This window comes from Pinus tabuliformis, chromosome 8 (genome assembly GCF_031772625.1).
Source record: "Pinus tabuliformis cultivar Carrire ecotype Pingquan chromosome 8, CPIR1, whole genome shotgun sequence".
In the NCBI taxonomy this organism is placed as follows: Eukaryota; Viridiplantae; Streptophyta; class Pinopsida; order Pinales; family Pinaceae; genus Pinus; species Pinus tabuliformis.
The window spans coordinates 1,329,371,733-1,329,443,821 of record NC_142294.1 but is presented as its reverse complement, the minus strand read 5'-3'; the positions used below and the strand labels follow the sequence as shown (position 1 = coordinate 1,329,443,821).

Genomic DNA, 72,089 nt, shown 5'->3' with positions numbered 1-72,089 from the left:
ACTGGGTGATTTACTTGTACTCAATGATCTCTTGATGTTTATGGATCCAGTTTGAAAATTTCTGAAAAGTGGTCCTTGAAAAGAAGTAGGGGGTTGTAGCTCCCTTCCAGGAGAGACTGGAAAACGAGAGAGAGTTGTAGCTCTCTGCAGGTTGTAGCCTGCGTACTGGTAAAGGACTGCACCAGTACAAAACCATTGTAAAAGGAGTTTCTAATTTGAAAGAAGATAGAGACATATTGCAGCAGGTGGTTTTCACCCACATTGGGTTTCCACCTTACATCTGATGTTCTTTGGTTTGACTATCTGTTTTCTTTGTTCATGCTCATTATTTTATGGTACTGACATGCAAAAATAATTCAAAGTATAAATCAGGAAGATTTATTAAAAGAACTTGATAATACTGATTCACCCCCCCCCCTTCTCAGTATTATTTCCAACAATTGGTATCAGAGCAGGTCCTTCAGAGAAGCTTGATCGCTTGAAGGAAGATCATTCATCATGAGCAACTACGAGAGGGAAGCATCAATCAGGCCACCAATCTTTGATGGGACAAACTTCAATTATTGGAAGGTAAGAGTTACTACCTATCTTCAATCTCTTGGTACAGAAGTTTGGGATATCATAGATACAGGCTACACTTTTCCTTCAGCTACTCCTACAGATTCGGCCGAGAAGAAGAAATATGAAACCAATGCTAAAGCAGTAAATACTCTGCTAGGATGCTTATCTCAAACAGAATTCGTAAAGGTTATGCAATATAAATCCGCAAAGGAAATATGGGACAAGATTGTCTTGAGCTACAAAGGAGATGAACAGGTAAAGCGTGATAAACTTCAAACCCTCAGGATTCAGTATGAGAATCTCAGAATGTATAATGATGAAAGTGTGGCTAAATATTTTCTTCGGGTAGACGAGATTGTTAATTGGATGAAAAACTTTGGTGAAGAAATAAAAGAGGCTATTGTGGTTGAAAAAGTTTTGAGATCATTGTCTCCCAAATTTGAATCTAAAGTATCTGCCATAGAAGAAAAGGAAAATTTATGAATTCTCACTATGTCTCAGCTACACGGAATTCTAACTGCTTATGAAATGAGAAAGGGAGGTCCATCAGACAGGAGAGAAGCTGCTTTCAAGGCTTCAGGCAAAGGAGACTACTATGAAGCAAGTTACGTGCCAAAAGAAGAACAAGAATCAAATTTTGTCAGAAATCTTCAACGGGGTACTGGAAGGTTCAGAGGTAAGTTACCTTTTAAATGTTTTGATTGTGGAAGAGTAGGTCATTATGCTGCGAAATGTCCTCATAAGGATAAGATTGACAAAGGAAAGGAACCTGCTAGATGGAGCAAGAAACAAAATGCAAATAAGAAAAGCTACTACACTCATGAAGATAGTGATGGTCTATCAAATAGTGATGAAGATGAACGAGGTAATGACTATAAACTTTTAATGGCATTTGAAGATGATGATTACATGGATGCTATAGATGTGGATAGCTTTCATGAAGAAATTTCTAGACTCAAGACATGTATAGAAGAAAAGAATATGATCATTGATACTCTACAATTTCAGATTGATGAAAAAGAAAAATATCTTGAAAAGTTAGAAGGTGAAATTGTTGGTCTTAGAAAAGAGATTGAGAAAACAAAGGCTATTAATCTTAAGTTTGTCAAAGGATCTGAAACTCTAGATGAGATCATCAATGTACAACGTTCTCCACTAAACAAGACAGGTCTGGGGTATAATGGAGAAACTTCTCAAGCATCCACCTCAAAGAGTTATCTTGATGCAGCAAGAAGGAATTAGCAAAAGCACAATGGAGATCACCAGGTAAAGTAGGGACCAATTACAAACAAAGACTATCAGGTAAACCAGGGTCAATCCGTCTTAAGGATGAAAAAAAGCTACAACCAGCCACAGGTGAAATCCTCTCAATTTGCTTCAAGAATGAATGACAATAGAAATTACAATCGTTTGGCCGGAAGGTTTGATAACCGCAAAAATTTCTTCAATGGACAATGCTTTTCTTGCCATAACTTTGGTCACAAAGCAGCTCAATGTGTTGCTTATAAAATGATCATGACTAGAGAAGCTCAAAAACAAAGAAGTATGACCGGGATTACAAAAAGGACCTATAACAACTTTTCGGTTCTTGAAAATGAATTTGAATGTTCTATTTGCAATAACTTTGGTCATGAAGATTCTGAATGCAGGAGCAGGTTTCAGCAGACAAAGGAACAAGCCTCAAGCACCAAAGCATGGAGAATAAAGGAACCACAAACAGAAAGATGTAGGATAGCATTTTATGCAGAGGGACAGGAAAATCTATGGTACATTGACAGTGGATGTTCGAAGCATATGACAGGTGATAAAGAAAAACTTGAATCATATTCTGATTTAGAAAAGGGAAAGAAAGTTTCTTTTGGAAATGATACTCCTGCAGCTATAAAAGGAAAAGGCACTGCTCAGTTAAAAGAAAAGGTCAAAGCTGAAAATGTTTTGTATGTTGATGGATTAAAGCATAATCTTCTGAGTGTCAGCCAGATGTGTGATCAAGGAACCGAGGTGATATTTAGATCAAATGGATGTCTTGTTCGTGATCTTGATACAAGTAAAGCGGTGATCAAAGGTAAAAGAACTCCAAATAATCTATACATATTTGAAGAAGGACAACAACAATGCTATCTAAGCAAGGATGATGAACACTGGTTATGGCACCGGAGGTTGGGGCATCTAAGATTTTCACAAATAAGGAAAGCATGCAAATATCAGGCAGTTCGCGATCTTCCAGATATCAAAATTCCAGACAACACCATATGCAAATCATGTCAGTTTGGAAAGCAAACCAGAACTAACTTTCCAGAGAAGGAAGGATCAGCTAGCATGCCGCTTGAGCTTGTACATACATATATATGTGGACCATTCAGGAAAAGGACACCTCGAGGAGAAGAATACTTGATATTATTCATTGACGATTTCTCCAGGTTTGTCTGGTTAGGACTTATGAAGCACAAAGATGAAGCATTCGAAAAATTCAAATCCTTTAAAGCCTTGGTTGAAAATGAATCAGGATACAAAATTAAGTGCCTCAGATCCGACAAAGGTGGGGAGTTTATCTCAAATGAATTTTTCAATTTCTATGAAGAACATGGGATAAGAAGAGAATTCTCTACAGCCAGAACTCCTCAGCAAAATGGAGTAGTGGAAAGAATGAACAGAACAGTCCAACAAATGGCTCGTGCTATGCTTGATGAGTTTGGAACTCTCGCAACTTTCTGGGGTGAAACTGCATATGCTGTGGTTGTTATTCTCAACAAAACAAATGTCCGGGTAAACAGCACTCAAACTCCTCATGAGCTCTGGTATGGTGAGACTCCTTTGGTAAAGCACTTCAAAATCTTTGGGAGCAAATGCTATATTAAGAATACTGATGAGCAACTTGACAAACTTGAACCTAGAGCAGATGAAGGCATTCTTCTTGGTTATTCTCCACACATAAAAGCATACAAGTGCTACAATAAAAGACTTGGAAGAATTGTTGACAGCATTGATGTTGTGGTTGATGAGAAGGGATACATTCCTAGGCAAGTAAATCATGAAGATATCGAAGAAGATGAAGACTACCCTCAAAGACCGAACGATGAAGAAGAAGAACCGCAAGAAGAACCAGAGGAGCAGATAAGGATAGAAGAGAAGACTCCATCCAGATATGTTCAGAAGAATCATCTAGAATCTCAGATTTTGGGGCAGAAAGAAGCAGGTGTACAAACAAGAAGAACAGTTGCAAAAGCTTCAAGCTATTTGGCATTACTCTCTTCCACTGAACCACAAAATGTGAAAGAAGCATGCAAAGATGAATGTTGGGTGAAAGCAATAGATGAAGAACTTGAGCAGATCGAAAAGAACACTTGGGAGCTGGTTCCTAGACCAAAGGATAAGAATGTTATAGGGACAAAATGGGTCTTCAAAAATAAATTGAATGAAAATGGAGAAGTAATTAGAAACAAGGCCAGACTTGTTTGTAAAGGCTATGCGCAGCAAGAAGGAATATATTTTGAAGAAACCTTTGCTCCTGTTGCAAGACTTGAGGCCATCCGAATGTTCCTTGCTCTCTCAAGCTTTCAAAACTTCAAAGTATTTCAAATGGACGTGAAATCAGCCTTTCTGAATGGAGACCTGGAAGAAGAAGTATACATTGAGCAGCCAGATGGTTTCATTCTTGGAAATTATCCAAATCTTGTATGCAGATTGAAAAAGGCTCTCTATGGTCTCAAACAAGCTCCAAGGGCTTGGTACTATCGTTTGGACAAATATCTTCATCAACAAGGTTTTTCAAAAGGATCAGTAGACAACAATCTTTATATAAAAGTTGAAAATGACAAATTGCTAATACTTGTTGTGTATGTAGATGACATTATCTTTGGTAGCAATGAAGAAGCTATGAGTCAAAGCTTTGCCTTGGTGATGCAGAAAGAATTCGAAATGTCCTTGCTGGGAGAACTGACATATTTTCTTGGTCTACAAATTCAACAAAAATAAGGAGGGATCTTTTTGTCTCAAACTAAGTATCTCAAGCAGATTTTGAAGAAATATGGCATGGAAGATACAAAACCAGTATGTACACCCATGGTCACAGGATGTAGCCTCAGTGCAAATGATGAATCAGCAGCAGTGCATCAACCAACCTACGGATCTATGATTGGAAGTCTACTTTATTTGACAGGTACCCGACCAGACATCATGCATGCAGTGGGAATAATTGGAAGATTTCAAGAAAATCCGAAGGAAACTCATCTTCAGGCAGTGAAGAGAATCTTTAAATATCTGCAAGGGACTCAAAATTATGGCTTATGGTATCCTAGAGATACAGATCTCACACTTCATGCTTATACAGATGCAGATTGGGCAAGAAGCGCGGATGACAGGAAGAGCACAAGTGGTGGTGCGTTCTTTATGGGTTCCAGATTAGTATCTTGGTTCAGCAAGAAACAGAGTTCGATCGCCTTGTCTACAGCTGAAGCAAAATATGTTGCTGCTGCATCTTGCTGCACTCAACTCCTTTGGCTGATGCATACCTTGCAGGAACTTGTACACCACCTATCTCCATATTATGTGATAACACAAGTGCAATCAGCATTTCAAAGAACCCAGTCATGCATTCAAAGACCAAGCACATACCGATCAAGTATCATTTTCTCCGGGAACAAGTACTTGAACAAAAGGTAAAGTTGGAGTATGTTCCTTCTAAGGAACAAGTTGCTGATATACTCACCAAACCATTGCCCAGGGAGACCTTTGAATACCTCAGGCAAAAGCTGGGGGTTGTTGATGCATCATCTTGTTGAAACTCTTCTAATGGTTGGTTGTACGCACATGCGTACATGTGCTGGGTTGCGGATTGGTTGAAGATCGAATGGCACAGGTTCAGGGGGAGCATATAATGCATTGTTGGCATTATGGAGGACGTACAGAAGGAGATCATGGATGTTGGTCTGAATATTGTTGCAATATGTCTCTATCTCTTTCATGATCATTTATGGTGTTTCTTTGCAGATCTGGTTCATATTCAGGGGGAGCATGTTCTTAGGGGGAGCATAACCCTCTGCCCTTGATGTCAAAGGGGGAGAATGACGTTGAAATATTTTGAGGTTGCCATCAAGTCCAAAGGGGGAGATTGTTGGCATTATGATTCTGGTATGGCTCTATGTTATAGATGTTGTACTTGATGGCAACATCCTCAAAATCTTTCAACGTCATTATCCCCCTTTGACATCAAGGGCAAAGGGTTATGCTCCCCCTAAGAACATGCTCCCCCTAAATATGAACCAGATCTGCAAAGAAACACCATAAATGATCATGAAAGAGATAGAGGCATATTGCAGCAATATTCAGACCAGCATCAAAATGTTGAAAATTAAGAGGTATGCAGGAGAATAGTTCAAAAAGTGCGTACACGCAGGTACGCCGTGAAGGGACTGCGTCCAAACACGCAGGTCACCCGTTCAGAAGGTGCGTACCCCCAGTTCACTTGCTTCAAGGCAGAGAAGCGCATTCACGTGGGGTTTCTTATGTTTGGCCCGTGGTATTTAGCCCACTGTTCTTGATTCTATGGTTTTGGCCCGTGGTATTGTTTTATATTATTATTATTGAGCCCCATGTTTTTGGGCCCCTTGTATTGGTTATCTATGGTATTGATCCATGATTTAGGAAGAGCTTGCCTATATAAAGCAAAGGAGATCACTTGGCTAAGTATCTTTTGCAAAATTGAATATCTTAAGATCTGAAATATTGGGTTATTGTTTTAAAAGCTTGATCTATATAAAAGTGAAGACGAAAGCGAATCTATGAAGGGTGATCTCTTGAGCGCATGATCAGATCTGAGCATTTGACTATCTGTGGCACACTGGGGGGGCTGCCAATTCAGCCCTAATCAGAGGTACGCAGGTGCTTAGCGGTGTAAGTGCGTGGGTACGCAGAGCAGAAGAAGGAGAACTACATGGGTACGCAGAGCAGAAGAAGGCGCAGTGGGTGGGTACGCAGCGCGACAGAGGATCAAGTGCGTAGGTACGCGGCGCGATAACATCTGTGTGTGCATGGCTACAGTAGCAGTACGCGACGCGATAGTATCTTTGGGTGCGTACCTACAGTAACAGTACGCAGTGCGATTGAAGAAACAATGCGTGGGTACGCTGCACAGCAGAAGGGTCTCTGCGGGTATACGCAGGGGAGCAGAAGGTGAAGAGCGTACGCACGCAGGCCAGAGAAAGAAAAACTGCGTATCTGTCTTAAGACCTTTTGATTGGTTAAATTTTTCTATTGATAAGGTGTTCTGGGTTTAGTTTACTGTTATTGTTGATCTGGTTACTGCAATTGACTGGGTGATTTACTTGTACTCAATGATCTCTTGATGTTTATGGATCTAGTTTGAAAATTTCTGAAAAGTGGTCCTTGAAAAGAAGTAGGGGGTTGTAGCTCCCTTCCAGGAGAGACTGGAAAACGAGAGAGAGTTGTAGCTCTCTGCAGGTTGTAGCCTGCGTACTGGTAAAGGACTGCACCAGTACAAAACCATTGTAAAAGGAGTTTCTAATTTGAAAGAAGATAGAGACATATTGCAGCAGGTGGTTTTCACCCACATTGGGTTTCCACCTTACATCTGATGTTCTTTGGTGTGACTGTCTATTTTCTTTGTTCATGCTCATTATTTTATGGTACTGACATGAAAAAATAATTCAAAGTATAAATAAGGAAGATTTATTAAAAGAACTTGATAATACTGATTCACCCCCCCCCCGCCCCCTCTCAGTATTATTTCCAACACACAAGTTCCTCCACTTAACCGTTTCAAGTGAAGTGAACCCCCCAGAAAATCCAAGTGAGTCTAGCCGACGTCTGCTCCAGGTACAGGGGGATCTTCCCACCACTGTCACCTCAGGAAGAGTCCTAAAGAATATGGCCACTAAGGTTACCAACTGAGACAAATATACCTGGGGGAACAGTCTACGATCCGATACGCACGCAAGGGCAGAGTAGCAAGCTCAATCCCCTTGAAGGCTCCTTGACATAATCCAAGGTTTACCAACAAGTGACCCCAGGCTCCTCGACAATGGTTAATCCGAGGTTTACTATTTTTAATACATGAATATATGGCGTCATTCCCAATGAGGAAGTATTGATTCCCACACTGGTTCGGACATGATCTCGTGCTTCTCCTTTAAGAGGAGCTTTCCCAGAGCATAAATGCAACAATTGGATTTCTTCCCTACCACAAGATACAGCTACTTGTTTGTTTTTACTGTCTTGGAGAGTTAATTACTCTCCTACTCCAAGACACTAGCCTAAGCTAAGTTGGTGTATCAGAGCCCTAGAAATAAAAATGTTACTAAGTGAATTTTACTTTAAGCGTTAATTTTAGTGGTTTTTTTTTAAGTCCAAAGGTGTGGAGATGAAACTCGTGGTATGAAGACTCGACTCAAAATCACTAAAAATGCACCTAAGATGATTTAAACAATATTTTTCTCTTCAATGAACTTCTAAACTAAGAAAAAGTTTGAGAATGCAAATACTTTGTAAACACAAATCTTTCTCAATTCAACAAATTAAAAGAAGAGCTTTTTCCTTTCCAAAGCACTCAAAACGAGACAACTAGTTATTTCACAAAAATTTCCCTTTTCATTTCAAAGCACTCAAATACTACAAAACAAACTTTTTTCCAAAAGAGATTTTTATATTTTTTAATAAAGCACTCAAAACTATGAAAATGACTAACTTTGAGATCTACAAACTATAAAAACCTATTTGAAGTCAAAGCCTACTAAAAGTCTTTTTTCAGGATGTTTTACTTAGCTAGATGTAAGCTAAGGACCAATTTATGCAGTATCACAAATAAGTCAAGAACAACCAATTTTTTTTTCTTTTTGAAAATGAAAATCCAAACTTTCAAACACAAGCTTTTCGAAGTTTTGTAAAGAGAAAACTCAAAGCAGATTCCTCAAACAAGGGTAGATTTCATAAATGGTCAGACTCATAAGAAGGCTGGTAGACACTAAGGTGATCTGAAGTCCCTACAGCTTCTAAGCTCAGAGCCACTACACAACCACAATGAAAAACAAACCCAACAAGCAAAACTCCTAGGAATTTCACCTAAAACCATAACACTAATGAAATCAATCCAAGGAAAGCTTCTGACAAGTTATATGTAGGTCTGGGCAGTGGATAACAATTTCTAAACACAAACTAAGCTGACTAACAAAGGAAATATTAGGGTTTTCAAAATTTTGACAGGGTCCGCAGGCCCACAGTTGGCACAGGTGCGGTCCCGCTCTGTGCTAAAAGCCAAGCTGCGGGTAGGTACGCACCGTGTCAAACGGCTAGGGTGCGGTCCTCTCCCAAAGCTATGAAAAATGAAAAATAACCCTGGATCTACAAACCCTACCTAATTTTACACACAACAAGCCAAAAATAGGAAAAAAAAATAGAGTTTCTCTAGTCAAAGTAAAAGCAAAGAAAACAATCAAGTCCCTAGTGGAGTCGCCATTTTGTCACACGGAATAAGTCGATCTTGCGGACAAGATAGACCTTCCTAGAATCTAAAGAAGACCTAATGACAAGCAAACCAACCAGACACTATCTTTCTCTAAATATGCTTTTATAAACCATGGCGAACAAGTGTTTTTAGGGCCTACCTTAGGTCCAATGCAAGCTTGTGGATGCCCTTGCTCCTTTGATCCAAATGAGCTCCTTTTCGCGAATCTGCAAACACAAACAAGGCAAAAAAATTAAATAGCACCTGAAAAGCCAATTGCATAAAACATATTTAACATGAAAGTCAAGGAGTCCATGAAACAAATAACATAATATACTTGTTGAGAAAAATGAGTTTGATTGTATTAATTCAAAAGAAGAAGAACTTTACAACCTTTTCCTTGATGCTATACAAGCTCCTCCCAGGGTCTAGCAAGAAGTCTCCTCTACTTTGACATGTTTCACTCACTCCCCAATGAAGCCAAAAAGATGTGTGATCTCTCCTCTTAAGCTCAACTAGGAAGTCTTGATTTCACTAGCATTTACCCTAAAAAATGTTCAGCTTCTAACCTCCCTAGCAACCAGCCCAATGCCTGTATTGATAGTGCAATGGAGGGAGGTTACTAGGTCCTCCTTCAAAGGGATAAAGCCCTCCTTCAAAGGGATAGCTCCTCTCATCAAGGGATTAGCTCCTTCTCTTTTGGGATGCATGAACCACCTCAAAGTGAACAATCCACGTCAAAATTCCTTCTAGAAACCTCTGGAATTACCCAAAAGTGAGTTTTTTAAGATAAAACTTGTGCCTTTTGACTTTCACAGGGGTCCACACCTACACTGTTAGGGACAGAGTGGGCAGGTCCGCAGTTTTTGTACACAGAAGGTGCGGGACCGCAGATGACCATGAAAGAAAGTGCAAAACCAGAGTTACATTGATTTTTAATGTCTTTCTCTCATTTCCAAAGCTTGATTTGAAGAGCTGAGGTCTAAGACTTGCTTAAGAGGACAGTACAAGTGATGATAGACCCATACTGACTGCAAATAATCATGGTGACGATATTTTTATGTAACAGAATTGAAACGAAGCAAAACAAAAAGGCAAATATCCTTCACTTACTTCAAAATTTGCTGCACTTTCATCGTCACTATCATAGCTGATATGCATCCACTGATCACTGTATTCGATTTGTTGAAAGTGAACTTTTCCTTCCCACAAACTAGCTGTTGATTTTTCCGCAAGATTAGCTTCTGTTTGGAGAACATAATCATCTTCATACTAATCAAACTGAGGCAAATCATCAGTATAAAACACATCATCAAGCATACATGTCAAATCAACAGATCTCTCTCCTCTAGGGATCTACAAAACAATCATTATCAGATCTATGACAACTGGGATAAGAAAGAAGATGTTTTGGATCAGCAACTTGTTCTTCTTCAATCAGTGAGCCGTGGGCTTGAACATCATATTCGTTCCTTGTGGTGATCTTTTCCATCATCTCTTCCACTGCACTTACCAAAATGTCAAGCTTTACCTCTAAAGGTGTCGATTCCTTCGGATCTGTGTTTTTCATCTCTTATTCCTTCAACTTTGCCCTTCTGATCAGCAAATGAGCCTCTACATCTACTGCACCGTTCTGCATCTCTTCAAGTGTTGCAAGGTTCCTTTATCTCAGTTGGAACTCCATTTCAGAATCAAAGGTATCTGGGTAGTGCAAGAGAGCGGATCCAAGAGCAGGTCTTATATTAACAGGCATCGAATAATAAACTTGGTTAAATTTGGCAGAAAATTGTTGTACTGTCTCTCGTGGCAATCTTTTCAGCTGGTTATACTCTTTTATAATCAAGAACGGGTTTGGTCTGACCACCCACCTGCCTAGGAAAACTTTGACGAACTGTTGTAAATCTGAGATGCTTGCATCAGGCAGGGTTTTAAACCAACTCTTGACTTTGCCTTGCAAAGAAAGAGCAAAAAGCCTTATACTAACATCTTCTTCATCAAATTCAAAAAGGTCTAGAAAAGTCTCAACATTCTGCACATGTTGCTCAGCATTGACATTGTTACATCCACCGTAAAATCTCGGCAAATATAGGTAATAATTTGCAAGGAAAGCATGGAGAAAAGAAGGTAAAACAAGAGTTTTATACCTATCTGGGACTATAAAAGGTGTAGGAGTATATACAAGAGCTATGGGATCATTTTTGTTTTCTTTAGGCTAATCAAGCTGAAGAGATTCATCATTAGATGTGGGAAACGTAAGGAGGCCAAGATCAAAGGGAAACTCAGTATTTACACTTTTTGAATAGGTCGAGTGAAGATTTTGATCACCTTCATCATACAACAAATTCTAAAAAACTTTCAAGACAGCTTCAAGAATAGCAAAGAAGTAATTTACAAGAAAGCAGACTAGATCCTGAATACCATTCCACTTTGGATACCCGAACTTTGTGTAAGATCCTTCCATTTTCTCAGAGAAGAGTTAGTCCTCCAGTGGAGTCTCTACATTGAGTTGGAGTCACCAGGTGAATGATTTCAGCCTTGATATATGTCTGACTGTTGTCCACCATCAACCATCAGATCTAACTTGATACATATACTGGGGTGATCGTTTAGATCAGATGTTCAGCTTATAAGACTAGACTTGAGATTGACTGAAGCAACTTTTATCTACTTGCGCTAATGCAAAGCAAAAGCGTTTCGAATGTTAGCTGGCTAACTTCAAGCTCCGTCTGTAGTCTACAAAGCAAAACAATGAAAATAAACTTTCTTCCCCAGTATGGTCGCCACTATGTTAGAGCCTAGATTTACCTCAGGCTGAAAAGGTAGGATCCAAGGCCAACATCAAACCACGCTTAGCCTCGTAGCTAGCCCTACGAGGACAGGAGAGGGCTCTCTCTAGGTCAATCTCAGAAAATGATGATCTATGGGGCTTGAGAGGACTGAAATATCTTCTAATGTTAGGCTAGGTATGAAGTGCAAGGATTTGGTTTGATTTTTTGAGGGTTTTTTTGGAAAAAAGGGAAAGGCAAATTTGGGTTCGGGGATGAGGCCAAATTTTTGTAGAGTTCCAGTTGGGGCAAGGTAGGCAGTAGTTTTTATGCTTTAGATTAAATGAAAAGACCACTGAGGAGCTGAAGAGGGCAAGTGGCCACAAGAATCCTCTCCAAACAGATGAAAACGTGTAAAACTAAACAAAGTTTAAGGCAGAGCACAACAAACTCATGGATTCTACCTTTGTTACTTAATTTGTTTAATTCAGAAGCAAAGAGAAGGGAAATGGCATACATAAAACATCAATAAAAGTAGAATTACATGAAGAAAAACGCCATCAAAACACAGAGCCACAAGGATCCCAACTAGTGGTGCAAAACCCTGGTCTTTCCTTTGCCAAAAATGCAGAAATCAGATGTACAATGGAGTGCCAAGCAATCCCAAGTGTCCAACCCTGAAAATGACTGAGAAATTACATGATATAGACAAGCCTAACTCCTTCCCATGCCTCTCGCAGTCGAGCTCTTCATTCTAGGAGCTTTTTCAACCATATCTAAACAAGGAACTGAAAAATAGGCAATGAAACAACTTGCCTCTATATGTTAGGAAATAGATTCATTCGGTTGTTTTTCACTTTTTAGTGAATGAATCTGCTAAAACAAGTAAATATGTGCCAAAATTACATCATTTTCATGAAATTACATCAAGGTAGATCAAGAGTAACATCAAAAAGTAAAACTAGTCAAACCTAGGCGAAATTCTGAGTTGAAGAGTGAAAAATAGGCCAAAATTGTCTATGCGCCACGCCCAAAACTTGTATGCGTAGCACAACTTGTGAGCTGATTTTGAGGCACTTCCTAAAGTCCAAATTGAGCTCAAGATAGCTCGTTGGAAAGATCTACCTGTCTACTTTCCAACCCAAGTGCAATTTATAGATTTGGATGTCATTTTCCCCTCCAAAACTTCAATCTCCCAAGACTGCTTCCTTTGGGTGCAAAAGGTGGCAGAGAGGTCATTTTTAGGGTGTTTTTGACCCTTTAGGCAACCCAGAACTTCATGAAATACTTAGGTAATCCATGAGCATGTATAAATTTTGATGAAAAATCCAAAAATGTAAAGTTTTCCTCCAGAGGATCTCCCAATTATAAGCGCGCGCCAAGTGGCGCTACGCGTTGGGCAGGAAAATCTGTTTTGTGACCAAAATTTTCAAAATGACAAAATTTTCTCCAAATTTGCTGAAATTTGGACTGAAGGTCTCTCATCAAGTACTATGCTCAACCAAAAAGGGTTCAGCCAATATTCGGATTCTATCATCCCTTTTTCGACGTTTTAGTGTCCTCCTGGTGCATGCAGTTTCAGTGGTGGAAATCACTATCTTGTTCATATGATATGTCGGTGTCCATCTCCATGGTGTTGCAAGGTGTATGTCAAGTGTATGTTTGATTGGTTGAAAATGAGAAATGAAGACTTGATTTCTTTGTCTCCAAGTGCCAAATATGCCAAAGGGAAATGAGGGACTGTGAGAAATATGGAACAGTGGGTATAATGGAGTGAGGGAAAGGATATGGTTCAATCAAGTGAAGTTCGCAATGTGAGGACAGTCACTTGATTGTGTTTTAGGAATGCAAGGTTTTGGGATTGAGGAATTTTGCAAATGAAGGGGAAAAGAATCAACATGGTGAAGGGGAAAAGAAGTCTTTGGCACCAAAACACCAAAACACAACCCTAAAGAGCAGCTTTAAACAAAGTAATAAGGTTTGCAATTTGACATCACAAACTCTCATAATCCACTTCAATGAGCACCAAACATGTTAATGGCAATTTCATAAACTTTTTGGAGCAAGAAGAACCAAGCGGATTGCAGTTTTTTGAAACAAATGAGTTCTGGCTCTGTGTGTCGTGCAACAGCCCAACACGTCATGCATCCCAGGTGCATCGTGCCAATGTATTTTTACACTGCGGAAAACTCCCCAATGCGCCACGTGTGCCATGTGCGCCACAACACTCAGCTTATGCGCCACGCAATGCTACTGCTACACATTTTCGACCTTCAACATGACTTCTTCACTCCTCCATGATTTGTCTTGGTTTCACTGATGTATCTTCGTGTGTAATTGGATGATTGGAACACAAACATATCTCTTATGATAGGGATTTTGATTTTTTGATTTGGGCACACCCACTTTTGTAATGTTTGAAACCTTTGACACTTCACTCTAACTCTGTTTTGCTTCCTTTATGATTTTTTGAGCTGAATGATGAAACTCTTGTCTTTTTGTGCAGGAATAGCTATCATTGGATTCGGAAAAGGAGACCAGGGCTACGCTTAAAGAATTTCACAACTAAAGGAGCTTTGAGAATTACATATTTATTACAAAGATAAAATGGACGATTTTTCTTCAAAACAGAGTTTTGAAGAAGAATCATGATCAAGCATATTGACGATGAAATTTATATCATGAAAACTTATTTCGAACCTCCCTCATATGCCTGCTAGTATTATGGACACTTTGAAGACAAAATTTGTGAAACCCTAGACCTAATGACTGAAATGACTCTTTGTTGACCATGAGACCAAACAAGACTGTACATGACTTTAAAATTGACTTTGATGAATAGACACGGACCAGCAGGTACATGGCATGAGGGGTATGAGTGAAAAGACCCTTCCATCAAAAGATCGATGCTCCTAATGGAATGCAGATGATCGAGTTGAATGAGACACCTAAAATGAAATGCAACAAAAGAGGTTTTGATCTCTGACGGAGGGATGAAAAGACTGACTCTAACAAGCATAATAGATGCTGAGGCATCTAGGGATTATTTATCAGTGGTCATTTAGCCTGTAGGAGATAAGGAAACCTACTTGGTCACGAATGTATATGGCCCCCAAAGAATGGATAATAAAATTAGGTTTCCATATTCTCTGGAGGATCTTAGAGATAGACATGCAAGAATAGCATGGATCTTGGGGGGTGATTTCAACATGATCAAATCACTTTCAGAGAAAAAAGGGGGAACCAAAATTCTAAGCAAGGACTCTTTAGCATTTCAAACCTTTATAGATAATTTGAAGCTAGTGGACATTGTAACGAGTAATGGTCTCTTTACTTGGAACAATAAAAGAGGAGGAGAGTCTTAGGTTGCCTCAAAATTAGACAGATTCATTATCTCAGAGGACCTTATGCTCATTGACAAGGAAATGATAGCAAGTGTTCTCCCCTTCAGAGGTTCAAATCACTAGCCGGTTCAACTGGAGGTTCAGGGCATCGGTACCCCCAGGAATAGACCTTTTAGATTTGAGAATATCTGGCTCTCCCACCCAAATTTCATCAGCAACATTGCCAACTTGTGGTCAGAATATTTGAACATTCAGGGCTCAAGAATGTTCCTTCTTCAAAAAATACTAAAACACATCAAGCTCAGGCTCAAAGATTAGAACAAGAATGAATATGGCAATATTTTTGAAGCAAAAAAAGCTGTTGAAGGTAAAATACAGGAACTCAACCAAGCCCTTATCACAGATGGCTTTGATAAAGTCAGAAGTGATCAAGTTACCAAATATCATCAAGACTGGGAGAATTTATGTAAACAAGAGGAAATATTTTGGAAACAAAAATCTAGAGTTCAATGGCTAAAAGAAGGAGAGCGAAACACTAAATTTTTCCATAGATCCACTATGGCGAATAGAGCTCATAACAGGATTTCTTCGATCAAGGACGAGGGAGGTAATCTTCTCAATTCTCATGAAGAAATAGAAGTTGTGCTTGTTCAGCACTTTCGAGGTATAGCAAAGGAAACCATTTCAGATAGAGAACATTCCATCAGGTACTTAATAAGACATATACCTAGGCCGGTGTCTAGAGAGGACAATTTCAACCTTAACAGGCTAGTAACTGAAGATGAGGTTAGTGAGGTCCTCAAAGAAATGCAGAATGGTAAGGCACCAGGCCCTGATGGTTTCAATGTGGATTTCTTTAAAGCTTGTTGGAATATAGTCAAACAGGATATTCTGAATGTAGTAGAAGATTCCAGGATGAATAGAACTATTTTGAAGGCGCTTAATACCTCCTTTATCTCCCTAATCCCTAAACAGGACTTAGCTCAAACTCCTGACATGTTTAGACCCATAGGTTTATGCAATTTGGTTTACAAGATAATATCCAAGGTTGTGGCCAATAGACTCAAACCTCTTCTTCCTACACTAGTTTCTGTGGAATAATCTGGATATGTGGAAGGTAGACAAATTCTCAATAACATCATTCAAGCGCATGAGGTGGTGCACTCTCTGAGTAGCAATAGGAAGGCTGCAATGATCATGCAATTGGACATAGCCAAAGCTTATGATAAGTTGAATTGGACCTATATTAGGAAAGTTCTTATTGCTTTTAGGTTTGATCACAATTGGGTTAGATGGGTCATGGCCCTCGTTACTTCTTCCAGCTTTTCAATTTTGCTTAATGGTTCTCCCTTGGAGATTTTTATTCCTTCAAGAGGACTCAGGAAGGGAGACCCACTCTCTCCCTTTCTCTTCATCCTCATGATGGAAGGACTGGGTAGGTCTATCAAGAATGCAAAATAAATTGGTAAGATTAAAGGTCTCCAACTTTCTGACAATTAACAGGCCTTGACTCATCAACAATTTGTTGATGATACCATGTTGAAGGGAATCCCCACGGTCAAAGAAGCTCTTGCGTACAAACAAATCCTGACTGACTTTGCCATGGCTTCAGGTATGGAAGTTAATCTCTCCAAATCTAAGATTTTTTTCTTTAATACTAATATTTCTATTCAGAGGAATATCTCCGAAATTTTGGGCTTTCAAATGGATATCCTCCCATCAAAATATTTGGGAGTTCCTCTAACTGCCAAACCTTTGCACAAGAGCATTTGGGAGCCAGTGATTAATAAGATGCAAGATAAAATCAGGAAATATACCATTAGATATTTAAACTTGGCTGGTAGGTTGGTGCTCACAAAGGCTGTTCTTCAATCAATCCCAGTCTTCATGCTATCCGCTCTCCTAGCACCAAAAAGAGTCTTGGAACAATTCAGATTCATACAAAGAGACTTTCTTTGGGGTAATGGGGAGGAAATAAAGAAGTGGGCCTTGGTTGCCTAGGGTAAAATCTGCAAACCTGAAAACCATGGGGGACTTGGATTGGATGATCCGGAGATTCTTAGCAAGGTTTTAGGGGCAAAACTATGGTGGCATTGGATCAAAGATCCAAAGGCTCAGTGGGCTAGTATCTGGAAGGAAAAATATGCCAGCACTTGGAAAAATAGTGATCATATAAGAATATCTGGAAGTATAAAGGGCTCACACATTTGGAATAAGGCCTGGGAGAATAGAGGATTAGTACAAAAAAATAGCTTCTGGGAAATCAGAGAAGGAAATCTGGATTTATTTTTGGAGGATAAATGGCAGCAAGAACCTATTATGTTAACAAAGGACTTTTTGGATCTCAAGAAAGAGACAGAAACCAAAGGGCTATCTAGGGTAAAAGATTTTTGGGATCAAACCAACAGTGCAGGAAAATGGAGAACCTGGAGGAACATTGATTATAGGGATGACAACCCCTTGAAAGAAAAAGCAAATGAGCTTATGAATTTGTTGGAACAAAGGAAGATATTAGTGATAGGAGGGCATGACCAACTTAGATGGGGCAACAATAATGAGGGTTCCTTTAATCTTAAGGAGGCAAAATGCTTACTCCTTGAGCTGGATTCCCATGTTCCAGATAGGATTTGGACGAACCTATGGAGGCATCAAGGCTGGATGAAGATCAAAATTTTCACGTGGCTGGTTTATCATATGAAAATTTTAACTTGGGATAAAATAAGGAAGAGGGGTGTTCTGGGGCCTTCCAGATGCCAGCTTTGTGAAGCCCAAGAGGAAACAATGGAGCACCTTCTCAATAATTGCAGTTTCACCTCCTAGTTGTGGGATACTTTTGCTTCTATTTTCCAATAGACCGACAGTGACCAAGTGAGCATTATCAATACCCTAACCAATTGGAGATGTAACTTTTCAGATTATGAATTTCTGGGCACTGCTTGGGCTCTTATGCCAGGCTTCATTATATGGAATGTCTAGAAAGAAAGGAACAAAAGAATATTCAAGAATGAAAAAAGTCCCTCCCAACGCCTTTTTGAGCAGATCTTAAAACAACTTAAGGAGACAGTTGGCACCACAGTGCGTAATCCCCCTAAGAATCCACCCTCAGAAGCTGAAATGAGAATTCTCAGTCAACTGGGTATGCAGGGGCTTTTTCCTCAAGGCCTGGATAGGAAAGTAGTGAAAATGGATACTGAGAAGGATTTCTAGCATCCTCCCCCTCAGGGTTTTTTGAAATACAACATTGATGGGGCTTCAAAAGGCAACCCAGGAATTGCTGGCTTTGGAGGGGTTTTAAGGGATGAAGAAGGAAGTATTCTCTTCATCTTTCATTTCCATTTAGGAAGAGCCACTAACAACATGGCGGAATTAATGGCTCTGGAGCAATGCTTAGATTTTTTGAAGTAGGATAACTGCCTAAATGTGATTATAGAAGTTGATTCTGAGTTAATCATTAACTCAGTCAAGAGAATTAGTTGTGGCACAGCGTCGGAAAAAGTCTCTAAACACTGGAGGTTAATCCAAGTTTTCCAAAGAATTCAGAGTCACCTCCAAGGCCTTTGCACAGTAAGTTTTAACCATGTGCGCAGAAAGACCAATAAAATGGCGGATATTTTGGCCAATCAGAGAGTGAGTTGTACTGAATGCAAGGTTTCGATGGGTTGGCAAGAGTTGCCTTAGAGAAAACTAAAGGCACATTGTCATGACCAGGTGGATGAAGACAGGGAGGTGTTTTGAAACAGATCCATGGAGGCCAATTCTAAATGACTTGATTTCATCATGATTTGCTATTTTTTTCACATTTTGGTCTTTCATTGGAAGCAGGCCGCTGATGGCCTTAGCAGCCCTAGTAAATACAAACTTAGAAACCCACGGTGGATGCCACTCGGATGTCTCAGTTTATTGGTTGGTCGACCAGAGGGAAGGAACAACACCTTCAATGGGTTCATGTATAGGCGTAGAGAAGATGGTGCGAGGGGCTAGAATCCTGGCTTTCTCGACGACCGTAATACCCCTAATTTTCTTCTTCGGGAGGCAAATTTCGCTTCCTTGGTGGTATTTGGTTTATCGCAAGCCTCTCAAGCGGGAAGCAATTTTCATGAATTGGTAGCGAATCCACTTACCTACCTACACGTGGCATGGGGGTGGGACCGAATATTGCCCTCATCGCACCCTAATGTTCGGGGCTTTATGCCCATGCGATATTATCCTCAACCATTGGATTTTGTTAGGCGGATCTATGGTCAGGAACTGTTATTGGGAAAACTAGTGTCTATTCAGAGCTACTAGTCCCACTAAGACGGGTAGCTATCTTAGAAAAAAACAAACTAAAGTCACTTGTGTTTTCCTTTATGAGAGATAGATGAGAAAGAAGTAGAGAGTACCAACCTCAGTCTTTCGCTTGGCTCCTTGCTTGTTTCCTTTCCCCTTTGACAGAATTTCGCCACTCCTTCCTTACTTGTCCCGCTTCAAAGAGCACCTATAGAGTCAAAGCAGCATAATACCATCAAAGCATAAAGATCTATAACCATAAACAATATAGGATCAGATGTATATTAACCATACAAATGCATATATCAATACAATATTCAGAGATATACAAGAATATGGAGGCAAACTCAAATAGCTTTATTGATAGAAGTAGTAGAAGAAAGGATTACAACCCATTGGTCTGACTCAACACCATCCTCCAAGCATGAAAGCCCTCTTCACCTCATACAAAGCAAGATCACCCAACAATGTCTTCAAAGAGAAACCAACAGAACTTCCTTGCAAATTACAAAATTCCAGCCTCTGGATCTCTGCGATGAGAGATCCATATATGATGTTTGCAGGGGGGTGAGTCAGCTTCTAGGATTTTGATTAGTGTCATCTCTCTGATAGTTCTTGGTTCCACTTGGAGATTTCATGATCTCGTACTCATCCCTGGGCGAATTCAGAGAGGCAAGTGTCAAATGAGCAGCTTCTAGAAGATTTTCAGGGTCTCCACCTAGCAAACTAATTCTACCATTTTTCTGCTCTTGCTCATCGCACCCTACAGAAGGGCTTTCCACTATTCATCGCACTTTTTGCATGTGGCAGGTGAGATGCATCGCACCCTTAGCACTGGGCAGTTTGTATGGTCCTATTTTGACCAATTCTGAGTAGTTTTTTAGGGAGAAATTCTGGGAGATGATGTAATCAGCTGACCTTGTTCCTTTAGGGTATGAAACAACACTTTTAGGGAGTTAGAAGCCCTTGGTTTATGGACATATGTGATTGGGGCTACAGTGCCTAAATATGTCTATAACAATTGCCCCCTAAAGCATGAGGTCGTAAATCTTTTTGATGTCGGGTGACATGCTTTATCATGAGGATCCGAGGTTTTTTGAACTGGAAGGTGAACTGTAATAAGATACAATACAATACATTATCTTCATAATATTTTTCATGATCTAGCTAAGGCGGGCATTCCCATGCTCAGCTTTATAAATTCATTTTCATGTACATAGGACAGACAACCGTCTATGTGACAGACTGATGATTCGGGTAGAGCCATCATCCTTTGGTTTGGATGATTATCTATGCAACAATGATGTACATTTGATGTCTTTATTTTCCTAAATATATCACAGCCCGGATGGATGAAACTAGATACGGGGTCTTCAAAACTTGTTCAATCTTCGCCCAGAGTATAAGTCGGTCCATGTGAAAAGATGTTGTAATGTTGAACATGGAAATACATCGTCTGATTACCATCCAATGATGTAAGTTGTTAATAGGCGCGAGAGGAATCACCGATGATGATGATGACCCTCAAGGTACTATAGTACAATTCATGTGGTGTGAATAAATTAGTCGATGTTGAACACCACGCAAAATCTTTCGGTCGAAGGCCATTAATGTAAACCTATCATCGGAAGTGAGAAACTTTCCATTGAGGCATGCAAGCTTCAAAGTATTGAAAGGGTTGTTCCTAGGTCGAATTCTTGGATAATGAGCTAATGTCGACAAGAAGTGACCCGTCGTAGGAGGGCATTAATGAATCCCAAATCTATGACACGGAATGGAGCAAATTATTTTGCGGAGGTGAAAATGATCTGATGATACAAGGTTCAGGGTGGAGGTCATGAAAGAATGAAGCGTGAAAGTATTCCAGCGAATGAGACATAAGCTGGGTTGGTGAATTCTCTGAGTGACTTCTCTTGAACATATCGGCGACACTGAAATGGATTGGTCGCATTAACCCCAAAATTGGATGGTACGGTGGACCAATGGTGATATGACCGGTGAACAGAATAACCCAACTCGACTCAATCATGGTGATGGAGTGAAAGTGTCATGTTCAAGAGCAACCTGCTACCAATAAAGTTTCTTCAAGTTTTCTTCCCAATTTTCCCCAATCATTTCTGACCAGTACCTCTTTATTTTTGTCAAGCTTGAGGAGGATAACATATGCTTGTTCTATAATTTTCCCTTCGGGTAAACTTGTCACTATGTTTTAACGAGCCTAGAGATAGTGAGACTCGCTCTTGTCTGCATGGAAAAGTTTGTCGCTATTGTTTTAACGAGTTTTAACGACAAGGGTAACTAGGTTCTTTTCAATTTTAGAGAGTTTGAAAAGAGATAGAAAGGAAAATCCAATATTCCTTTTTCGTAATATAATCCCTTAAGTCCGAAAAGTATAAAACAATGCGAAACAGATGAATTTTTGATAGTTTTAGCGAGCTGAACAAGACAAACGCTCGATCTTTTTATGCAATAATCCCTCAGGTCCAAAAATATTAAAATCTAGAGGAGGAATGGCACTTCCAATCACTTTAATGAGCTGGAGAGACCAATTGCTCGGCAATATTTTCATATTTTACGAGTCAGATGAAAAGAGCTTAAAGGAGACTCGTTTTTTGAGGAACGAGTGATGTTTTCGGATAGCAGATGGTTCCAGGTAATGTTTGGAACTTTTTCAATCACAGCAGTGTAGAGAAAGTGGCTAATAGGATCACTCATCGCAACTGTTCCTAAAAAGGGGTAAACAATCAAATGGAGACGTATGATCGGCTAAAAAAGAGTGGAGGTGATGGTAAGAACATGACCAAGGCTCAAAAGCTGATAATTATGCAATCACAATGGTTATTTACCAGAGGTGGGTTCATTTTTTAATGAGCTTAAACTAAGGTGGAACATATGCTCATTGCTAGGTTTATTTTTTAATGAGCTTAAACTTCGCGTAAAACTGCTCATGATAATGGTCATTGATATTGGATTCACCGTTAACACTATGTTCTTTTGATGGTCGTACTACCTGTTCAATTGCTCCATCAAACTGATTAGAAATGAGAATGCATGCTTGAAAAATGAGTTAAAAAACTAATACCCTACTTAAATTACATAAAAGGTAACTTAAAAGTATTTTCTTACCCCTCATTTCACCATTTCATTTGGATTTGGGATTGTTGGAGCTCTGGAGGTGTTTTCCCCCTTGATTTTCATCAGCTGATTCCGGGGGATTTTGTGGAAGATTTTCGGCTTCATCTGGACCAGGTAGGAGCTAAACCTGAGCTCTTCAATTTCATTCTTTCCTTTTTGAATTCTGAGCATGTTTTCCTGCTTTTCTGAGCTTCTGGGGTTTGAGCATTTTATTCTACCCCCATCACACCTAGTATACATCGAAAGGTGCAATGCATACTACACTGGCCACTGGCCAGTCAGTATGTATCCCACCCAGTACACAGCTAGGCTGCGATGGGCGCAAGCAGGAAAATTTTTGCACTGATTTTTCATGGAAATTTTTCCTGTTTTTTGCCAAATCAGGATCCTAATTCTTCTCTTGTTTGTTTTTCTATGATTCATCAGAGAAAAATGGTCGTTCCATGGTGTGAATGCGAGCATGAAAAAGAGGACATGGTTTCCTTACATGATCCAGGTACGGTAACTGCATTGCAGAACTCTGGTTTGCTCAAGTTCTTCCACATATCTAGCATGAGGCAACAAATCAACTTGTTGCAATATTTCCTCGATGCGTGGAATTCTACCAACCAAGTGTTCCATATTAGAGGAAAATCCATCCCCTTGACTGTTGAGAAACTACTTCTTGACCAGTTTATTGAGGCGTGGTGCCCCTCTCTCACTATCAGGTTCCGCCCGTGGGGGCGAATCCGTGAGGGATTATATTCACTGATACTATAGAGAAGGATCTTAGCCAAGTAGAGACAACAAGATCACTATCTGAGATGTCACCGACCGGTCCTTGAGGACTATTTTATTCACCTTTGCTAGATTGGTTGGTAGCGCGGCCCTTCACTTGGCCAATAAGTCCTATATGCAGTATGCCTTGGAATGCCTCAAACCCAAGGTATTCAACTAGTGTGATGCAGTACTTCTGGTGGTAAAAGAACAGCTTACCAAGGTGAAAAACGGAAGATCCAAGAACTTTGGCTATGGTTCCATTCTGACCGCTTTTGCCTTAGAGAAGATCCTACTGATGCAGCCACAATACATTTCTCTTGGACCATCAGTAACAATGGAACCATGGATGCAAAGATGGGTCGATATTATGGCCAGACATGCTGGTCGGTCACATATTTCATTCTCTGATCCCTTCTTTGAGTGGTTCGACTATCAGGAGATGGTCTTTGCTGAGTACCCATATGTTGGGATGGATTTCTGGGGTGACCCAGATTTGGTGTTGCCAGCCGACGAGCAGTGGGGTGTTATAGGTAAATGTTCTGACCATATCCTTGTTAATTGTTTTATAATGTTCTCGTGCTTTTTAAATGTTTATCAAGACTAATCAAAACTTATGTGTTCATGCAGATATCAGGTCGGTGCGACCAGTAGTGCGCCTGAGAGCAACAACTATCGTCCTAGCAGGAGAGGCTATAGGGAGGGCTATCCTTCGTGATCTTGATGTAGCTGAGACTCTTGCAGTGTTGCAGGATCAAATCTAGGGTCTCACCCTTGGTATTCCGAATGTGAGGAGTGACGAGCTGCCTCTAAGATTACAACGCCATACCACTGGCGTGCCGAGCCGATGGACTAGGCTCTTATGAATGATTGCACAGACGGTGACTTGTTATCACCAGCACCATTAGACTAGGGTGCCCCCTTTCATTTTGAGTTTTTGGGTCATATGACTGATCTTGTCCTGGACACAGAACACTATGTACAAACTATAAATAGCTATATATATTTTTTATTTTCAGAGCTTTATTTTGGTTAAGTTATATGATCTTGATGCAAATATTGATGAAATGCTTTTCTTACACAAATGTTGCAAATGTCTATCTAACACATAATTTGCTAATGAATCAGTTAATGTGTTTAAGTTTCTGGAAATATGTTGATATTGAATGGAATCAAACTGCCTTTCCAAAATCTTGACCCTTAGGAACATACGATAGATAGTTGGATTTCGAACGGAATAGATGCTGGTAACTTGTAGAACTGTGAGTTGTGAGTCTAGCCTGACGACAAGTCGGCGTATGCCATGCGTGATGGCATTAGAGAGGAGTTCTATCAACGCGCTATATTCAACGATGTTGTTTGTCGATCGACCAATACACACCCCTCTGAAACTCACTAACTCACCGCCAGGATCAAAGATGGCCCAATCTGTAGAAGATACGTTTCACTTACTACGACTTGCCCCGTCAGCGTATCCAAAAAATGATTCCAATAGGTTCGACATCTGCAACAAAATGCAAAAGTGGATTACCTAACCAAAATGATCACTCTTAACGAAAACAAAAATGTAACAAAAGCATATGAAGAGGTTACCATTCTGAGTCAAGCATAGTAATGCTTAAGGTACAACCCTTTTTGGGGTTGCGACAGTGGAGTCCCGTTGTAATGTACTAGCTCGTAAGCTCCTTTTGCTAATGTACGCTTAACAATATAGGGACCCATCCATAAAGACTGGAATTTACCTGCTCCCAATTTATCGGATTCTTAATCGTAAAGAAAGACCAGGTCACCTTCTGAGAAAACGCGAGGTTTGACATTCTTGTCAAATTGTGCTTTGACTTGCTTCTTATGTGCTTCGTTAGCCAAGGCAGCGTCATGACGGGTTTCATCCAGATGGATTAATTCTAAGAAATGAGCCTCTTCCTCTGAAGTTCCAAGGAGGAGGTCAACTGCGAGCTTGAGAGACAAAATTTCGCACTGAACTGGTAAGATCGCTTCCAGGCCATACACCAGCTGAAAGGGTGTAAACCCGGTCGCATTTCTCACCGATGTCCGGTATGCCCACAAGGCTGAGTACAGGATTAGGTGCCAACTCCGTTTATGGACTCCAATCATCCTTTGCAGCATGCGCTTCAGGACTTTGTTGATTGCCTCAACTTGCCCATTAGCTTGTGGATAATACGGAGTAGAGCTATCGTGGGACAGTCCTAATTTGGTAGCCAATTCAACCATCATGTGATTGCGGAAATGTGATCCATGATCTGTGACTATAGCTTGTGGAATGCCGAATATGGAGACTACATGATTGAAAAAGAAAAGAGCAGTCGTTTTGCCGCTGTTGTTTAATGTAGGCATTACTTCGGCCCATTTCTTAAAATAGTCAACCGCGACTATGATATACCCATGCCCCCCGGCCGAGGTGGGGTTACATGTCATGAAATCTATGCCCCACTTGGTGAATGGTCCAACAACAACTTCTAGTTACAGAGGTGGGGTGGTATTCTAATTTTGCGGTCGAAGATTTGACAAGCATGGCAACTTCTGACTGTGGTTATGCAATCCTTGAACATTTTTGGCCAGAAGTATCCTACTCGTAAAATATTTTGTGTCGTAGCATAACCAGATTGATGCCCCCCACATGCACCTGAATGACAATCATTCAGGACTTTGTCACCCTCCTCATGGGTGAGGAACCTTCATAGAACTGTATCGATACCACGATGGTAAAGTGTATCATCGACGATCATGTAGTCTTTTGCTTGGTATCGAGTACGTCATTGTTCTGAGCGAGAGGTATTAGACCTATATGTTTGGGTTTGGAGATAGATGATTATATCTCCATACCACGGATCACTTGAAGATATCAGAAACAAAGATTCATCCACGATTGTTGCTTTGGATGTTGAATCGTTGGACGACGATGGGAAATCACATAGTAACTCCGCGAAAACCAGAGCTTTCTTTGATTTGGATTTTACGAATTCCAGATCAAACTCTTGCAAAATTGCTATCCACTTCGAATATTTTCCCCCAAGCAACTGTCGCGACAAGATGTAAGTCATGGGATTGCAATCTGACAAAATGGTTGTTTTTCAAAAGAGAACATAATGTCGAAATCTCTGTATTGCTTGAACAACTACGAGATCTAGCTTTTCAACATAGGAGTACATTCTTTCTGTATCATTTAATTTTTGACTTAAATAATAGACAGGATGTTCGATTCCATTGTCTTATTGAACTAAAACCATTTCAATGGTGGTATCTACCGCAGCCAAATTCAGGTTAAAGTCTCTTTGATAGTCAGGAGCATACATTAATGATGCTTTTATTAGGGATTCCTTTAGAGCATCAAAGGAAGCTTGCGCAACCTGATCCTAGTTGAAGGGTACTTCTTTTTTTAAAAGACGTGTATAACCTTTAGCAAGTTTGGCATAATTTGGAATCAACCTCCTTAGAAAGTTTGCTTTCCCTTGGAGTTTTTGAATCTAAAGAAAATTGGAAGGTGGAGGTAGATCGATGATTGCTTGAACCTTGCACGGGTTGAGTGTAATCCCATCCTTTTAAACTACAAAGCCAAGTAAATGACCAGAATCGACAAAAAACACACACTTGTGCGGATTGAGTCTTATTTTGTAGTGTCGGCAACGTAGAAATATTGCTCTCAAATGCTGCAGATGATCGGTCCGCTTTCACGAATGAGCCAGAATATCATCGAGGTATGGTTGAACGATGTTCTTGATGTCATGGAAGGCATAATTCATTGCCCTTTGAAAGGTTTCCCCTGTGTTCTTTAAACCAAAAGGTAGCTTGCGGTATGTGAATGTGCCCAAGAGACAAATAAATGCATTCTTTGACTAGTCCTATGGGCAGATATTTATTTGATTATACCTGGAAAATCCATCCATAAATGAAAATATTTCGCATTTGGCGCATTCATCAATTATCTGGTCGATGAAGGGTGTAGGGTAGTTGTCCTTTGGACAAGCTTGATTTACATCCCTATAATCGACACACACTCTAATCATTCCTTGCTTTTTCATCACAGGAACATTGTTTGATACCCAATCAGTTAAAGGAACCTTGTAAATGAAACCAACATGGAGAAGTTTTTCAACTTCTACCTTGATGGCATTAGCTTTCTTTGGGTGCACCTGTCGAAGTCGTTGTCTTACTGGGTTGACATCTGGATACATCTTAATTTCGTGTTCAAATATTCTCGAGTCAATGCCTGGTATTTCTTCATATGACCATGAAAAGACATCTCTGAACTCGCGAAAGAGAGCGTAATATACTTCCAATTCTGAAGAAGAACAATATTTGCCGACATGAATATTCTCTACAACATCTGGTTTGTTCAAGATATTTATGGCGATAGTTTCTTCAATATTGGACAGACTTCACTCGGAATCCACTGTATTTACAGTATTTGATACAAAATCAAAAACTGGAGGATGATTAAGGTCGTTGGAGAAATATTCGTTGTAATCCAGAAGATGGGAACGATGGTGGTAATCTTCCCATGGTGCCCCCTCTATGATCATTGACTGAACAATTCCTTCGTCTATAGAATGTACATGCGACCAAGGATCTGAAGAGGTACCATACTCCTTAGACCTATCTATCTAAATGCCTGATGAGTATTGATTTGGGTTTTCCTCCCATGTTGAGAACATTGATTGCTACAATATTTCTATTGGGTTTGAAGGCAATACCTAGTGATGATCCATGGTAACATCGTGTTCAGACATCTTCTGAATAGAAGATACCATATTGCAGGTTCCCACCGTGGCCACTTTCGCCAGGTTGTCTGGAGGCGGTAGGGAAAAAGTACCCATCAATGTAGGGTCTTTTAGTAGGCCTACTCCGATATTTTGAAGCAACTAAGAGCTTTCGTGGATCATCGGGATGCTTCCCGTAACTTGTGAACTGTTGGTGAGAAAGGTTTGCTGGTCAACGATTGTAATTCCTCCTTGAAAAGGAAATGCAATCTTCTGAAGTACATTGACACAACAACAGCCATTGCATAAATCCAAGGCCCTCCCAGTAGGATGTTATAATCGAGGTTTCCATCGATAACTTCAACATCAATTTCTATTGTTTTTCCCCCCAATTCATCTTGTAAGTTACTCAAAATCTCATACGGAGTGTATGCTAGTCCATCGAATGCTTTTAACATCGTTGATGATCATGACAAGGGTGGTGAGCCTAAATTTTTCCAGCAACTCATTGACATAATACGTCTAGATGCCCCCTCATCAATAATTGTTCAATGAACAAATTTTGTTGAGGGCTTTTAATTGAACGAGGAAAGCGAGTTGAGATGGTAACTGAGGTTCATATCCTTTATTATTAAAGGCCACAAGATTGGAATCCGCTGGGTCAATCCCACCTATTGCTAATAATAGAACCTGCTTTTGGGAGGGGCAATTTTGCAGTACTTCAAGTGTTGACATAGCGGACGGCGATTGGGCCAGGTTCTCTACTATATTATAATTTTGTGCTGCTCTGGCATGAGGATTAAATGTTGATTTGTGTAATACTCCGTTTGGCGGCATTATCATTAGCTCAGGAATGAGGGGTGGCACAACTTTGGTCGAAGTTGTTGTTGAACTACTAGGTTGATTAGTAGCCTTGTTGTTCAACAACTGTGGATTCTCGTAATCTTTATTCCTTGTCGATATCAAAGCATCATTTTGTTGTTTTTAAATGGGCAACATAAGCACTTGGGATGGGGAAGCACTGTCGCCAGCAACCATATTGGTTCCTAGGTTTGGAAATGGATCAGTCAATACCGCTGAGGTTTTTGAGTCCTTGAAGAATTTCTTAATCTCAGCTTTGTGTGGATAGCTCTCGTCCAATGATACTCATCGCATATCTGACATCCCGAAGGAGGTTTCCTTTGCCCAGAAGGGTTTGTAGAATATTTTTCAGGAGATGATTCATCCTGCTTCTTCTTTTTGATTTTCCCTTTCTTCTTGCCCCCTGGCTACTTCGGTTCTTTGCCTTTGTCGGTCAACACGGCATTAACCTTTGAGGCTAGAAGTTCTTGATTTTCATTTTAACCAGAAACCTTACGGGCTTTCTTAGATGTAGCCTTTGTGAATCTCGTGCTGGTCGTACCTATCACGCCATCACCATCATGAGAGTCTTTTTTTTATTTAGGAGGAGGAGGAACAGAAAACTCTGGTCTAGGAGAATCAAGGATTTTGTCATAGAGCGTGCCAGACTGAGTATAGATCAAGTCTAGATATTGCACACGAGCAATGACTTGCTCTTCAGTGACGACTCCTCCCTTTGCCACATCTTTTGTAATAGAAGGTAACGATGAATTAATAAACCATTCAGGTAGCAGCTGATTAGGAACATATGTTTTTACCATTCTATGACGACGTCGCCACTCATGAATATGATCAGATATGTGAGTGGTCGTCGTCTGCTTGAAATTGGTAAGAAGCTCCATTCCTGTTTTGTACCTTATTGGTAACTGAAAATGGGTTAAAAAGGTGGTGGCAAAGGCGCTGAAGTTATCGAATGAAGCTCTAGGCAATTCGATGTACCATTTTGTTGTTGGACCAATTAACGTTCGCTGGAAAAGGCGAAGCCTAATCGAATCATCATTTAGAGTGTTGGAGGAACACCATAGATGAAAGGTCATCACATGATTCGATGGATCTTCACCCGGATTCGTATTGAATTTAGGAATATCTGGCGGAAGTTTATGAGGAATCACCGGCCACCAAGGGGCATAAGAAATTGGATCATTTGTTAGCCGGTTTAGATCTGGTAACTCCAAAGTCGCCATGAAGGGCAACTGTTGATTCAGGTTCGGCGAAGCATACCCAAGATAAGATGGGATCGCCTGAGCAGTGGGTCTTTGCATACCAACATAATGTATTTGATGCTGATAACTTTGATAAGGTTGCTGGGCATAACCATTTTGATATGATTGATGATAACCGTTTTGAATATACAGTTTCCCATTACCGGCAAAGTTTTGTTGCTCAGGTCCTCGGTAAGCTTGTTGGAATTGTGGTTGTTGATGTTGCACCAGCCATGGTTGTGAAACCATTTGTTGTTGCCCAATACTAGATGTTTGACCAATATGAGGGGTAATAATATATGTTTGAGCCTGAGTCACTCCAGTTAAGGAGCCACCAATCGGTGATTGTGGTTGCATCGTGGAGACAAGAGGCTGTTGTATTATAACTTGAGAAACTTGAGGTTAGCATACAACAAGCAACGCTTGTACTTGCGACACCGTTACAATAGCTGGTGTAGTGGGGATATTCGACACAGGTAGACTTGGTTGCATTGAGTATACAAATCTTGGTTGTTGAGGTAGTATTGGAACCCAACCACTTGATGTGATTCCAACTTAACCCGAATTTGGTTGTGAACTCTCATATGGTTGTCCTCCCAGAGGGAACAATGAAAGGGCATACTGCCCCCCATACGACGAAAATCTAGTCCTCAAAGTAAATATTGGCCTTTGGAGACTGGACTGCCCAAATTGATACAGTTGCGAAGGATCAATTTGCTGAGACTCAACACAATAAATTCCAAATATTATTCCAGACAAACAAACAGGAACAGACCATACTGTCGAAACAGTCCCTGGGTGGACTTCCTCTAGCGGTTGAGAGCTAGTTGGGACAGATGGTATACCAGCGAACATCATCGTAGTGGTGGAAGGAGGTTCTGCTACTGTTGTATCGAATGACACAGTCCTATATGTCGATGGTTGTCTAGACATATCGAGTCTATCCAAAAGACTTCCTAGCGATTCTACAGGAACTTGCGATGAAGGGGAACTAACTTATGAAATAGAAGGATATAGATGGATCCCAGTTCCAAAATGTGATGGAGTACTGGATGGAAGATCCTTCATAATATCTTCTATAACAATCAATCCAGGTGGAAGAGGTAGACTGTCAGGCCCGTAAAATATTTTTGGTGCCAAAGAAGGTATTGATTATGCAACGACAGATGCTGGAGGGGTAAAACCTTCCGAACCAACCTTAGATGGAGCTGGTTCAGGAATAGAAGTGTTTACTGTTACACTAGGATCATTTCTAATGTCCTCTTGTAACTACGGAACTTCTTCTATAGAGGCAAGGATACCAGAAACAGTTGGAGTAACTGGAGTCCCCAACGGAGTCGCCATTTTGTTATCGGGAAAACTAGTGTCTATTCAAAGCTGCTAGTCCCACTAAGAGGGGTAGCTATCTTAGAAACAAACAAACTAAAGTCACTTGTGTTTTTGTTTATGAGAGATAGATGAGAAAGAAGTAGAGAGTACCAACCTCAGTCTTTCACTTGGCTCCTTGCTTGTTTCCTTTCCCCTTTGACAGAATTTCCCCACTCCTTCCTTACTTGTCACACTTCAAAGAGAACCTGTAGAGTCAAAGCAGCATAATACCATCAAATCATAGATATCTATAACCATAAACAATATAGGATCAGATGTATATTAACCATACAGATGCATATATCAATACAAGATTCAGATATATACAAGAATATGGAGGAAAACTCAAATAGCTTTATTGATAGATGTAGTAGAAGAGAGAATTACAACCCATTGGTTTGACCCAGCGCCATCCTCCCAGCATGAAAGACCTCTTCACCTCATACAAAGCAAGATCACCCAACAATGTCTTCAAAGAGAAACCAACAACACTTCCTTGCAAATTACAAAATTCCAGCCTCTGGATCTCTTGGATGAGGGATCCATATATAGATGTTTGCAGGGGGGTGAGTCAGCTTCTGGGATTTTGATTAGTGTCATCTCTCTGATAGTTCTTGGTTCCACTTGGAGATTTCATGATCTCTTACTCATCCCTGGGTGAATTCAAAGAGGCAAGTGTCAAATGAGCAGCTTCTAGAAGATTATAAGGGTCTCCACCTAGAAAATTGCTTCTGCCATTTGTCTGCTCTCGCTCATCGCACCCTACAGAAGTGCTTTCCAGTATGCATCGCACTTTGTGCATGTGGTAGGTGAGATGCATCACACCCTACAGAAGCGCTTTCCAGTATGCATCACACTTTGTGCATGTGGAAGGTCAGATGCATCGCACCCTTAGCACTGGGCAGTCTGTATGGTCCTGTTTTGACTAGTTCTGAGTAGTTTTTCAGGGAGAACATCTGGGAGATGATGTAATCAACTGATGTTGTTGCCTGTCTTTATTGAATGGCACTTAGCAGGGCATAGGGTTTATCATGAAGCAGGTTCCATAGTGAAGGTTGGCTCTCAGCAGGGAAAGGGAATACAAGAGGTTGAAGTGCCACCCCCATAAGATCTCTCTCTTAAGTTTAGGCTTTAGTTCCTCAATCCAAGAAGGTAGTTTCGACGATCCAACCTGTCCAACCAACATTCATTCCTAAAGTAGGCTTGCTTCTAAAGGTAATAAAAATGAATGGTCTAAGCTAAGTGTCGTATCAAGTAAGAATATATCAGCAAGTTGAACGCCCGTGGAAAGCTCTAAGTTGAGGTAGCCGGTCTATAAAGGGTTGTTGACGCATAGAGATGATGCACATAAGTTCAGGCGAGTAGGCAGAGTGAAATCAATAGTCAAGGTTCTAAGTGCCAACAACCAAGCCAACCAAGCCACCACTAAGATCTCAAAGTGAAAGTAAGTAAGCCAGTCTATCAAGGTTTGTACAGATACCAGGTTGTGAGTTGGTTATCTCTCTATCTACCTATCTGCCTAATCCGCCTAGCCTACCTATCCCTCTAGACTCTATCCCCATACATCTGACTCATACTCATAACACCTATACTCCTATACCCTCATATATATAGGTTATGGTTCACATCCGGAATTTTCTATATGATAGGTATGCCCTTGCACCCGGGCCCACCACTTCCATCGAGAGGAAGGAGAAGAGAAGTTCCCCATTGTTTCAACCACTGCATGGGATTGCTTTGAGGTTGATCAACCAGATGCTGCTATTTGCTGGCTAGACGTGTGGTGGAGAGAGACCTAACGAGAGAAAACCCATCAAATTCTCATGCCTCATCAACACGGGAAGGTACGGGATCGAGTGAGTCCCGATGTCACACCAAAGCTATTGACTACAGCAGCTCATTACTTACGATTCACCTGCTCAGAATGGTTCATCAACAGACACCACATGGGTTCTTTCTACTTTAGCTTCGAACCACCTTTCTATGCAATCCTCACCTTTCACCACCTTTCTGAAGAAGCCGGTCCCATAGTAAGAGGAAGAAAGGAGAATGTGCCTCAGAAGCTCCCCTCATGGGTGAAACTAGCCTTAAGAGACAAGCTTATATTAGTCCAGTTCATCCCGCTGGAGCCCTATGGACCGGAAAGTCCAAGCCTTAGTCCATCACTTAGGTCCTCCGTGGAGTGAAGATTGTCTTAAGCTGTACATAACTACAAAAGTATCGGAGAGGAAGATCTACTTACATTCTTATCTCAGCTGGTCCCTAGCAGGCCCAGAGAGAGTTAGCAGCAAGGTTGACTCGTTACCTAAGGAAGGGGTGGAGTTGACTTCTTTGTTACCGGGTGAACTTCGTAACTTAAGGGTTGATAAGGTCATAAGTAAGCGTTACATTATTTCCATTGGCTGGCTCGTCTCATTGTCCTTACCATGTCCGCCCCACCCAGGCCTTGACTTACTTCTTCGCTTGCTTTACAAATAAAGGAAAGTAAAAGAAGACTTCTGATTTCACGAAGCTTATTACTAGATATAGCTGGATTGAGTTCGTTTCGGTAACTAGAGAGATAATAAAGTGGTAGGTTTATGGAGGAGCCTTGAAAAGAAATGCTAGGCACTTGAAGTAAGTGCTTTCGTTTGTTTGGGGAGGGGAGCTATACGCTAGTGGTATTTCGGGGAATTGAGGATGGCGGGGTGGGTATTTTCCCTCGCTTTCGGCCCTGTCCTGAGCTCAGAATACTGATTATCGGGCCGGCCAATCATGCTCGCCCCGGACCATAACATCCATGGCAAGGAAGAATGGAAAGGGTGGATTTTGCTTCCTTCATCCCTAATTTTCGACATTCATTGTATTAAGGACCCTTTAGGGGGCTCGACTGATAAGGAGAGGAGAGATTCTCCAATGAATCGAATAATTCATCATCTTCCTTATCCAACTTACTTAACTGAACCGAATCAATAGTTTAGAGGGCGGCCCACTAACCTTTCTATAGTGAAGGGCACCCAACGGGGCTCGACCACCGGGAGAGGGTATAACCCTTCACTCAGTCAGGTCACTAATGTTTTTCCCTTCTATAGGCAGCCGTGGCTAAAAGAATATGAAATGTGCTCCTTCGCTCGTCTGGCCACTCCGGCTCAGCAGAGGGTTACGCTTTTTAAAAAAGCATCCGGTTCCATCTCTATTTCGTGGGTTAACTCACCTTTTTCTAGAATGGATTGTAGTAATTCAGGATCTATACTACTTAAAACGGCTCTCTCATATTGGGAAATTCTGTCTAGTGGCATTCGATCACAAAACCCTTTTACAGCTGCATGAATAACTATAATTTGTTTCTCAATAGGAAGTGGTGAATATTGCGGTTGTTTCATAACTTCAGTGAGCCTAGCACCTCTATTTAATAGTGCCTGAGTAGCAGCATCAAGGTCTGACCCAAATTGAGCAAAGGCGGCCACTTCACGGTATTGTGCCAATTCTAGTTTTAAACTACCACATACTTGTTTCATAGCTTTCAACTGAGCGGCAGACCCGACGCGACTGACAGATAAGCCGACGTTAATAGCAGGTCTAATTCCGCGATAGAATAGCTCTGTTTCCAGACAGATCTGTCCATCTGTAATGGAGATCACATTGGTAGGGATATAGGCCGACACGTCTCCAGCTTGTGTTTCAATGACGGGTAACGCGGTCAAGCTACCCGCACCTGTCTGGTCCGATCGTTTAGCGGCTCTTTCTAATAGACGGGAATGTAAATAGAAAACATCCCCTGGGAAAGCCTCACGGCCTGGTGGTCGGCGTAGCAATAATGACATTTGTCGATATGCCACCGCCTGTTTACTAAGATCATCATAGATTATCAATGCGTGCATTCCATTATCGCGGAAATATTCTCCCATAGCACACCCGGAATATGCCAGAAATTGCAGAGGAGCAGGATCCGAAGCGGTGGCGGCTACGACAATGGAATATTCCAAAGCATCTGCTTCCGAGATAATTTGAACCAATTGTGCCACGGTCGAGCGTTTCTGTCCAATCGCTACATAGACGCAATACAATTTCTCACTATCAGCCTTTGACTTTGAGTTCATCCGCTTCTGGTTCAATATGATATCAATAGCTATAGCGGTTTTTCCAGTTTGTCGGTCCCCAATTATCAGTTCCCGTTGACCACGGCCTATAGGGACCAGGCTATCCACCGCTTTTAACCCTGTTTGCATAGGTTCGTGCACAGATTTACGTTCAATAATACCTGGGGCTTTAGCTTCGACACGTCTGAGTAAGTGCTCGCTTAAAGCCCCTTTACCATCAATAGGTACTCCCAACGCATCAACCACACGACCTAACATGGCCTTTCCCACAGGAACAGACACAATAGATCCAGTGCGCTTGACGAGAGATCCTTCTTTGATGGCGGTATCACTACCAAATACCACGATACCTACATTCTCATTCTCAAGATTCAACGCTATTCCTTTCACACCGCTGGCAAATTCGACCATTTCCCCAGCTTGAATCTCGTTCAATCCATAGACACGTGCAATACCATCTCCAACTGATACCACTCGACCGATCTCATCAACTTGTAGATTGGTACAATAGTTGGTAATTCTCTTTTCTAATGGAGTAGTGAGTTCCACAGCTACAGGATCTAATTTCATACTTCAAGAACGAATGGATAGGGAGAAATCTACTTTTTGACAAAATGAGAAAGAAAAGAAAAGAGAATACGAGAAAGAAAAGAGAATGGGGCCTGAAAAAGCTTTCCCCCGCATATTGACCGCTTAATGCCATAAAAGAGGAGGATCTTATGAAGAAAGTGGGGTGTAACATGATGGTGCTCGGTACCGCATAAAGGTGACAGGATTTGAACCTATGACTCTCTGTACCCACAACAGATGCGCCACACCCTTTTGAGAAATTCTGTCCGATACAGCATTTCACCTGCTTCACACCGCTGGCGTGGTCCCATCAATCGATCAATCACGGACAAGCTAAGGAATAGGAAGGCCGAATAAGCGAGAAGAGAAAGAAGAAGAAAGGCAAGTTATGCATCCTCTCCCTCTCCTTAACAATCGAGCACCTAAACGTCCTTATGGTCGAGTACCTAAAGGTCCTCTCCTTAACACTCGAGCCTTCTTACGCATCCTTAACAGTCGAGCACCTCTCCGTATTAGTCGAGCATGCTTACGCACTCTAAAGGTCCTCTCCTTAACAGTCGAGTCTGCTTACGCATCCTTATGGTCGAGTACCTAAAGGTCCTATGGTCGAGCACCTCTCCTTATTAGTTGAGCGTGCTTACGCACCCTCACCATCGGAATAGTGAGTGACTCCGTCCCTCTCCTCTCCTTAATAGTCGAGCACCTAAAGGTCCTCTCCCTATGGTCGAGCCTGCTTATGCATCCTTGACAGTCGATTGTGCTAACGCACCCTAAAGGTCCTCTCCTTAACAGTCGAGCCTGCTTACACATCCTCTCCTCTCCCTCTCCTTAATAGTCGAGTACCTAAAGGTCCTATGGTCGAGTACCTAAAGGTCCTTAACAGTCGAGCCCCTGCCGGTCCTCACCATCGGAATGATGAGCCCCTCTCCTTATTAGTCGAGGGTGCTACGCACCCTACCGGTCCTCTCCTTATCAGTTGAACCCCTGCTGGTCCTTGCCCCGAAGGGAAAGCTGCTTCGCACCTTACCTTAGCGTAATGACATATATAATGAGATATCTCTTTGTATACGATATTCTTCTCTAGTTCCTCTCCTTATCATTCGAGCCTACTTACACACCCTTTCAGACGAGATTCCACAGGGCTCTCGATGCATGCCTCTGGAAAACTACCGCAACATAGGCTAGCTAAAGAGAGATAGATCGAGTAGGTCTACATTGAATTATATATGCCATTACGGTAGCATCTGAATCTCTATTTTATGAAGCTGCAACTACCACATGCTCATATGTAACTAACTACGCCGTATCTAGCAACCAAGCTACTTACAAAGGAGGCTTATAAACCGCCCCATTATGGTAACCCTTCGACCCAGGAGGCTTATAAACAACCCAATTAAGGATGCGTAAGCAAGCTTGACTGTTAAGGACATTTAGGTGCTTGACTGTTAAGGAGAGGATGCGTAAGCAGGCTCGACCAACGGCCCCCCACCCAATAAGTAAATTGAACCTTTAGGTACTCGACCATAGGACCTTTAGGTACTCAACTATTAAGGAGAGGGAGAGGAGAGGATGCGGAAGCAGGCTTGACCAACGGGAGAGGACCTTTAGGGTGCGTAAGCACGCTCGACTAATAAGGAGAGGTGTTTTACTGTTAAGGATGCGTAAGCAGGCTCGACTATTAAGGAGAGGAGAGGGAGAGGGCCGCCATCGAGAGCAGGGGAATCTTGAAAAACCTCCGCCAAGAGAAAATGTTGAGTAGGGGCGGGCTTGGGTGGTGGGCTTATGGTCGAGCCTTAAAGCGCATCCTCAATTGTCCTTTTTCAAATGCGGGTCCATCTATGTGGTAGGGGCCGCCATCAATTTCTCGTCTAGTTCTAAGTTCCGTACCAAGTACGAAGAGGTTTGGTTATCGAAGCCCGTCCAACAAGGCTCTCCTAATTGACAATTATCCATCCATAAATGTTTCTGAAGTTCTGTCTTTAGTTCCTCAATCCGGCCCGGGATCTCTGCTAAAGTTTCTGGCTGGCTATAGAGAATAATCCAACAGGGCAGTTCCCACGGAGGATCCCACCCAGGTTCTCCATCCATGCAAGAAGGTACGCGGAGTGTTAAGTTGTATTTCATCTACGGCACAACTCAAATCTACATATTATGAAGGGGAAGGTAAGGTTGGTTGATTCGGTCCAGATAATAGAAGGTAAATAGCAGTCCCGACTCACTCCCTAAGTGCATGAATGAATCAAGTGGTATAGGGCTACCAGGTATAGTATTTCATATTTTCATCTATTGAAATCTCGTTTTTTAGGGCCACTTGGATCGAGGTACTCAAATTTCATGATTATTGAAAAATATTGGATGAAAGAAACTTACTCTATGAGCGCGGGATTGATGATATTGCTTCTTGAGACCCTTTTTCCCTTGTCTAAAACTTTTACCTTTGATTTGACGACTTGAACTTAAACGTCGGGTTCTTCCCTTTCTTAGCTTTGTATTGGTTGTATTGTTTTCTTATTAGTGGTCTTGTGGTCTTAAGAGGTTATCCCTAAACGAGCTCTCCTGAAATGGCTCAGATGCGTGAGATGGGGAGGGCGGGAATAGTGATATTATTATGATGTTGTATCTCGATCTGCGGGGTGTGAGGTCAACAATTACTTATATATATTGCTAAAGGCTGCTTCGTTTCCCTCATCGTTCCAAATAGCTCGTTTCCTCGATACAATGAATTATCCGGGGTGAACGGAATGAATTATCAGCAAGCAAGGGACTGGTTCCGTCAGTACTTGACGGGCGAGTGCCGAGAAGGACGATCAATGGTGGCTACTATAAGCAGCTCATGTCCTGTACAGTTTTATGAAGATCCCTCCATGGATAGAATATAATAGGGCGGATTCGCAGTGCAGTCTTGAACGATTATTCAGTAGTCGCGATATAAAAGTGAACGAAGGAAAGATGAAAGCAGCACCAATTGACCTTGAATCAATAGATCCAGTCGTATAAGCATATTCACCAGCAAAAGCATAAGCACCGGAAGCAGCGGCATAGGTAGCAAGAGTAAAGGCGTCTAAGTCAGCAGAGAGACAGGCAGTTGACTGAGTAGTTGACCCAGAACCACCATCATAGTCAAAGGCAAGGCTCCTTTATCATAATATAGGGATAATATAGAAAGAATACCGGTAGAACGGCCGTAGAGAGTGAGTGGAAACACTAGGGAGACTAATGAATCATGCATGGGACCTTATGAAGCTACTCAAGACACAGTGGACGGATCACCTGTGGCCCCCTTAAACTCAACTACTATATCCACCTACTACAGTGACTACCGGGGATAACTAGCACTAATACAGATCAATGAGAACTATGGGGCTGGGGACCTTACCTAATTTATACCTCTATCCTAGAACGGGTGATTACAGCACACTCCGTGAATGAACGTGAGGGACCCAGCCAGCCCTGAGCTGTACTGGGGAAAATGGCTAGGAATTAGATCATATAATCACAGCCGAGGGATCAGAATGCTCATTGGAGCAGGTCGAACCAACCACACGCGGAGAGAGTGAGTAGGGAGTAGAAACTTCAGTAGCACCACCCGGCATCAGTTGATTCAGTTTCTTCACTACCATCATCACTAACAGCATAGGAAGGAGCAGCGGTTTCAACAGATTGATTAGATTGAGCTATAAGCACCACCAACAGTTGACCCACCATTAGTTGTTCCCGAACCATTATAAGTACCATGGACTGTTTCAAAACCCAAGTTGACCTGGAACCAATTGATTCAGGAGCTTTCCCCTAAGCACCCTCCCCCCCATATCGAGATCGAGAGCTTGTAGCATACCACCTTTCCAACTTTTTGATCACCCATTCAAGCAGATTCAAATGCAGATCGAGCAGATTCAGCTAAAAAGAAGTGATCCATGACCTGTTTGAAAACCAAGAGTAGATCGAGACCTATAAGCACCTATGGCAGGAGAGGAAACGACTCTAAAGGTGAAAGTCGTAGTATACCTCGTTGAATAAGCAGTTCAAGAGTAAGCACCCATTCGCTTGGTTCCAAGAAAGGCAGGGGAAGCAAAGGTAGCATCCCCGCCAGTTTTAGACCCAGAAGCAATTGATCCGGGTATTAATAGTAGGCGCATCAAAGCAGGTCTACCTCTAGCTCATCTCTGTTCGACCGGTAAGTCTCACAGTCGTTAGGCAGGCCATTACGATTGCTTATTTCTTTCTTTTGGACAGAGCTTCGGGGATAATCGGTATAGCAGGTAAGGATGATTATAAGCCCAACAACTAGAACGAGGTCTACAGCTTCTCATCCCAACAATAACAACAAGCGCAAATAGGAGGAAGACAACCCGTCCATGAGCAGCACGAGGTCCCGGTTAAAAGAGAATAAGCCCACTTTCTTAGTAGGTGATTCTGAGCCGGCACCAACCACCGATAGTCGCTTTCTTTGTTGGTTGAACCGAGCGAGCGTAAGTGTAACTAATCAATGCCAAGAGTACAGGTCGCTCTGATGCAACCGACACCAAATGGACGCTCTCGGTCTTGGCTCAATCGACCTACAACAGACTTGGTCCCTAGATCTCTGAGCAATAGAGGACAGTGGTTTTGATGATCATATGCAGGAGATACAGCTTGGACGAATTGTCCTGGAATTGGTTCTGGAAACATTGTTGCTCGAGGAGGGCAAGGGAGCCGTATCCCTTGTTGAGTAGGTGCAACAGGGCCTAATGCATGTTGAAACGAGGCCCCCCAAACAGGTGTAAGTCGTCGTTGTAGGGCCTAATGTGCACTGAAACGAGGCCCCCCATACTAGACTCCCAAATAGGTGTAAGCTGTGGTGATCTCGATGTCTTCCCTCGGAAGTAGAAATGTAAGTCGGTGAAAGCGTCGAAGGTCATAAAACCTGGTCAAGGCATCAATCTGTCTCTGTAGGCCCTCAGGGGAGGAGCCTAGTAGGATCAAGTCATCAACGAAGGAGACAATCGTCCCCGTTCAGGATATGCTCGTGGAGGAAAGATTCCAACTTGTCGATGTAGTCCCAAAAAGTGACGGCGAGAGGGGACACCCCTGCTTAACTCCTATGGTACTCTATCTGAAGTGATAGAGGTCGTGTGCCATACGAAGGCAGCCAAGGACCGACTCGTATAGCCTCATCGTCTGCTAGACGCAAATGTCTCAAAGCTGTTGAAACAAAGGCTCTCTTAGTATTGTGTCAAATGCTTTGAAAAAGTCCACAAAGTAGCAAAAGACTTTCAAAGAGCGATGATGAGCCTCCAATGGCCCTTAGTATGAAGACGTGATCGATTTTCTGGTGCTTCAGGTGGAATTCACCTGATCTCTAGCCATGAGGTGTCTACTCTCCAACTCATCTGATAGCCATAGACGTAGAAATGTAGCATATAGCTTTGAGAACGTGTGCCCAATCGTGATAGTCCAATAGTTGTTCGGATCTAGCTGGCCCCCAATTTGAGAATATGTTTCGGGACCATGTGTTGAGAGACCGGATACCATGTTTGAGGAACTTGGCTTGGAAGCCTTCCTCGTCTACTGCCCTGTTGGTGCTCATAACCCTAACTGCTGTTATGATCCTTCGTGGATTAGAGATATACTTAATAAGAAAAAAGAAATAAACACAATAAGAAACCCCCAAAATGAGAGAATACCCTTAAGGTAGGACAACACCATCAATTACTCCATATGGAAGGAATCACTCCATAAGCTATGCTTGTTACGATACAAAATCCATCATGCTCCATACCATTATATGCATGAGTATATATCTAGATCTTAGCAGAGAGCGGCCTCTTCCAGGTAGCACGTTGTATCCAGATCTTATAGTACTTCTAGATCGTACAGTTCATTGGGACAATCCTCCATCAGGGGTTTCTTCACTTCGGCCTCGGATGGTAGGAGAGATCCACCTACTATCAGTAAAAATTCAGAAGTTAGCAGCTCCCCCTCCTCCTCATCAGTAGGCGATGGCTCCTCCAGGGCTTGAGCACATTCTCCAGGCGCCTCCAGTCGAAACATTTATCTAGGGTTCCTTAGAGGGATCCTCTCTTCTCCGAGACTCCCGGCTTCGTATCTTTTTGTTTCTTTGATGATAGATTGTAGATTCTAGGGCTACTAGACATATGACAAAGCACTGACACCTCCTCTCAGATTACAGTGATCAGCATAAAGAAAGGTGAGCAGTTCACTATTGGTGATGACTCATCTCTCCTAGTGTCTAGTTGTGGTACTGCTAAAATTGAGAATATTGAGTACAAAGATGTTATCCATGTTCCTGGATTGGGACCAAACCTTCTCTCTATCACTGCATTACTAACACTAATCAAAAGGTGGAATTTTGGCCAGACAGATGGGTTGTTAAAGACATGAATGACAGGTTCAAAGTTGTTGCTTCCAGATATTGTGATGAATTTGAATGTATGTACAAGCTAAGAAGTATTCTACACCTCCCGCTTTGAATAAGTTCATTGCAATGGTGGCCAATGCAGATGACGTAAGCTATGGCACTTTCGTCTCTGTCACAAGAACTATGGATCCTTGAGGCACATGAGCTGTCTCCACCTAGCTAAGGGTCTTCCATAGAGAAACCCTCCCAGTGGTGTTTGTGAGGGATGTGTGATGGGTAAGCATCACCGAGAGTCCTTTCCAAAGGACAACTAAAGGCAGGCCTCTAAGCCCCTTGGTTAACACATTCAGCCTTCTTTCTAGGGTGAGTAAGCAAACTCTCGACTAAAAGGAGAGGCCCGGTAGGGTGAGGGTGCATTAGCACACTCGACTATCCAGGAGAGGGATTCGATCTAGCCGCAGGTTCCCCTACGGCTACCTTGTTATGACTTCACCCCAGTCGAAGACCCCACCATGGTATGCGCCAATAAGACCACCCCAACCATAGTAGGCCACACTAGTGGAACATATATAGATAGGGTGATCATTGGTTTGATGCTTCGGGCAAAATCAACTCCCAGGGTGTGACGGGCGGTTTGTACAGGGCTCGGGTACATATTCACCGCGGCATGCTGATCCGCGATTACTAGTGATTCCAACTTCATGTTCTCGAGTTGCAGAGAACAATCCGAACTGAGGCAATCTTTCCGGATTCGCTCTGCCTTATGGGCTTGCTTCCCATTTTCATTGCCATTGTAGCACGTGTGTGGCCCAGCCCATAAGGGCCATGCGGACTTGACGTCATCCCCACCTTCCTCCAGCATATCACTGGCAGTCTCTTGTGAGTGCAGCACGCACCTGCCTTCATAGGAGTGTCATCAATCAAAAAGAGGCGCTTGCCTCCGAGAGTTCGCTTACTCACCCTCGCCCTTGAGAAGGGGCGATGACATTGATCCGTTAGCGCATGTCTCAGCAACACAAAACGAGGGTTTCGCTCGTTATAGGACTTAACCAAACATCTCACGACACGAGCTGACGACAGCCATGCAGCACCTGTATGAATTTTCGCACCATCCCGTTAAGGACAGGCACACTTGTTCATATGTCAAGGGCTGGTAAGGTTCTGCGCGTTGTATCGAATTAAACCACATGCTCCACCGCTTGTGCAGGCCCCCGTCAATTCCTTTGAGTTTCAGTCTTGCGACCGTACTCCCCAGGCGGAGTGTTTCACGCGTTAGCTGGGCCCCTGATCCTAATCCTACCTAGTAGGCAGGCAGACCAAGGACGAACACTCATCGCTTACGGCATGGACTACCAGGGTATCTGATCCTGTTTGCTCCCCATGCTTTCGCACCCCAGCGTCAGTGGGGACCCAGAGAGCTGCCTTCGCGGTTGGCGTTCCTTCGTATATCTTAGGATTTGATCCCTCCACACGAAATTCCACTCTCCCCTATCTCACTCAAGTGAAATGGTCAAGAAAGCACCCCGCCAGTGTTTTGGCGACTTTCACTTTCCACCCTTTTCACCGCCTACGTGCCCTTTACGCCCAGTCATTCCGAATAATAATTGCCCCCCCCGTATTACGGCGGCTACTGGCACGGAGCTAGCTGGGGCTTCTTCCTCGAGTCTTGTCATGATCGAAACTCGACGAAAGAGCTTGAAAAGCGACAGTGCCCTTCTTCACCCACGCGATATTTTTGGATCGGGCGTGAGCCCATTGTCCAATATTCCCCACTGCTGCCCCCCGAGGGAGTCTAGGCTGTGTTTCAGTCCCAATGCGGCTGATCATCTGAAAAGACTAGCTAAGCATCATTGGCTTGGCCAGCCTTTACATAACCAACTACCTGATACTACGTGGGCTCATCGAACAACGCGAATTAGCTTGCTTTATGAATTATTCAGGATTTGGAGTGAACTATTCGGCAGATTCCCACGTGTTATGCACCCGTTCTCCACTTTTCTTGTTGTGCCCCATGCCCAACGCACCACTCGCATATCATTTGAGTGAGTGAGCACGCGCTAGGAGGGGGCTATTCATCTTTCCCTTCTACCCCCACGTGGATGGATGGGGAAGCAAGCCACGTTCGACTTGCATGTGTTGAGCATATAGCTAGCGTTCGTTCTGAGCCAGGATCAAACTCTTTTTTTGAGTATGATCTATTTTGAGCATCAAATGCCCCTCACCCATATGAATGAGTGAGCGACCCCTAAATAATATAGGGCCTTTCGAATGTCGGCAGCCTTCATATTCATATATTATATATGTCATTACGGTCATGATCGAATTCATGACGATCTCCCTACCTGAATGAGATAGGTAATTACACTTTAGCAGATCATGCATATATTATATATGTCATTATGCTATTTTGAGAGATCGAATTGTGAACTTCTTCCATCCAGACCTTCTCTCACTCACATCTCTCTGGTCATGTATGAAATGACATATATAATGATCAGTCATAAATCTCTCTCCTTGCACTAGGAAGCGCAAGACCCTCCGGACCTTCTCTCAGGAGCATCTCTCTGGTTCAGAAATGACATATGCCCATATCTGGAATGACCGCTTCTTGCATCTTACCTCTCCTATTGTCGAGAGTTCAACAGGCTCACCCTGCTGGTGATGGCGGCCTTATCAGTCGAGCCTGCTTACGCATCCTCTCGATGGAGGCCCTCTCCTTAATAGTCGAGCACCTCTCCTTATTAGTCAAGTGTGCTTACGCACCCTAAAGGTCCTCTCCTTAACAGTCGAGCCTGCTTATGCATCCTTATGGTCGAGCACCTCTCCTTATTAGTCGAGCGTGCTTACACACCCTCACCATCGGAATAGTGAGTGACTCCGTCCCTCTCCTCTCCTTAACAGTCGAGCACATAAAGGTCCTCTCCCTATGGTCGAGCCTGCTTATGCATCCTTGACAGTCAAGTGTGCTAACGCACCATAAAGGTTCAATTTACTTATTGGGTGGGGGGGCGTTGGTCAAGCCTTCTTACGCATCCTTAACAGTCGAGCCTGCTTACGCATCCTTGACAGTCGAGTGTGCTTACGCACCCTCACCATCGGAATAGTGAGTGACTTCGTCCCTCTGGTCCTTGATGCTTATTGGGTGGTGGGCATCGGAATGAGTGAGTCGATGGCGGTAAGGTCGAAGCAGGCGGTAGAAGCATGCATGCATAAGTTCGAAGGCAGGGAGCAAGAAGATGATATCTCTCAAGCAGGAAGTTGTAGAGAAGGTTGGATATAAGATACTGCCAATAGGTAGGTATAGAGATGTCTCACAGGTGGAAGGTATCAAGAGATAGATCATCCGCTGGCAGGTGGGACTACAGTATTTCTCCCGAATCTATTCCATCCTCAGTTCGAACATGAAGAATCTTTATTCTTTCGCGTCGCCCACGTCATAGAAAAGAAAACAGTTTGGCAGATTGGTCGAAGTGTGAAATGGAAACCTTATCAAAGTGACAGTTTCTTAGAAAGGGAAGGGTGAGGAAGAATGGCTCACTTGACAATGACCCCCAACTTAAAGGACTTAGGAAGGCAGAATAAAGGTGGGTGGTGCCTTCTCTTTTTAGCCCTGTCCTATTCCCTTCTCGGTAACCCGCTTGCTTTCGTTCTATCACTGCCTTACTTCCGTGGGTTGCTTGCCTTATGAACTTCCATTTTGTTGTCCCAGTAATCCATTCTGTTAGTAAGGTTATCCCTTAGTTTGGTTATCCCCACCAAGGTGAAGGACCTTACCTTCTAGCTATTTGAGGGAAATAAATAGAGGATGCCCCCGGCAGGGTGAGGTACAAGCGCTCGACTGTTAAGGACCTTTAGGTACTCGACTGTTAAGGATGTGTAAGCAGGCTCGACTGTTAAGGAGAGGACCTTTAGGTACTTAACCATAAGGACCTTTAGGTGCTCGACTGTTAAGGAGAGGGAGAGGAGAGGAGAGGGCTCGACCAACGGGAGAGGTGATCTTACCTGAAGGTAAGTTATAATCAACACAGAGCTAGCTCAGGCTTTGAGGGGTTTTAGGTAAGGCCAGCTAGAGCAATAGGGTAAGGCGTAACGTATCTCACCCAAAAGTAAGTGAGAGGGTATGAATGAAAGGGGTAATGAATGAAATATACCGGGTATGCGGTTATGGGGTCTTCTCTTTCGACGGCGGTAAGGACTGACTTCTCTGTGGTAAGTACTTCCCTTCTTTTCTCTGATGGGAACATGCAATCATCATTTCTCACGTATGGCAAATTGGCTCTCTCATCTGGTGGGAATGGTGGTAGCATGGGTAGATCCAACAGCAGATAAAGGAGGAGATCAAGTAGCAAAGGTAGCAACAGAGCAAGCACCAGTATGTATGTTTTCTATAGAAGATCTAAAGCTTAGAAGCTCTCGCTTTATGGACATATGTGATTGGGGTTGCAGTGCCCAAATATGTCTATAACAGGAATGATCGTGCATGTTGGTGGGTCCTGGTCGTTAAGCGACGAGCATATTTGCATTGCGATATCTTCCTCTACTGTTGGATCGAGCGAGGAGAATGGATGGTAGGGATTAAAGATGCATGGGAGGAATCGTGGTTTTACACATGTTCTTCTGACCGTACGGCCCAAACATTATCTGCCTTCTGAGAGTTTTGAGGTTATGTTTGTTAGGTTGGAGTTTCATGCATTGGGCAGTTAGACTTTAGATTTTCTTTGGTCCACAGTGCCTTGTGGACAGTTGTACTTTATGTAAAATATTTCTTGTTTTATTGAAATAAAAGGAATGATTCTTGCTTCAGCAAAAAAAAGAAATAAGTTTTATTCAATATTATTTCTTTTGATATTATCTACAAGAGCTTAACCATAACATCACACACACACACAAATATATTATATTTGTTGCACATTTTACAATCCAATATGAATCATGTGTGTAACTCTTTCCATGGTTTATATCAAAATAACACATGGAATTTATTAATAACATAATTTTTTTAATGTTGTTCATAACCTAAATCTATTTGAGTTTCCATTTTATGTTTAATAATATCATATCAACTTGGATAAATTATTAATGGACTAAATTTTATATCTTTCTTGATTATTAGTCTATGGGGTTCACATAAGGATCCTATCCTTAAAAATAAAATCTCCTTGAAGCTTGGAAAGCTTTACTTTTACAAAGGCTCGGTCGATCTTGATGCTTGATCAAGCACCATGTTAACCACTTAAATGGATTGATTGAGAGTTTCTTAAACCCTCGATCGAGCTATTTAAATGTATAATTTAAGCACTTGATTGAGTGTTTTAAGACCTTGATCAAGCTTATGAGGTCCTAAAAACCACAAATTTAGCACCCCTTCTACAGATTTCTCTGCAACACCATTTTGTACCCTAGTGGACTTAGGGGATTTTTTTTTCCTTAAGTGGTGGAGTTTATCATCTTCGATTCATGAAGGAATCCTCTATCCAACGGCTTACGAGTTTGAAACATATGATACTTTTCATCTAATTTATTTTAAACAAAATGCTTGAAATGTCTTTATACAATTTCAAAGAGGCTGAATAAGAAATCATTAACATAAAATATACACAATGAACAAATTTCAAAATATACCACTGTCTTCATTTACGAGTCCTATTCAAAAGTTTACTCATGGTTTTTCAGCTTATTTAAATAGTTGAAAAAAACTTATGCAAACACATGTGTCTACAAAATGGAATTGAAATATTACTTTGCCAACTTCAAAAAATAATAAAAAAATAGAATTTTGCATAAAAAGATAGTTTTTTAATATGAAAAACTTAGTTCTCTCCGTGTAAATTATGTTCATATATATATTTTTAAAAATTACATAATTTAGACTAAGTTATGCTACTCGAACACACACATACCTCTTAAGATATATGCAAATTTCAAAGGACAAGAATTTTATTTAGTAAAATTTTGACAAATTATAAGACACTAAACTTTTTTGAAAAAAATATCATTAGGCCGACAATATAATTCTCTGCATGTCTTTTTAGTCCAAATCAAAATTCACAATTCTTATATAATTTTTAGGGGCTTTATCTTGATAAAAGAGTAAAATTTTGAAATTTCATTGCCACATTTGACCCAAAAGCGTAACCCATCTTTATGGATTTACCCACATATTAATTTTATATTAAGAATTGAGTGAATTATACATAAACCTATTATTATTCTTATTAGGAAGTAATTGAATTTTTTACTCTATATTTACTTATATATGAAATTAATTTTGAAATAAATCGGTTAGTATAGTCTATGTAAGTGTTGTATTGAACCCCCATTGGGGGTGTTATTGAGGTGGAAGTGGGGGCTTTTCAGGTAGTTCCCGCCACTCCCTAGACATGACAGGAAGTTAAGACCGAAGGATGGAACCTTCCTTCACATGCATCGACATGCAATGCTCCAGTTGACATCTACTATTAATTGAGGTTGCATGGTGGGTTTAGTATCTATTGGTTAGGATTTGATTGGAGGTGTGGTTTGGTGCTCAACCTCTTATTGCATGTTTTATGTCTTTCTTGTCTTAGTGAAAAGCTTGGCGTTAAGACTTAATCCAGGTATTGGAGAAAAGTGAGGTGAAGGCACTATCCTGTGAGGGTGGAGGAGGAAACGATGAATATTCATGGGTGTTTTGGTATGTGTGTTACTATTGGTAACTTTGAATTCTAGTGGCCTCACATCAAGACAAATTTTTACCTCCTTCAGGAACCTCAAGTCATTTATTTTTGTGTCTGGTTATTTTGGTTATTTGTACCATCAAGTCTCGATTTGAGGTCTTAGAGTATTTTCCTTTGTGTCTGGAGCACTAGTCTTAGGATGTGGTTGAGGACTGAGGTGTTTTATCATTCTATATGCATCTTCTCATGTGAGGCCCCTAGAATTGGACAAACCCTTGGTAGTTTGTTATTGCATGGTTAAATAGTTATGGCTTTGATTTGCTAATATTATGGTGGCTAGAAAGGCCCAGGTGGGTGGTGTATCACGGTTGTTTGCAGCAAGTAGGAATTTGGGGATCTATGCTACATTTATATATCTTCCTTTATTTAATGGTGTTAAAGTTTGAATCATTTGCAGAGGCTTCTAATACTTTTAGCTTTCATGACAGAGTCTATGTAAGGTTTTTGGTTTATGTAGTAGACTATGGCGATGATATATTAGGGTGGCATCATGGTCTTGTCACTGGTGGATGTGGTTTATTCTTTTTCTTCCTTGTAGGGAGAGGAATTTATAACAGTTGTTCCAGGTGTTCCCCTTGGGTTTTAAATATGCTATCAAGCCAAATAATGTAGTGTAGATGGGGGGGGGAGGTGGAAATGCTCCTCAAGGTCAGAGAGGAGTGTGAATCTTTTCTCATGACTCAGATACCACCTATTTCAATGTGGTTCTATCAAATATTAGGAAACAAATTTGAAATCTTTAAACACAAGCAGGGATTGAAAGACAAATTCATACAAAATCTAAAATCATGGAGGACATGTCGGCATGGGGCCACGACCCTAGGCACACCAGGGGTAGGAAGAAGTAATATTTTAATTTTGTGGCTTTGCACTAGTAGATGAAGACCATCATGGGACTGGTATTGAAACATAAGAAAGTGGAGCATTATAATTTATTTTCCTCCTTATAAGAAATTGAAATGATGCTTAGAATCCAACATTTCTACTTGGACAAGAATGACTCTCACCTAGCACATCTGGAAGGCCATATTGCTTATAAATTAGATAGTGGTGATGTGATGGACCCTTTGGGCTTAAGTGTGAGAGTCTTTACAACAATATTCCCATCAAAAAATGATTAGTGACTAATTAAGCCAGCATAAGATTTTGGAGAATTATTCTTATGTTGTTAGTTTCTTCACCAAAGCACCTGTTTTGTATCAAGGTCTTGAATGTTTCTAGTCTACTTGCTCATCTTGCTGTATAGTTTTGCGTCTTTTTTATTATGGTTTTGGTCATGGTGTATACAAGTGTCTATTGTGATAACTAAATCTATCGGAAATGTAATGTATTTTGGGTTAATCATTTTTTTTCCAACTTGGGTTTTTTGTGTTTTTATTAACAAGGTGTCAGTTATGGTGAATGTAGGAGTCATTTCTAATAAACACTTTTTCTAGAAATGTAATCTGCTAGGGGTCAATGATTTTGTCATCGGCCTAGGAACCCAACTATAAATGGGTTCTTTTGTTTTTGGGCTTGTATGGGGTCTTTCTAGATTAGGTTCCGCTATTTGAAGTGTGTCAAGGAGAAGTAGACTCCAAAGGTAGTAATATCAAGAAATTATGTATCTTTTTTTTGTGAGTAATAAAATGCCTTATTATACAAAAAAAAGTGTTGTATTGAAATATTTTTCAAAAGTATAAGATTTATATATTTTTCTCACAATAAAAATGGAAAATATAAGATATTTTTTACTCATAGTTATATTGTCTCTTTAAAGTTAACATAAACATAGTTTACTTTACATGGATATTGAGAATGAGAGTGAAATATTTCTACCGCATATCCTTCATACCAAACATTTTATATTCATTTTTGTTTTTTATTTACATTAAATTGTTTTTAAGTTTAAAGAATATATATATTTTTAAAAGGGACCACTGTCAAATCCACATCGAGCATAGACAAAAGCACACATCTCCCTCATACTATGTTGTAGAATGTGCCTCTTGGCATAATGTTTATATGAATATGTTATTGTGTCAAGAGCCGCATTGTACAATTTAGTATTAGGGTGATGTTCGATTTTTCTTATGCTCAACATCGAGTTGACACATGTTCTTTTTAAAATGAAAAAAAAAATGTTCTCTAAATAAATAAACAATTTTGGTTGCTGGTGAGCACCATTATTACAGCAATAATGCTGCAACTCTTGGGGCTCCCTACTTTACTTTTATCAACCCGGTAGTCCGTAACAAACTTGGAAGCGACGGTGTTGTATGCACAAGTACTACCTCTTACTGCAGGCTATCACTTGATCAGCTGGTGCAAGTTCACTAGGAGTTTAAGCCAACTTCTATGAATTCTCAGAAGAAGCTTTTAACTGTGATGAAAGAAAACTAACTCTAAAGAGGCTATTCTACTTGCATAAAGAGAAGGAAATCTAAAACGTAATGCAAACCCTAGCAGACCCTAATTTACCTACTAACCCTACTTTTTCAATAAAAGAGATGGAAACTGATGAAATGAGTGCCATTGACTACGGCAAAGGTAAATTGCATTTATTCAAGCTAATTCTAAAAAGAAATGAGAAGAAAACATCTTTTTGTATTTTTGAGTGTTTTTATGTGAAATTATTATGCTTGTGATTTATCTGGCTATGACTGTGTAGAGGTTTGGTGGCAAAGGAAGATGGAGTTGGTTGTTGCAGAGGTGGAGGAAGGTGTGGAGAGGTCCTAAGAAGCCCCTAGTACCCTTCTAAAGGCTTCCATAGCGATCAAACTTCGAAAAATCACTCACAGGAAGTTCTACAGGAGGCTGCAGGGGATCTATAGGAGGATCTACAGGAGGTTCTACAGGAGGAGGCTGAGAGCTATTTTTGGAGTTTTGAAGGTGAAAAAATGATGGGAAGGGGGAACTAAAGGCTGGATGAAGGTGTTGAGGTGTCTATAACTTTTCAAAGAAGATTAGGGATGAACGTGATGGTTGGATTTGTTCAAATGGCAAGAAAACAACTTTATGGAGAAAACGCAGAAATTAGGGCAAATTGGCGAAATGTTGCAAATGAGCTGGGAAATCTATGAGAAGTGAGCTGGTGTTGGCTATTATATGGATGTATGGTGAGCTAAGATGACCTGCAAGATACCTACACATTTTCTTATCAAAACTGAGCAAAGAAAGAGCTAACTATATCATGAAAACAAAACTTTTTCTAGCTTGACCTAATTTCTGACCTACAAACAGAAAATGTTGAATAGTAACCTATGAACAGAAAAGCATGTGGAGAGAACTATGGTAAAAGAATAGAAAATGATCTAAGCAACCGAATCTGAATTAATCTATCAACCTTTCCAAATCAAGTTATCACACTAGCAGTTGCATTGGAAGAGAAAAAACTGTGTTTTTGGTGGCAGCAGAAGTGCCTTGACCTCAAATCATAGTCCCAGGAAGGGAGAAAGGATATCAGGGCCTATTGTTGGCCTTTTTGAATCTTATTCTGTCACTGCAGTAACCTACTTGATCAACTGAAACAACAACAACTATACTAACCATCAAAAGCAACCTAATCTAACAAAGTAAAATGAATCTATGCAACAGAAATTAACTGATGAACTAAAGAAAAAACATATAAGTACATAGTAGGAGGTGCTAGGAAGCTTGGGTTGGGCCCTAACCCAAGAGCTTCAACCCTCTCAAAGAGATCAATGCTGGCTCAAAAACTGTTTCATCTTCATTATCAAAAATAACAGTTACATTACATAAATTGTTCTGAAAAGGAACTTGAAAATAAGCTGAGCACAATGCTGCAAAAAAGTGAGAAAATCAACTAATAACTGGCTAACCTTCTGAGGCTCTAAGTCTCCTTATTTATACAAATGGATTCCTTCAACAGTCCTCCTAAAATCAAGGAACTTAGCTTTCTAGAACTGGAGATAAACAACAGTCCTAGTTTACTTGCTCACCTGCCCCTTAGAATCATCCATGTGGACCTTTGTGCTCCAAGTTGTTGATTGAGGATTCAAGGAAAGGGGTCATAAATGAAGGAGACACCCCCTACAAATCCTCTTCCCTGTTTTCCTTGAGTTTTAGCTGCCATTTTCTCATAAATCCCTTGACTTTGTCCAAAATTGGCCAAAAAATTTGCATACAACACACATTAGACTACATGGCAAAGTGACTAACCCAATTCACTCTATTAGCATAAATGTATTCAAAAACATGCTTTAAACTAATGAGAATGGTGGATTAAGTTGAAATAAGAGGCAGAATGAGCCCATATAATTACCCATTTTTGGGGCTCATCATCACCCCCCTACTAAATGGGTTGCTCATCCTTTGAGCATCTAATCTAACTCTTCATCTTTAATGGCTCTGATAGATTCCCTAACATCCCAAGCCTCTGATGTGATGTCTTCCTCTCTATCATGGAAACCTACTTTCCTATCTACTTCTTCCCATTTTTTTTGTTCTTCCTCCTCCTTAACTCCTTCCAAGAGTCCTAGCAGCAGTGGACGACTAAATTTAAGACCAATCCAGTTGGCTTTCAAATTTTGCATTCAGTGCTTATACAGGGGCGCTCTTCTCATGGCTTCCCTCATCCTGTTTGGGGAGTGATACTCCCTGATCCTTAGGCTATGTGGTAATGTATTCCACCTTCTCATGAAAGCATGGATGCAGTCATCTCCAAACAATCTCTCCATGTCCTCGCAGTGAGCAATAGCCTGGGCCTGCCTATCAACATAGTCTGGGACAAATTGAGGATTAGCTACAAGGTGTTGGTTGGCATAGATGAGAGCCAAGGGTTCTCCTGGTTCTGCTCTAATCATTAGGGGCTCACTTAGCTCTTTTTCCATCATTTTCTAAATTTCCATTGCCCTTTTCTCTTCATGGCTCATCCAAGATGCCATGGCCAGGAGCTGCAAGTCTCCCGATGTAGCATTTGGATCCCATAAATTCATGTCAGTAAGTGCCATGTTGTGTAGGTAAAATTCTGCTAGCTTTGCTTTATCTGCGGCTGAATTGTGATCACATAAATGCATAAATTGGCCATAATATTGAAATGGTATTGTGCCCCTCTAGGCCAGTGTTTTAATCTAAAATTGGAGCCACTGATCTTTGAGGTACAATGCATATGATTTGGCTGGTTTCCTGCACTGCAATGCTTCCATTGCTCAACTGGCCATGCAAGCTAACTGGGCTTCATTTTCCTATAGCTACCTTTTCAAAATCAGTGCTTCATGTTCTGCCTCGGATTCTTTTTCTTGTTGTTGTTTCATCAGTGTCTCACTGTATATTTGTGGTTCCTCTTCTAGTTGCTGTCATTTTTCTGCCTCACTGTCTACCTAGGGTTCCTCTTCCTATTGCTGTCATTTTAAAATTGACAGCTCTTTTCCTCCTTGAGGTTCCCTTTCTTGCAGTTGCTTCTTCAACATTTCATTTTCTTCTTCTAATTGAGCTCTTCTGATACTTTCTCTATGTTTGACCATGCTCAATTATTTGCCCATCTCTCTCAACCTATTTTCCATATGCCCAATGTCTTCTACCCCTTTTGATTTTGCAATCCTCATCCATGTATGGGTCCTGACTCTTTCCTTTTCCAGCTCAAAGAAAAGAGGCACAACAAATTTTTGTGGGATGATCTTCCCACCTTCCAGAAGGTTGTAGTAGGAGCCTAAGTTAGGTTGAGGTCCAGGCTCTGATATTTCTTTTTCCTTACCTTCCTCCTAGGTCTGTTCTTCTACCTTCTTTTCAAGTTTTTCAGTTTCTTTGAGCTTTGACAATGTCTCCTGTAGAGAGGTCTGCGCCTCTTGTAGGACTGCTTTAGAGTCCATTAATTTGATCCTTTCTTTCCAGGTAGAGGTTTTAGGGCTTCCTCTCTCATAAGTGATGGAGATTTTGGAGGGAGATCCCTCCTTTGTTATAGTAGGTACATCCTCAATGATGATGGGTTCCTTTGAGGGTGGCTGAGGCTTCCCTATCTTGATTCTGGTGCTCTTTTGAGCTTTGAAGTACATGGATGGTTGTCTCTTCCTTTTCCCTTTTGGCTTGGCTAGAGTACTAAGTGCAGCAAGAACAGTTGTTGCTTCTCTTGCTAGTGTCTCAGGAGACACTTCTTCTTGTTGTGCTTCCTCCTTTCCATCTGTTGTTTTTCCTATGTCTGTTGTCTCTGATTTTGTTTCTGCTGTCTCTGGTGTTGACTTCTCCTCTGCTTGCTGAGTTTCTGCCTTTCCTGTGGCAACCTTTTTCTGAGCTGTCTTGGGCTTCTTCTTTTCAACTCTTGTCCTCTTCCTTTTCTCTGTTGTGGTTTTCCCTTTTTCTGCTTTTGATGTTGTTTTCTTCTCTGCTTTGGGTTCAACTGTGGTGGTGTCATGTTTCTCTTCTCCTCTCTGTTTTTCTTCTTTGTCTTCTTCCAATTGAATATTTTGTGCTTCCTTATGGATTTCTTTCTCAGGTTCCTCTTTTTGTTCCTCCTCTTCACTGCCAGATGGACTAAGGTCATTAGTGAGAGTTTTTATGTCATCTTCTTTAGTCATGTTCCTGAAAATTTCCCAGGCTATAGGGATTGTGTATGTGTGGAGGGCATCCTCCACTAGCAATTTAATGAGCCCATGGTGAGCCAGTTGGTCTAGAACTCCTGCATTCAATTTGGTGCCACACTCTATCAAGGATTGGAGGAGAAAGTATGGAAGACTGAGTTTTCTAGATGCAGGCAGGTCCATGCCATATCTTAGTTCATGTAACAATCTGAAATGATAACCATAGACTATACTGTATCTTCCTTCACAGGAGATATATTTCATGATCTGGTAGCTGACCTCACCCCATGGATAAGGTATACTTTTCCTTCTGACCCCATTCTTATCCTCCACAGGATGTTCATCAGGCTGGAAAAAGGTCTTCTTAGCAACCTATCCTAGTGGTTTTTCTTCTTTGCTCCAGGGGAGCCCAAGTGGAAGACTAGTAATTCTGCTGATGAACTCTGGTGTAAGTTCTATGGTTAGACCCCTGAAACTGACTGTAGCATGGGTTTTTGAGTGGGGTTTTAATGACAACAAAAATTCCTCTGTAACTTCATCATCAAACCCATGAAATTTCTCAAAGAAAGGCATCCAATTTGCCCTGGTAAAGAGGGCTACCACTTCTGGGTGTTCATGCAATTTGGTGGAATTCAGAGGCTCCTTCCTCATAAAACCCCCTGTCATGATGTTCAGTGACTGCTGGAAATTCTCAGGTGAGGAGGAAGGTAGCAAATTCTCAAACCTGAAAACAAAGGAACAACTGAGGTTTTTTCTAGAACCAGAGAGAGTTTTTCATGTTTCTTCTTTTTAACAAAAACAAATTGTAATTTTCCTACCCTTCAAACCCTGTTCTCAACCTTAATTTACTTCTCGGGCTTTTTGAGGGGAACAATATCTTGACAAAACAAAGAGTATATAAAATAGTTTGTTTTTTTCCTCACAAAATAAACAGACCACCCAATGCAAATTCACTATTTTACAGGCTTACTTTCCTATGGTTGCATCACTTCTTCATACAGGAGAATACCATGGAGGAGAAAGAGACAGACTTTCAGTGTAGAGAGTAAAATGGAGAGACTGTATATAATTCAAAAAAACACAGGCAGACTTCTGTTTTCACTTTTTCTTCCTTTTCAACTCAATTCTTCGCTTCAAATCCCACCACCTTTTGTAGATAATTAACATGCAGAGTGGGTTGTCCGAGCCTACCTTCTTTCGAGCTCGAATTTGGCATAAAATTCCGAATTTTCCCTCTGCAGAGCTGCTCACTGGCCTTCCTGTATAAAGGCTCTTGTAGACTGTATTTCTGCTCATGTAGAGTGTGATATTTCTCCTATAGAGCCCGATAAGTGGAAGGGTTTCGAAACTGGTAGAGAGCGAGTGTTTCGAGGTTCTAAAGGTGGTAGGTAAGTTGTTGCAGCCGAGAACTCGTCGATGCAAATAAAAGAACAAAGGTGGTGGAGGCTTCGACTGTAGCGTACTTAAGCTTATGGCGTGTTCTGTGGTGACAAGGTGAGGTGGCAGGAAGGGTACGTTATCTCATCCAAACCATTGGTCCCCACTCCAGTGCCATAATGATACTTCATGCCGCCTGCCCACAATCACTTCCATCATTCCCGTTATCCACTGCCAACACTACCTGTTTTGAGTTTTTCTTCCCGAGTTGACTGACCACATGTGCTAATCGCACCCACTGAACACTGTTTGAATTTGGACGAGGGTGGCCAGTTAACTGGCCACCGATTTCATTTAATTGCGACCATCTCAATGGTTCATGCAGTTTCTAAATCATATTCATGCAACAGAGGAATAGATTTCGTCACTTACCTGTTAGTCGCTACCATGCTCTGCATGCTCAGACTTTGTTCATGGATTGTTGCTGTTGTTGGTGCTCATGGCTTCTAAACTGGTGATTTGGCTACCTCATGCTAGTGATTTTCTAATCATGAATGGCTATTTTCATGTTGTATACACCTGTGGCTGCACTGACCCTGCCTCTGGAGCTTTTTTTTTAAGGGGATCAACTATTACAGGAATCCTGCAAGATTTCCTGTAACTGCTTCTCCCTCTGAAATTTCAGGCTGATGCTTGAGCAGGGACTGGGGAGATAGCTGAGGAAAGTTTGGAAGGAAAAGGAAAAGTAGCTTGGTATGCATTAGGTAAGAAGCAAGTTGAGGATGCTGCTATTTTATTTCTCATCATTTTTTATTTTTTTTTAAACAAAAGAAACAGAATTTCTGTGTTTTCTGTGCAGGGAAGAAAGAAGTGAGTGGACATGTAGGTGTGCAGGGATGGAATGGAGAATTAGGAGGATGAATGGTGGCAGGGAGGTCCACAGGTCTTCTGGACAAATTTCTAGCCCTCTGATTCTTTTCTGAACTTGATTTTGAGCTCTCTGTGGTTTCTACAGGAGCCTCCTGTAGAATGCACAAAGCTTCCTGTAGAATGCACAGAGCTTCCTGTAGGATGCATAATTTCCAGAACGAATGAGACCAGGGCCTAGGAAAAGATAATGGTGATGGAGAAATGATCTATTATGGGCGTATTCATCCTGGCCATGTCCTTTTTTCCTATGACCCTCTTGCAATCTGCAATGCATTCAAAAGAAGTTAGTTTTTTCTTGTTTTTTTTCTTTTCTTTTCTTTTTTTCATTTTTTCCTTTTTTTTTGAGACAGTTGGGGTGCCTCCAAGAGGTTTTCACCCTCACTACCTACCCTGGGTGCCTCCAAGAGGTTTTCACCCAGGGATCTTTTAGTTTCTTTTTCTTTTTAATTTTTTAATTTTTTTGCGTCTAGGGTTTGGGTGGAGTGGAGGAAGAGACCTGGTCCACTACCAACACTGTTTTACTCAAATTTTCAGTGAATTCCTGCTTGGAGAGGGGCTTCCTATAGATCTTCAACTAATGCAAATTGATGAGCAGGGGGGATGGCTTCTTCATTGATGGTCCAGATCAGAACTGAACCATTATCATTGCATTTTTCTACTCTGTACGGTCCCAGCCATCTTGTCCTTAGTTTTCCCTTGAAATCTTTATATCTTGAATCATACAGCAGCGCCCAATCTCATTCCTTGAATTTTTTTTCTTTGAGGTGTCTATCATGCCATATTTTCCTTTGAAGTTGGACCACCTCTGAGTGGAGAAGGGCCTGCAATCTCTATTCATCCAATCCATTTAGTTGAAGTAACCTATCCTTTTGTGCATGGCTAAGATCTAGGTCTAGCTAAGCTACCATCCTTAAGATGTTATATTCAAATTCTATTGACAGCAAAGCCTTCTTCACATAGACCAGCTCATAGGGTGTGAACCCTGTGGTGGTTTTCCAAGCGGTGTTATAGGCCCAGGTGGCCTCAACCAATCGATCTGCCCAATCCTTTCTAGTGATGCTCACTACCTTGGTCAAAATTACTTCCAAAGCTTTGTTAGTCACTTCCACCTATTCATTCACTTGTGGATGATAAGGGGTGGAAGTTATGTGCTTAATTTTGTGGTGTGTGAGCAGGTATTTAATCAAATTGAATTGAAACTGACTCCCTTGATCTGTGACTAATTCTCTTGGATAACCAAACTTGTAGAAGATATTTTCTCTCAAAAACTCAACTACTTTTTTGTTAGGTCCCTATAATACTAGTGATTACCCCATTACTATTGTATTTGTATCTCTTATTAATATTGTTGTGCCCCTATTGTCCCCATATTGTTATTACTGTGCCCCATAGAATCCCTCTATTGTTATTTTTGTGCCTTTGTATTATTATTGTTAGGTCGGCTGGGTTATATTGTGACTCCTTAGACTCCTACATATAGAAAGGAGATTTTTTCATTTGAATCATAAAAGAATCATTCATTTGTGTAATGTAAAGGAGGTTTCCCCCTCGAAGAGGCTAAATTCTAAGGCGTTGATCTATCTTTTCTATCTTTTTGTGAGCTAGTTTCATAACATTTGGTATCAGAGCTTTGGATTCTAGGGTTTCGCTACTCCAAATAGGTTATCATGGAATTTTCGCTATAACTTTCTTTTTGTGATGTTTAAGAATCAAAAATAAAAACCCATTTGAGACGAAATCAAACTGAACCTCGGATCCGAATTTCAGATCTTTTAGCACTATATTTGTGGAGATATCATCTGAGGAAGTTGGTCTTTTTGCAGACTCCTGAGTTACAATCCAAACAAGTGACCTGGGGAAAATTATCATAACATTCTCTCTGAGCATTGGATTGAAATTTCGTAAGAAGGTACAGAAATAGGACGGAATTTAGTTTCTTTTATATATTTTTCAGAGCCAAAGGTCGAAACAGGGACACATGGCACGTCGTACAAGTTCGTTCTACTGAACTAGTCTATAATCAGGTCACTGTGGGAGATTTGGCATAAATCTTCCTTGGAGAATCCAATTTGTATCAGACTGGTGGCAGTGGAAATAGGAAACAGAGGGCTACTGCAGGTCACAATTCCAAAACTGGATGATCCGAAATTATAGAGATACATCAGAGGCAATATCGATCTCCTACAAAGAGAAAAAAGGTGTGTAGAGTTTTTTAAATTTTTGCTTAAGCTTGGTTTGAAAAATTATTTTGAAGGAATTCAAAGGGCATAGTAGAGCATTATTATCAGTAACTGATGCCCCGAGGAAAGAAAATGAAAACACCTAGTGAGCAACCTGAAAGCTCTAGCGTGACTTATGAAAAAGAGGAAGAAATGCAACATGATATATCAAAATTACAAGACCAAGTGCAACAAATGTCACTCACACAAAAAGTAAGAGAATCTAAGATGGATGGTTTAAAGAAAGATGTAGAAGCTAAGATGAATGACGTGGAAGCTAAGATGGATGATTTGAAGATAGATTTCAGGACAGATTTGAAGAAAGGCATGGCAAATTTGAAGACAGATTTGACAAATTTTCTACAAGAAATATTTACTAATGGTGAAATGGTAGTAAAGGAAACTCATGATGTGAACAAAAGAAATGTTAATCATGATTTCATAGACTCTAATGTTGGATCGAAGACCCATAATATTCCAAAAATCAATATGAGGAAGTTTGATGGCAAGGATCCCTCAACATGGATATTACAGATGGAGCAATTTTTCAATATCAATAATGTGCAAAACACACAAAAGGTACGTATTGCAACTTTATATTTGGAACCAAATTAGTTTGTATGGTATCAATGGCTTTGCTCTCGTAAACAATTATCACTTGGGCAATTTTTACAAAACAATTGACAGCACATTATGAGGATACAAAAAGCAACACTTTTTTTAGCCAATTGATAAGTCTCAAACAAAGGGGTTCAATAATGGAGCACATTGAGGAGTTCCAAAAATTTAACATAAGGGTAAAAAATATTCCAGAGGAGCATAGGATTGATGTGTTCATAGGGACTTTAAAGGATAATATCCAACATGATGTCCACCTTTGGGAACCTGATTCATTAGAGAAGGTATTCAGGTTAGCAAGAAAAATGGAAAGAAAAATTATGGCAACCAGGAAGCATACCACTGACAACTATAAAGATGGAAGTGTTATTGCCCCTAGTCTTCCACAACCAATAAAATTGACACCACAACAATTGGAAGCAAAAAGAGCAAAAGGGCTTTGTTATAGTTGTGATAGAAAATACACTAAAGGTCATAAGTGTGCTGAGAAGAAATTATTCTACATAGATTGTGAAGAGGAAGAAGAAAATGAGAAAGAAAGGTCAAAATAAGAGGATATACTCCAGGAACAAAGCCTAGATAAAGAAGAAATGAATCCGACCATATCTTATAATGCATTGGATGGAATTACCACTCCTCAAACCATCAAGATAGAAGGACAAATCAAGAAGAGAAAAGTAATAGTATTGATTGATTTAGGATGTACCCACAATTTTATTCATTGTAAGATAGCAAAAGAATTGAATTGCTTCTATATCCAGCACCAGAGTGTCAAGTGATGGTTGCAAATGGAGGAACGATAAATTTCTCTGGAAAGTGCCATAATATCAAGCTATCCATGGGAGAATATGTATTGACTAGCCCAATGCTTTCCATTCCAATGGGAGGTGATGATGTTGTACTAGGTGTCCAATGGCTACAATCCTTGGGTACAATAGCTTTAAATTTTCAAGAACTTTTCATGAAATTTTCTGTGGAAGGAAAGGAAGTTGAATTAAGGAATATTGCAGAGAAGCCAAGAAAGATAATCAGCTCTAACAGTATGACAAAGCTTCTAAAAAAAGAACAAAGAGGTGTAATTGCACAATTATGTTTGCTAGATGTTTCCACATCGAAATCATCTATTTCTCCAGATCTCCAAAAAGTCTTGGACAATCATTCCAAGGTATTTGAGACTCCCAAAGGTCTCCCACCTATTCTTGATCATGATCATGCTATTCATCTGATTCCAGGAAGTGTTCCTCCAAGCATCAGGCCATACAGATATCCCTATGCCCAAAAGAGTGAAATTGAATGGATGGTTGTAGAAATGCTAGACACTGGTATAATTCAACCTAGTCAAAGTTCTTTCTCTACTCTAGCAGTATTGGTGCACAAGAAGGATGGATCATGGCGCATGTGTCCAGGTTATAGGGAGCTCAACAAGCTCACTATTAAAGATAAGTTTCCCATTCCTGTCATTGATGAATTACTGGATGAATTGCATGGATCAATTTACTTCACCAAGTTGGATCTTCATTCGAGATATCATCAAATCAGAATGAAGACCGAAGACATTCTGAAAATAGCATTTAGAACTCATGAGGGTCATTATGAATTTTTGGTCATGCCTTTTGGCCTTACCAATGCACCTTCTACATTTCAAGGTTTGATGAATTCCATTTTCAAACCCTTCCATAGAAAATGTGTGTTAGTATTTTTTGATGATATACTAATATACAGCAAGTCTTGGAAGGATCATGTTGAACATGTTGACAGGGTGCTACAACTATTGGAGGAGAAACAATTATATGCAAAAAGATCCAAATGTTTCTTTGGAGTACAAGAGGTGGAATATCTGGGTCATATTGTATCTCATGAAGGAGTTAAGGTAGACCCTAACAAAATTAAAGCCATTAAGGAATGGAAAATCCCCACATCCATAAAGCATCTGCGAGGATTTCTTGGGTTCAGAGGGTATTATCGCAAGTTTGTTAAGAATTATGGGAGAATAACAACACCTCTAACAACATTATTGAAGAAAGATGCATTTTCATGGACTCCAAAAGCAACAAAGGCCTTCGAACATCTTAAAGAGGCAATGTGCCAAGCACCAGTCTTAGCTACACCAAACTTCACAAAAACCTTTAGTTTGGAATGTGATGCTTCAGGAAATGGAATTGGTATTGTTTTAATGCAAGATGAAAGACCCGTTGCTTTTGAAAGTCGTCCAATCAAGGGAAAGTTTTTACACAAAGCTATTTATGAGAAGGAAATGTTGGCAATACTACATGCACTTAAGAAATGGCAATCCTACCTAATGGGAAGACACTTCAAGGTAAAAACGGATCATGATAGCCTTAAATACTTTTTAGAACAAAGATTATCCTCTGAAGAGCAACAAAAGTGGGTCACAAAGATGTTGGGTTATGAGTTTGAAATCATCTACAAAAAAGGGAAGCAAAATGTGGTGGCAGATGCACTCTCAAGAAAGGATGAGGATGTGGAAGCATTGTTGTGCACCATTTCTATTACCCAACCAGATTGGATAAACGAAGCAAGGGAGGAATGGAAGAATGATAAAGAAGTGTGGGCACTTATTTGAAAGTTACAACAAGATTCCAGTACATCTAATACATTTAGCTGGCAAAATGATTCGTTATGGTACAAAGATCGTTTATACCTCTGTAAGAATTCCCAACTCAAAAAAAATATTCTTATGGAATTGCACACTTCTCCCTTAGGAGGGCACTCAGGATTTTTAAAAACTTACCACAGGGTTAAGAAAGAATTTTTTTGGGATGGCCTTAAATCAGAAATTCAAAAGTTTGTGGTGGAATGTTTGGTTTTCCAACAAAATAAAGTTGAAACAATTAAGACCCCGAGTCTATTACAACCTTTATCGATTCCAAGCCAACATTGGGACAAGGTTTCAATGGATTTTATCACAGGTTTACCCAAGTCTGAGGGAAAGAGTGTCATCATGGTGGTAGTTGACAAACTTACCAAGTATGCACATTTTTGTGCATTATCACATCCATTTAAAACTAGTACAGTTTCTACTGCATTTATGGAAACAATTCAAAAGCTACATGGAAACCCAAAGATTATTGTAAGTGACAGAGATCCCATTTTCACTGGAAATTTTTGGATAGAATTATTTTCTTGTCTCAGTACTCAGTTAGCTCATAGCTCATCTTATCATCCTCAATTTGACGGGCAAACTGAGATAGTAAACAAATGTTTGGAAGGATATATTCGTTGCTTTATATCTAATAAACAGACATAATGGGTCAAATGGTTGCCTCTGGCTGAAAGGTGGTATAACACTTCCTTCCATATAGCAACAAAAATGACCCCATTTATGGCACCTTATGGATATCAACCACCATCCATCACATCATATTTAAGAGAAAATTCTAAGGTTCAAGCAGTGGAACATCACATCAAGCATCAACAACAAGTCCTCGAAATGTTAAAGGATAACCTCATGTTGGTGCATAATAAAATGAAACAACAGGCAGATCAACATCGCAGCGAAAGAAGTTTTGATGTAGGTGATTGGGTATTCCTACGGCTACAACCATATAAAAAAATGTCCCTCGAGCAAGCTAAGAAGGATAATAAATTATCAGCAAAGTATTATGGTCTGTACAAGGTGTTGCAAAAGATTGGTACTATGGCATACAAATTGGAGCTTCCTGCAGCTTCTCGAGTGCACCCAATTTTCCATGTTTCATGTTTAAAGAAGGTTATAGGAGACAAGCTCTTAGTTCAAACAATATTGCTAAAACTTGACGACGAAGGAAAAATTATATTGGAACCAGAAGCAGTCACAGAAGCAAGAACTAGACGGCTATGAAATCGATCAATTTCAGAGTATCTCATCAAGATGAAGAACTTATCCGTTGAAGATTCCACATGGGAGGATGAGAATTTTATACAGAAGCATCCAGAGCTACTCAAGCGTTGAGGACAACACTTTTTTGAAGGAGAGGGGCATGTTAGGTCCCTATAATACTAGTGATTATGCCATTACTATTGTAGTTGTATCCCTTATTAATATTGTTGTGCCCCTATTGTCCCCATATTGTTATTACTATGCCCCATAGAATCCGTCTATTGTTATTTTTGTGCCTTTCTATTATTATTGTTAGGTCGGTTGGGTTAAATTGTGACTCCTTAGACTCCTATATATAGAAAGGAGATTTTTTCATTTGAATCATAAAAGAATCATTCATTTGTGTAATGTAAAGGAGGTTGCCCCCTCAAAGAGGCTGAATTCTAAGGCGTTGATCTATCTTTTCTATCTTTTTGTGAGCTGGTTTCATAACATTTTTCTTTTGTTGTTGCCTTTATCGCCTTTGTTTCTGCCCATTTTGTCAGATAATCAGTGCACACAATGATGTAAGATTTCTGTTTTGACGGAGGGTTGATGGGACCCACAAAGTCCATGCCCCACTTTTCAAATGGCTCGAAAGTCACTTGAGGTTGCAAGGGCATCTCATCCTTTGGAGTAGGTTTCCCCATCCTTTGACATCGGTCACAATGGCTGGTATATCTCCTGACATCTTGATGAAGATTGGGCCAATAGTAACCTGCTTGCAGAATTTTGAAGGCGGTCCTCTTTGCTGCAAAATGGCCCCCACAGGGCCCATCATGACACGTTAGGAGAATGTTAAAAACTTCCTCCTCCCTGACACATCACCTCAAAATCTGATCTAGGCCAAGTTTGAAGAGATTGCTCCCAATCCAGGTGAATGGGGCACTTTTCCTCATGATCTTGCTTTTCTCTTTTGAGGATAGGTGTGGCGGAAACTGTGCTGAAACCAAGTAATTTGTTATATCAACAAACCATGGAGAGAGTAATAAGATAGCAAATAGGTGTTCATCTGGAATTTGATCATCCACCATTCCTTCTTCGCCTGCAGGCAGATCTAATCTAGACAGAAAATCAGAAACAACATTTTCCTTACCCGGTTTATCAACAATGGTTAGATCAAATTGCTGCAATAGAAGTAGCCATCTAATAATACGAGCATTTACGTCTAGTTTGTTCATTAAATAACTAATTACAACATGATCAATGTCTACAAATGTTTGAGCCCCACGGGGGTAGGCAAGTTGGTAATCACATCGCGGGAAGTCGTTAGAAAGGTGACTCCGCACTGAAGGTCACGAGTTCAAATCCACCAGACTATAACGGAGCTATGGAGAGGGGCGGGCGCATGTTCCCAGTGGTTATATAGGTAGCGGTCAGAATCGACCCCGTGTAACACGAGTCGCGAGACTGCCCCTATTGCCGATTCCACTGTATAATATATATATATATATCTATATATATATATATATATATATATATATATATATATATATATATATAGATATATATATATATATATATACAAATGTTTGATAGTTGGTGATGTAGTGTCTAAACTTATTTAGGGAATGGACTACAGCTAGGATCTGTTTTTCGGTTACAGTGTAGTTTAATTCTTCCTTGGACATGTTTTTACTTACAAAATATATGGCATAAGGCAGCTTCTCATCAACTTGCCCTAAGGCTGCTCCTATCACTTTTTTCGAGGCATCTGTATGAATATGGAAAGGTAGGGCCCAATTTAGACCTCTCAAAATTGGGGTAGTCGCCAGTTTACTTTTCAAGGTATCCAGAGCCTCTTAACAGTTGTCAGTCCATATGAACTCAACATATTTCCCCAAAAGACCAAACAATGGAGAGGCTAGCTTACTAAAATCCTTAATGAATCTTCTATAATACCCTACTAATCCTAGGAAACTTTGAGCATGTCTTACCTTTTGAGGAGGTGGAACCCTTTGGATGATGGCAATTTTGTTAGGATCCACTTGTAATCCTTGCTACAAAATTGTATGACCTAGCACGGTCCCTTCAGTCATCAGGAATTCACATTTTTCAGGACTGAGGGACAGGTTCATTTCATTTCACTTGGCAAAAACTTTTCCCGGGTTAGTCAAGCTTCCTGGAAGTTAGAACTATAAGGGGTAAAGTCATCCATATAGATTTCCACTGAATCATGAACCAGTTCAGCAAATATACTCAGTACTCCTCTCTGGAAAGTGGCGGGAGCATTGCACAATCCAAAGGGAAGTACTTGGTATGAAAAAGTACCCAAGGACAAGTGAAAGTGGTCTTATCTTGGTCTTCCGAGCTGATTTGGATCTGGTTGTACCCGCTAAACCCCTCTAGGAAGGAGAAGAACTTCTTCCCTGCCAGGCCATCTAACACTTGATCTATGAAAGGCAAAGGGAAATTGTCATTCTTGGTGGCCTTGTTTAGTTCCCAATAATCGACACAGATTCTCTACTTCCCATTTTTCTTTGGCACTAGCACCAAAGGAGAGACCCATTCGCTATCAGAGATAGGGTAGATGAATCCTGCATCCAAAAACTTTTACAGTTCTTCTTTGAAAATGTCCTAAGGGCTAGATTCATCCTCCTTTGACGATGCCTGACTGGTTTACAATCTTCTTTAATGTAAATGTGATGAGTACATACAGAAGGGTGGACTCCTTTCATCTCCTTATAGCTCCAAGCAAAAGCATCCAAGTGGTTTTTCAATAAGCTACAGAGTTCTTTCTCCTGAGAGGTGGATAGGGATGAGTTGATCTTCAAGGTTCTTTCTGGGCCAAATTCCACATTCTTAACTTGGAGAGAGGTTGGATCAGCCACACAGAGATCAACTAAGGGATTGGCTTGGGTTTCTTCCACCAGCTCTTCTAATGGCAACACACTAGGGGGTGGATTTTGAATCAAGCTTTTAATAAGATCATACTCGGTTTGTGGGCCCCCCATGGTAGCTTCTATTGTACACAATGGTGTGGAATAGACTTCATCCTCATCCTCCTCCTCCAACCAGAGAGGTAAATCATTTTCTAACAAAGGTTGGGCAAGAGGATATAGGACTAGCTACTTGGACATATGCCCATTCTTGATTGTCATGTTCCCAGCTCAACAACTAATGTAGGCATCTGCAGTAGCCAACCAAGGTCTTCCTAGGATGATATGATACCCAGTGAGCTTTGCCTTCGGCTAGAGAACAAGGAAATCAACAGGGTACTCCCAAGAATCAATGGAGACCATTACATCTTCCACAATCCCCTCAGGGGTCATGGTGGAGCGGTCTACTAACTGCAATACTGTTATGGTCTTTATCAGGGAGCCTTGAAGGTTGAGCTTGAGCATAGTGTCCTTAGTCATCACATTAATGGCAGCCCCTAGATCAATTATAGTATGGGGGATTATGGTGCCATTGATGTGGACATCAACTACAGGACTTCAAGGGTCTATATATTTCGGACAGATTACCTGCCCAACATCAAGTCGGACAGCTATCCTATGGCATTGATAGTCGGGGCATCTCTCTTGCACCTGCATGGGTGCCTGAAGCACTTCTCTTTGATCATCTTGTTTTATATAGGCACATCCTTTATGGCTTGGAGAAGTGGTATCTTTACACATAACTGTTCCAATTCTCCCAGAAGTTCAGTCTCTTCTGGGGTAGGTTGTGTTGTGCTGGTTAATCTCTCAAGAAAGGGTGGAATGGATTTTGGTTCACTTTCCTATTTTTCTTCCTCATCCTCATTAAGGGGAGGTTGGTTATCTGGGAGAACCTTCCCAAATCGTAGGTTAATCTCCTGAATCTCCACAGCATAGGTTGGGCATGATGTTCCCCACTATATACCTGTTGGGCCTGTCTATTATTTGGGTTCGGGTCTGGTTGAGTAGGCATTTTGGGTTGCCTTGGTGGAGCAGGAGGCAATGGTTGTGGTTGAGTAGGTGGTGGAGGTTAAAGAGCGGGAGGAGAGTTGTATTGGGGCCTCCACCCCTGATGAGGTGCATTCCACTGAGGTTGTGGCTGAGTATAAGAGTGAAACAAAGGAGTAGCTAGTTGAGCATGGTATTGAGATGGATATGACTAAGGAGGGGGTGTGGACCAAGAAGGATGAGCAAGGGGACTCCAAGAAGGCATGCAAGTCGCTTGATTGGGGTTGTAATAAGTCTGGGATGTCCCTTGCATTCCCTTTTGGTAAGGTCTGGGCCCATGTGGCCTCCTTTGGTTCATGAAATATAGTGATTCAGTGGCTCCATCAGCCCCTTGGTATGCAGCATTAAGTCCAAGCAAGGAAGGGCACTGATTCGTAGGATGGTCTTCTTCACAAACTGAACACACTTCTATAGAGTTCAATGGACATTCATTCCTAGGATGTTTTCTGGTGCACCTAGGACAAAAAATGGCCAAAGCCCTCTCAGCTTCCTCTTGTTTTCTTTTGATATGCAAGGTATCCATTTGCATGGCAAGAGTCTGCCTCTCTTTCTGGCTGCCCCATAATGGTTTTCAAACACAGTATTTATGTCATCATAAGGTAGTTGGTAGATGTCTCCCCCAGCCAACAAATGGAGGGTATCTTGGAGGTCTTCAGGGACTCCTCTGAGCAGGACCAACTTCAGAGATTCGAGGTCAAGTGTGCACCTGGCCCTTTTATAACTGAGCTGAAACCTCTCTTCATAGTCTTCTAAGGATTCATCACTTCCCATTGTCATTCGGAAGATTTCTTCCTTGGTATCCTTTAACCTACATTAGTCCTGGTATTTTTTGTTAAAGGCTTGCTGCATCTAAGCCCAAGTTGTGATATTGTTGCTAGGTAACCCCATGAACCAGCACAATGTTGCATCCTTGAGGGTAGAAGGAAACAGTTTCAACTTCTGCTCATCTTCTTCATAGTCATAGGTTCGACAAAGAATAGAAAATTCAAACAAGAAGGTATCAGGATCTTCAGCAGTCAAACCATGGAAGTGAGGTAAGGTTGAGGGACTTATGTTTTTCATTTTAGTGTCCCCATTGGTCTCTCAGATAGGAAAGGTACTATCTACTCTATCCCCATTTCCTCTAACGTTTCTGTTTTTAGCCATGGTCTCAAGAGGAATGGTTTCTTGCTCTTCTTCTGTTATAGGATCTTCGTATATCTCTGGAGGTTCACCTATAGGTTCTTCTGGATCTGCCACCAAAGAAGAGAGAAGGGTGACTTAGTGATGTGGTGGGGGTGTTGGGTAGGAATTTTCCTGAATTGTCTCTATTCCTACGAGGCATGAAAGGAAATCTCTTTTTGGGTGATTTTTGTTTTTTTTTGCTTGTATCTACAAAATTGAAATGGATTGAACAACTAACTAAAATGAACTTGCTAAAATGAAATTGCGGAATTGAAATGAAAGCAAGGAAATGACTAATCTACTTTGCTAGAATGGAAATTGTAGAATTGAAATGAAAGAAGGAAATGACTAATCTACGCTTGCTAAAATGGAAATTGCAGAATTGAAATGAAAGTAGGAAATGACTAATCTATGTTTGCTGAAATGGAAATTGCACAATTGAAATAAAAGCAGGAAATGACTAATCTACAGTTGCTGAAATGGAAATTGCAGAATTTGAAATGAAAGCATGAAATGTGTAATCTATGCTTGCTGAAATGAAAATTGCAGAATTTTAAATGAAAGCAGGAAATGTCTAATCCATGCTTGCTGAAATGAAAATTGTAGAATTGGAATGAAACAACTACTCTACTTTTGCTAAAATAAACTACTTAGCAGAATGTTGCAGTAGAAAATAGAAGAAAAGCAGTAATCACAAAATACTCTGACGCTTCCCCGGTAACGGCGCCAAAAAGGTGGTGAGCACCAGTATTGTAGCAATAATGCTGCAACTCTTGGGGCTCCCTACTTTACTTTTATCAACCCAGTAGTTCGTAACAAACTTAGAAGCGATGGTGTTGTATGCACAAGTACTAGCTGTTACTGCAGGCTGTCACTTGATAAGCTGGCACAAGTTCGCTAGGAGTTTAAGACAACTTCTATGAATTCTCAGAAGGAGCTTTTAACTGTGATGAAAGAAAACTAACTCTAAAGAGGCTATTCTACTTGCAGAAAGAGAAGGAAATATGAAATGTAACGCAAACCCTAGCAAACCCTAATTTACCTACTAACCCTACTTTTGCAAGAAAATAGATGGAAACTGATGAAATGAGTGCCATTGACTGAAAAGGTAAATTGCATTTATTCAAGCTACTTCTGAAAACAAATGAGAATAAAACATCTTTTTGTATTTGGGAGTGTTTTTATGTGAAATTATTATGCTTGTGATTTATCTGGCTATGACTGTATAGAGGTTTGGTGGCAAAGAAAGATGGAGTTGGTTGTTGTAGAGGTAGAGGAAGGTGTGGAGAGGTCCTAAGAAGCCCCTAGTACCATTCTAAAGGCTTCCATAGTGATCAGATTTCGAAAAATCACTCGCAGGAAGTTCTACAGTTGGCTACAAGGGATCTACAGGAGGATCTACAAGAGGTTCTACAGGAGGAGGCTGAGAGCTATTTTTGGAGTTTTCAAGGTGGAAAAATGATGGGAAAGGGGAACTAAAGGTTGGATGAAGGTGTTGAGGTGTCTATAACTTTTCAAAGAAGATCAGGGATGAACGTGATGGTTGGATTTGTTCAAATGGCAAGAAAACAACTTTATGGAGAAAACGCAAAAATTAGGGCAGATTGGCGAAATGTTGAGAATGAGCTGGGAAATCTATTAGAAGTGAGCTAGTGCTAGCTATTCTATGGATGTATGGTGAGCTAGATGACCTACAAGAGACCTGCACATTTACTTATCAAAACTAAGCAAAGAAAGAGCTAACTATATCATGAAAACCAAACTTTTTCTAGTTTGACCTAATTTCTGACCTACAAACAGAAAATGATGAATAGTAACCTATGAACAGAAAAGCATGTGGAGATAACTATGGTAAAATAACAGAAAATGATCTAAGAAACTGAATCTAAATTAATCTATCAACCTTTCCAAATCAAGTTATCACACTAGCAGTTGCATTGGAAGAGCAAAAACTGTGTTTTTGGTGGTAGTAGTAGTGCCTTGACCTCAAATCATAGTCCCAGGAAGGTAGAAAGGAGATCAGGGCCTATTTTTTTCCTTTTTGAATCTTATTTTGTCACTGCAATAGCCTATTTGATCAATTGAAACAACAACAACTATACTAACCATCAAAAGCAACCTAATCTAACAAAGTAAAATGAATCTATGCAATAGAAATTAACTGATGAACTGAAGCAAATGCATATAAGTACACAGTAGGAGGTGCTGGGTAGCTTGGGTTGGGCCCTAACCCAAGAGCTTCAGCCCTCTAAAAGAGATCAATGCTGGCTCAAAAACTGTTT

The 72,089-nt window shown here is 40.9% G+C and overlaps 1 pseudogene; it reads right to left on the bottom strand.

Annotated features, from left to right (window-relative positions):
* Positions 1-42,927: 42,927 nt before the first annotated feature.
* LOC149240374 (18S ribosomal RNA) lies at positions 42,928-44,665 on the bottom strand (annotated as a pseudogene).
* Positions 44,666-72,089: the final 27,424 nt, after the last annotated feature.